We start from the raw sequence: 72089 nt of genomic DNA on the forward strand, positions 1-72089 counted from the left end.
ATCTAATCTTCATAAGTTCAAGAACATGAATATGAACACTTTCAAGAATCAAAAATTACACTTAAAAAAAACTTGTAATTTTAATAATTGCCATTGTAAATGGATTAGCATAAACATTACACCATCTAAAACAAGCTTTAAAACATCAAAACAGTTTAGGGTAATGTTTCTAGTCCATTTCCAGCAACAAATGTGCAAACTTTCATACGAGCAGAAAACAGAAAAACGATTTTTTTTCCAAGCTGTTTGCACACAACAAAAAAAAACAACAAACAAACCTAGGCTCTGACACCACTGATGGCTTTGAGCATTCTAACACTTCCTAAGTGTACATGCAACTCTAATAACCTTGGATCTATGTTTGTCTAATTATCATGCAAAGTTGAATTCCAAGGTTATATTCCTATCTAGCATACATGGGGAACATTTTTAACTTGAATGAAAGATAGAATAACTTACCTTGTTGTTGATTATGATCCTTGAAACCTTGTGAGCCTAGCACCCCAAGTGTGATGCCTCAAATGCTTAACACAACACCAAATGCAAAGGAGTAAACTTTGAGAGAATCTTACACTTGCAAAATCGGCTCTAGCCCTCTTGTTTCTTAGTGTCGCCAATTTTGGTGGAGAATGGGTTTCTTATATAGTGTTGACACATCTAGGGTTACACCATGTAAACCCTAATGTGTCATGACTCTTCATTTCCATGACCCATGGGTTTCTAACTCCCATGGAGCATCCTATGGGTGGAACCCAACTTGATAATCCATGGAGCCTCTTAGCCCACTATATAAGATATGGAAGATTTACATAATCTACCCATATATTTAATTAGTTATCTTTTGATCACTTAATTAACTCTAAATTAATTCTTGATCAAACTAATTAAATAATATTATTACTATATTAGAACTTATAATATATTAATAAACCATAAGTGTTATTTCTCTCATTTTAGTTTATCCAATTGCATGGTGCCATGCAACCCAAATGGACCATGCCGGGTCGGGTCAAGTACATACCAGAAATAGTTATGGACTTAGACACCTTATCCAACAGTTTTGCACACCAAAGTAGTCGTTTGGTGTATCGAGACGAGAATAAAGATAGAGGAAGGTTTAGACGCGTATTCCTCCTTATTACCTCGAAAAATTACATGCTAGTTCTAATATCGTAATTAAACGTTTAGAAATCTGAACACATAAAGTTTCCAGATCTGGTCGGCAACAGACCATAGATCCGATCAAATGATAGCATCATAAAGCATTACAAATCATTTAGCACATAAAATCAATTTAGGCATCCTTCCCTAATAGGTTAGGGCTTGTGTCCATTCAGGTGTAATACCTAAATTATATTACACACACTCCTCACGATCATCGCTTACCATTCTAAGTTTAAGTCTAGAAATAAATCCTTATTCCTAGTTCGCTTAAACTAATGCTCTGATACCAACTGTGACATCCCCATTTTCACGGCCAGAAAAGACCGATTTTTGTTTATGCTTTATAAAAATCAGAGTACTTCTTTTGATAGAAATGTTGCGGAATTTGTTCCCAGTAAAACATGATAAATGTGTTATCAAAGTATTTCCGAAGAAATGTATTTTTATTCCTTTTAAAACCTTGGGATGTCATTGTCAATACAGAAACATAAGCATAAATAGAACTTATATTCATTTAAACTAATGATCTACATCTCTTTTAAATCCCTCAGTGTAAAGTAGCTTCATATCGACACCTGTGATACAAATAAGCTTGAGTGGGTCAGTTTGGGAAACCTGGTGAGTACATAGGGTTTTCAACCCACAATAATTTAATTATTATGTTTAAACATCAAACAATCAACCCAATTACACATCCTCATTATCTTCCTTACTCTTAAGGATCTACCCTAAGAATCATCTATCCTGCATTCGTTCATTTCGAAACCCATTGCTTCCAGGGTTTATATGATAGACACTAAGTCGATAGCTGCCAATGCTTGTTCGTAAAGCACTAATTCCATAGCCGCTAAAGTTCATTCATCGGGTACTAAATCCATAGCTACTAGTGTTCAACTAATAGGTACTAAATCCATAGCTACCAATGTTTATTTAACAGGTACTAAGTCCATAGCTACCAACATTTATCTAATAGTTACTAAGTCTTGGATTAGTGTCTAATTCCATAACTATTTTGGTATGTACTTGACCCGATTGTGAGCATGGTCCTTTTGGGTTGCCTTCACCATAGCAATATGTAGGATGAATTAAGAAGAGAAAGGTTTAATTATGATTTATTAATATATTATGAGAATAATATATTAAAGGAGAAATCATATTGTTTAATTAATATTAGTCAAGAATTAATTAAGAATTAATTTTGTGGCTAAAAGAGATTAATTAAACTTAAGGGACTTATTGTGTAATTATAAGATAATTACATAGATGGGCTAATGGACTCCATAGAAGTTGGAGTGGACGAATTCTATGGGAAACCCATTAGAAATCGTCCAAGGCTTCTAAAGAGGGAGTCCATGGGCTGCTTAGGGCTTAAGCAGTCAGATTAGGGTTTCCTAGCTGTAAACCCTAATAGCCAGCATATATAAGGAACCCTTATGGCGCCAAAAACGTGGTGAATACTTCCTTTAGGATTTCCAGCCGTTTTTGGTGCCTCCTCTCTCCTCCCTCTTCATCCAAGTTGCTTAGTGGTGTTTGTGACTTCATTAGAGGTGCAACACTTGAGGCACTAAGCTTTCTGAAGCCAAGGATTGATTGTTATTACTATATAACAATCAAAGGTAAGATCTAAACCCTAATTTTTGTTATAGTTTATTAGATCTAGGGTTTATGGCTTTGGATTATCAATTGCATGTTCATTAGACAAACTAGATCCAAAGCTATTAGGGTTTGCATGTACACCAAAGGAATGATGTAGTGCTCGGAACCCATCAGTGGTATCAAAGCCTAGGGCTGTTTGTTAGTGAATTTGATGCTTACTTGATCGAAAATTGGCTGAAAAACGAATTTTTTTTGAATTTCGGGGCTGGACTTGCCGAGTCCATGACGGAACTCGCGGAGTCCACTGGGTACTCGACGAGTCCAGTGCTGACTCGACGAGTCAGCGAGTCTAGCAGCGTTTTTTGGCGATTTTCTTGCTGTTTTGGCTTGAGATACTTACCATAAACGTTTTTAATTCATAAAATCCATTTTTTATTGATATTAGGTGATTATCCTTGCCAAAATAGAAGATAATTGTCAAAATTTAGATAATCTTTTGTTTTATTAGATAAAGATTGATTATTTGTAATTTAGATTTGAATTATCTTGTGAAAAAGTTTCAATATTCCCCTTTAGGTTTTATAGTTTAAATTTGAACTTAAAAGTTTTGTTTTTTGAAATTTAAATAGTTAAACCCTAATGTTTTGAAAAGTTTCAAAACTTGCCCTCAAGTTTTGGAATTTAAATTTTTTTTAATTAAAAGTTTAATTTTGAAATATTTAAATTCTAAACCCTAATGTTTTGAAATGTTTCAAAACTTGCCCTCAAGTTTTGGAATTTAAAATTTTGATTAATAGTTTAATTATGTAATATTTAAATTCTAAAACTCTAGTATTTTGAAAAGTTCAAATTACACCCTTATGGTTTTATTAATTAATTAAGTTGTATAATTAAAAGAGATTTAATAAACCCATAAAGTTTTGGTTTACATTTAATTAAATTAAAAGTATAATTTATTAAATTAGACCACCTAGTATTTTAAAAGTGTAAAATACACCCTATACTATATATATGTAACATTAAAAGTCTAATATTATATATATATATATATATATATATATATATATATATATATATATATATATATATATATATATATATATGAGTAAAGAGTCAGTCTTACCGTTAGTAGGCCTCATTCACGAAGCTGGTCTTTAAGGGGTGTTTAAGGAAATTGCCTATAAAATGGCGATTGAATGGGTATCCACTCTTACCCACCGCACTCTTGACTAGTGGAGGGTCGTTAGCCGAACGGGTAGGATAGGACGAAACCTTCCATTATAAGTATAATGAAGTACAAAGTAACTACATGCTTTTACAAATTCCCAAATTCTAGTTACTTTAGGCAAAATGTGAAATTGTATGCTAATCCATGGAATTACACTTCGTATCCTTGTCAAACGTTAGTGGAGCGTGTGTGGTTAACCGGCACATTAATTTGGGATTGACTTTGGTGGGGAAGGGTGGCTCGATGTTTATCATAGATCAATGGAGCGTGTGTGGCTAACCGGCACATTGATTAGGTGATAGTAGCATTGAGTGCACCACGTAGATTCGTATGGTTATTCACAACTTATTTGTGATCCTCGGCATCCCAGTCACAAATAAAGGGCATAATCGAGATTAAACATGCCATTGCAAAGTTCAATGAATCTCAAAAGATCTCGGAGTTTCAATTCATTTAAAACTTAGACTTCATTTTTGTTTTTCATGGTGGGAATTCGTAAATCGTCATTTACCTACCTTCAAATATTCTGCAACTAGATTACCGCATCCCTCTTCTAGGTTGTAGAGTGTTGTGTGGGATCCTAGCCTTAATAACTCATTTGGGTGTTTTATTAAGGACTCAATCAACCTAACTTGAATTTTCTCCCGTTTTGTAGATGTCTAAATCTTACAATGGTCTTCCCAAGTCCCTTGGAACAAGCTTTCCAAATGAAGATGACGTTCCACGATACGATCGAGGAAATGAGAGTCATGCTTCACTTCCTCCACCTCCTCCAGTTATTCTCCCTAACCCACAAGTTCAAAGGCTTGAAAAGTTCAAGCTCACTCAAGCGCTATTGCCAAGTAAACACGAAGATGGGAAACCTGTGTGTGCACACGTCTTGGAGATAAAATCACACATTCGACAGGTTAAAGATGTTGGGTGTCAAGATTTCAGATGAGTTGGCTGTTGACTGGATTCTTCAGTCGCTTCCTGAATCATATAGTGAGTTCGTTAGAGAGTACTATATGATGGACCATGACGTGACCCTCATTGATTTGACCTATTTGCTTATAGCTGCTGAATCAACAATGATTTGGCGTGCTGATCAAGCAAATTTGTCTGGTGAATCAAACTCCCAAACTTCAATGGACACTGGCAACATTGGAAGTCCAGAAAAGACTAAGTCTGTGATTGTCCGATGTGCTGTGCCAAAGGATTCCATTTGCTTTATTGCCATGAGAAGGGGCATTGGAGACGAAGCTGCCCAAACTACCTGAGAGATCTAAAAGATGGGAGAGTCAAGACGTATGGATCTACTTCAGGTAAAATCCAATAACTAACTCTATAAGTTCCTATTCTTTGATTTTCAATACATGATGTGATAAGATTACATTTTGATGTTTTGTAGGATCGAAGAAAAAAGAGGAAGCTTAAGGGAAGAAGTAAGCTGAATCTGATCGTGAAGAAATGGATTTTGATCGCATTGCTTGAAGATCGGATTTTTGAGCTACTACTTTATAGTTAGAATAGATTGCTTAGAAATTGAAATAGCATAGTTTTCATTTGAATTGCATTGTAAGGACAAGTTTTCCCGCAATAAAATGAATTTTGATTTCGTTCTATTTATTTATCCTTGCAATAGCATATGTGAAAATGGATGTTTATGTATTTCTAATTTTAGCAATGTTGAATTGGATATGATTCTTGATTATGTTATTTGTGAAATGTCGAGAATTTACCAAATAGGGAGAGTTTCTCATCGCCCAAGTTTCAATTGGACAGAAACTTGGAATCATGCAACATGCATTGCGTGATGAATGAGAAACTTCATATTTTGGAAATTAGACTAATTCCTTGACAAAGAGTCAAGTGAAGGGCTAGGGATCAGGTACACTTGGTTGTGCGCTGATCAAGGCCACCACAAGAGTGATAAAGATATTCGTCATGATTTACTAAAGTTTAGTAAATATGATTATACTTATAAGACTAAGTGTAATTCTGAGTTGGTTGAAAAGGTTTCAATAAATAACAGAACGAATAAGAAGAATCAAGTAGGCAGAAAGATAAAAGTTTCTCTATTCTAAGAAGAAGGGAGAGTACCTTTTATTGTGTTTTATGATAAATCTTAATGATTAAGAACTATTTCTCAATTGGTCCTCTAAGTGAGTCTTAGTGCATTTGTATGTCTAAGAAAAGGAATCAAGAATTATGGAAATAGTTAAATCAATAAGTCAATCATACTTCGTTCCAATATCAAGTCTTAAGAGTCATACTCCAAGATTGTGACTTGAGTGACAAGTCTTAAGTAGGTTTATAACACTCGTCAAATGTGGAATTTGGAAAAGTTTTCTTATTCTTGCACATCTAAAATTGGTAAGTTGTGATGTCTTGGATAAGACAAAGACCAACCAGGACCAATTGTGTGAAGTGTTAAACTTGACAAAAGGCTACACTAACTCTTGAATATTTGTTTGTCAAGAAATGTTTCTTGACAAGAGAATCTTATATGTCAAGGAGTCAGTGGGAGTCTTAATGGTCTTGAAAAGTTTCAAGAACAAATCAAGAGTAAACCTAGTTAATCATCACTAGCGCACGACTTCAGGTTTATAACCTATCGTGTTGACATTATTTTGTTTCTGTGCCATTCCAATTAAGCTAAATATGTATGTGAGTTCTATGAGTTCTCATTTGAATGCATAAAGACAAAGCACCTTGATCAATGGAAAATACATTGATATGTAAGGGTGAGTTGCTAAACCACTTGGAAGACTTGGTGGGCACTCGTGTTACCATGAGGCAAGAAATCAAGATTGAACAAGTTCAGTCCATATGGTTTTGGATTTGTCGCAAACCTTCGTTTTGAAAAATTCACATGGATAGGAACACATACACCATAAAATCTAAGTGACATAAGGTTTCCCTCCTTCATGAAAATGATTGTGAGGAAATGCTTTCACTAAGAGAGATTTTAAGAAGACAGCAATTGTGAAAATTGTATTCTCAAATTCGATTATGATTACGGCATCCCTCTTCATAGTTCGAATTGTGAGATTTGGCAATTAGTCTGAACATCTGGGACTTAGTAACATAAATTCTGAATTGTTTAGACACACGTGTGAGCTATCTAAGGCAAAGGTGTATGAGCTTAAAAAGCTTAGATAAAGGCTTATCGAAGCATCAAGTATTATAAATATGAACTTAAGGAATTAAATAAGCATTGTTTTCTGAAAGTTCAGCTGTTTTCTGAATACATGTCGAAGCTAGTGGGAGCATAAGTGTTATGCTTGTATGGTAATAATCATCGTGTTAGTGGGAGCATGATTATTATGGTAAGTATTGCAAGTTAGCGATATTAATTATAGAAAACAAGAGTTATACTTTGCAAAGTCGCAAAGGTTGAAAAGTTGTTTTGTTATAATTAAGGGAGAGAATATTATACTTCGTTTCAAAATCTAAAAGCTTAGATTGAGAAATGTTAATAAAATTTAGTCAAGGATACATAGCACGTTCTCAAAATTCGATTATGATTACGGCATCCCTCTTCATAGTTCGAATTGTGAGAACATGGCTAACAAAATATTATGGCAGAAGACTGATAAAGTATCATGTCTTTATGTGAGACATTATGCATCGTGTCCCATACGCTTCGGGTATAGGATCGATTGCATATGCTATAATATTTGACCGTTCTAAAATTTTCCAAATGCCTAGGGCATTAAGAGGGAAAAAGGGACTAGAATCGGTTTTGACTAAAATAAATAAACAACTATCAAAGGACGATCTGAGGTTCACTGAGGATTTGTCGCTTGTGAGCAGTTGGAAGTATAGTAAAGGAAGGACCATGTTGACATTATTGTGAATAGATAAGATTATATTTAGAATGAGTTGTCACATGGCAAATATGGAAATGTTTCCATTAATGGGAGTTGGATATTAAGAAATATGTCTAGATTAGAAACTTTTATGCAAAAAGGATGTTCAAAGGAATGTACTTTGAGTGAGAGACATCACATCTATATAATTGTTTTGTAACAATTTCTGATAGAGTACCTTGTGATTTCATTGGCCGAGTCTTTGTGACTGTCGTACTGTGACTTCACGAAAGGACCGTTGCATAAAATGTTAGAATCTGACATATTCTAAAAGTGGCAAGAATTTGGTATTCTTACACTAATGATAAGGATTGGGAATTGTGAAATGAGTTTCATTGGAAATGTCTTCAATTGATCTATTTCACAAAGTAAGGATCATAGGTAACATAGTGTGCATGCTCGGAGCATGGGACAACTATTATTGTAATTCAAGTAATAAGTTGATTATCCGAAACATTAAACAATGAATAATGAGTAGTCAATATGGTGTTTAAATGAAAGTGTTTTATTTACGCTCAAAAGTTTTGGGGCCATATAGGATTAAGTATTATCGTTGTGTTTCATTTTGCATGTTTTGACTTCCAGAATAACTGGGTTATTCGAACCTCCACAGTCGGTCATACGTTGGAAGTAGGTATGAAGGAAGACTGTCATGAATCTGTCTGTAGATTGTCTAAAGTGTTTAGACATAGCACAAGTTTGCTGCAGAGTTCATGAGTGCTTTGATAAGATTAAAGTATTGGATTAAACCCATGCTCACTTGTATCACTTCATGGATTTATCACGGGTGAGTAGTGAGACGATAACATTTTATATCTTGAAACCGAGACGTGTGAGTTGTTATTTGCTGGTCGGTTGCACATTGATGATAAGTAAACGCACCAGTAACTTGGTGTTATAAAACTTATTGTTGTGTGTGATTTGATTAGTAGGTGCAAGCAAGCATTTGAGTCAAAGTTTATCCATTCCTTTTACCCAAAGTCGGATAAAAGCGATATATGTGGGCCCCTCGATGATTTAGTGATGACACCCTAAGCGCTTGGCCAAGCCGGGACTAAGTTGATGTGTTCAACTGTAGTCTGTTGTCAGTCGTCATAAATCAGATGTCGGGAAACAATACATAGACAGAGAGAATGATTTAAATCCATGTCTCATGTCTATACGATATCTTGAGAATGGAGGAATATATAATCCCCTATCTAAAGGACAAGCGTATCTGATAAGATCAGAGTTGACAGCGGCTTTTGAAAGCTACGATTGCTGATCAGGTTCTGAAGTTATACGAAATAGTTATTAGACTTATACAAGTGGGAGACTGTTAGATTAGTGTCTAAGTCCATAACTATTTTGGTATGTACTTGACCCGATTGTGAGCATGGTCCTTTTGGGTTGCCTTCACCATAGCAATATGTAGGATGAATTAAGAAGAGAAAGGTTTAATTATGATTTATTAATATATTATGAGAATAATATATTAAAGGAGAAATCATATTGTTTAATTAATATTAGTCAAGAATTAATTAAGAATTAATTTTGTGGCTAAAAGAGATTAATTAAACTTAAGGGACTTATTGTGTAATTATAAGATAATTACATAGATGGGCTAATGGACTCCATAGAAGTTGGAGTGGACGAATTCTATGGGGAAACCCATTAGAAATCGTCCAAGGCTTCTAAAGAGGGAGTCCATGGGCTGCTTAGGGCTTAAGCAGTCAGATTAGGGTTTCCTAGCTGTAAACCCTAATAGCCAGCATATATAAGGAACCCTTATGGCCCCAAAAACGTGGTGAATACTTCCTTTAGGATTTCCAGCCGTTTTTGGTGCCTCCTCTCTCCTCCCTCTTCGTCCAAGTTGCTTAGTGGTGTTTGTGACTTCATTAGAGGTGCAACACTTGAGGCACTAAGCTTTCTGAAGCCAAGGATTGATTGTTATTACTATATAACAATCAAAGGTAAGATCTAAACCCTAATTTCTGTTATAGTTTATTAGATCTAGGGTTTATGGCTTTGGATTATCAATTGCATGTTCATTAGATAAACTAGATCCAAAGTTATTAGGGTTTGCATGTACACCATAGGAATGATGTAGTGCTCGGAACCCATCACTAAGTCCATAGCTACCAATGTTTATTCGATAGGCACTAAGTCCATAGCTGCCGATGTTATTTGTTAGGCACTAAGTCTATAGCTGCCAATGTTTACTCATATCGTCTTTCATCTCTCATCGTTCATCTACCCATGTTTTACCCAACATATTCGTAGATATAAAATACATATACAGTTTAAATTATTTAAAACATGTATAAAACCGTTCATCCAGCATAGATAGCAAGTATACAAGTTATATGCACACATAGCATGTAATTTATATAAAATACTTCATATCTATGTGTAAGATGAAAGTAACTATGCACTCACTTGTTAAGGTGGTGATTCCGAACTCAGACAGCGCTTCGCTTCTTAAAAATAATTTCCTTCGACGAAACCTAGTATTATTATCACTAGATTTTAGTGTAATATTTACCGTGACTAATTATTAGTCTTATTATTATTATTATTATTATTATTATTATTATTATTATTATTATATAAGCGTTTAAACAATATTTTCCAACCACTATGTACAGACAGGGGCCAGACATAAAACACCGGAGGGCATGACCATTTTGGCATATAGCACTTCTGAAATCCAACAACCCTATGTGGCCCTTTAAACCAGATTCTCCGTACCGCGAGTAGTTAAAAAGATATTATAACGACACTTATATAAGTCATAATAATAGCCCAAATATTTATTATAAGTTCATAATAACAATACTAATTATAAATGTAAGCTATCTTAAAATAGGGTAAGCATAACTTACTTACAAGGGGGTTTTAGCTAGGAGTCGGGCTCTGCAGGGGCAGAACTTCGTCGATGAATCTTTCTAAGAAAGATTTTTGCAGCGGTTCAGCGCTCAACTTACTATACTAAAACTATAGAAAGAGAAGTAGAATCACGAGGGACCGAAATGCTCGCGGGATAAGAAGAGAAAGACTCTTGAATCAAGATAATGGTGCAAGAAATATGAGAGCCCAAGGCTCTTATTTATAGTCATTGAATTTACAAAAACTACCCCCCATAATTACTTAATAACCTTATAGTTATATAAACGACTAAACACTCCTTCATAATACTATTTTAAATAGATTTAACGATATGTGTACTAAACTAATGTCGAAAGTACTCAACACTAGTCTTATAATGACTGCATCGTCGATACCTTTCTAATGATATATATTTTTTTGTGTATATATATATATATATATATATATATATATATATATATATATATATACGTATATATGATTTATAATTTATTTTAATACGTAAATATGCTATTATAATTTATAACTCGTACATACGAACTCCTTTTTTGACATTCTTTATATCCACACGTAGGCGGGACCGTACCCTGCAACTTTTGTTAAACTCCGTCGGCTAATTTTGACTTTATTTTTAAAGTTATATTTTTAACAGGCCGGGACAGGAAAAGTCCGTTAAAAATTCATAACTTCTTCATCCGACGTCCGTTTTTGTCTGCATTTTTACCGTTGCGCTACTATTAACGAGATCTTCGATTCTCGTTTAGGTTGTGTCGGCCAAAAATCGACCGATCTAAAATTCGAATTTCGGGCTGTGCAATGCTATGCCAAATCTTAGAAAACTCATAACTTCCTCATACGAAGTCAGATTTTGATGTTCTTTTTATGCACACTCTTGGTTTAACGTATATTACAACTTTCATTTAGATATCTAAGGCTAAAAATTAGTTTATCAAAAATTCACTTTTTACGTTACGCGGTGTGGTGCCGGTTTCGCCGTAAAACTTTGACGAGCCATAACTTCTTCGTTATAAATCGGATTTCAGCGTTCTTTATATGTACGGAACCCTTGTGACATATAATATAACTTGGTTAAGATTATTCATTATAAATAAGATCCTATAAAAAGTCATTTTTGACGCTTATCGTCTCTAAATTGACTAGCCCGAATCTACGGGCGTTATGGAAAACTTCTAATCAAATTTCATCCATAGTAGTATTGGAACGACACTCAAAACAGACGACCGCCTCCCAAAACAAATACCGATTTATTCCTTATTGAGAAACATGCTACCCGACGAAGAAGGAACACCAAACACATCACAATTAACCAATGCCGAGAGGAACTAATCCCGTAATCATGATCTGAAGATTCCCTGATCTTTCTTGACTTCCTAGCGGACGAGAAAATTCCAAACATCCACCCTGTTGACAAAAAGTCCCCCGATTCGATCACTGATAGACTTCTCGACCTCATACCATCTTACCGAACAATTGGATAACAAAATCCACGGTCAATCGCCGTCTCTCACAACTTCTTATTCAAACGCAAAAGCAAAGATCCTAACAAGTAACCAATCAAACAAAGACTAAACTAGTCTACACATCTACTCAGCTCTAACAACTCTCTCCTCTAATCATAGAAATAACTAAACCGAAAATAACATGTCTGTTTCAACCTAAGCGAATGCTACTGGCCGAACGGTAGTCTTACAATCACTCCTGCAATGGCCTAATTCAGCCAACGGTCTATTTCAATACATATGAATGTTATGATCCAACCATAGTCTTACAATCACTTCCGGCCTATTTCAACCAACGGTCTATTCAACCCATGTGAATGCTATGATCCCACCATTATCTTACAATCACTCCTAGCCTATTTCAGCCAACGGTCTATTTCAACCCATGTGAATGCTATGATCCAACATTAGTCTTACAGTCGCTTTCATTTCTACAATCCAACTATAGTCTTTTCTGCCATGATCCAACCATGGTCTTTCAAACAAGAATCATAAAGATATTCTGGCATATATCAATATTGTCACAAATCCAATTTTTTAGACCTAGCAAACCCTAAACCCTAACCTAATACCAGTGAATTTACATTGTACTCCTTGTTGCATTGTATCTTCTATAGTCTTTAGGGCTTGTTTATAAGGTTACAACTTAGCATGGATTAAAGCCTAAGTTAGTTTAGGGTAGTAAAATTCAAGTTTGGCAAAAGGATAAAGTTTAAAACATAAAAATAGCACATGTATATATAGAATTCGGTTTGGGGAATCCTTTCCCAAACTCAAAATCGAATTTACACTTAGGAATAAAGCAATAACCGAATTCCTTCCTTCCTTGTTGACTAGAAACCGAATTTAGTTCTCTCTTTGACCTTAGGACCGAATTCCTTTATCCCTTTGACTATAAGACCGAATTCTTTATTCTCTTTGACTTGAAACCGAAATCAACCCTTTCTAGAAGAACCAAGATAGAATTTACTTTCTATTGGGCCACCATGACCGAATTTACTTCTCTCCATGTTAAGATATGGCCGAAAACTTCAATGGTGATCCTTTTGACACACTCTCCTAAGCTTACATTCACCGCCTCATAAGTTCCTTCATACATAAGTCACAACTTAAGTCCTATTCTCATTCTTACATCCAGTGAAAAAAAACACTACCATTAAACTCTCTCAAATATCAAACCCATCTTCCTTTTCATTTCAAGAACAAATCACTCCAGGGGATCATTTCTCTTTAGAACAATTTATAAGACTTGGTAAGTATCTCTCAAGTTTGGTGTTTATACAATTTATAAGTTATAGATTCAACATATATTCACACACACACACACACACACATATATATATATATATATATATATATATATATATATATATATATATATATATATATATATATATATATGTGTGTGTTTTTAAACATTAGGATACGATTATCATTTCGTGTTTCACCTCGAAGAACCACCGTTTCAATCCCGTTAACAAAACCATTACCACACATAAGGTGAGTTCATACCCCCATATTTTTCTAAGGTTTTTCAATGTTTTTAGGGGGGAATATAAGTAAAACACAAGAAATTTTGTGTTTTAAAATATAATTTACCTATTTTGTTTTTCTTACCATTATTATGTATTTAAACGTGAAACTTGTTAAAACATGGAAATAAACTGATAAACTATAATAGGTATAGCTTATGGATCATATGACCTATTTTACAAAGTCAAGGTTAAAACATGGAAATAAACTTATAAACTATAATAAGTATAGTTTATGGAATAAAGGGATTTTTTACAAAATTACTTGTTAATTATAAAAAGGTTTTCACATTATTACTTGTAAATTCGATGAAGCTAATTGTGAGACACGTCTTCATGTACTTACCTAAGTACCAAAGGAAGTCTAGCCTTAAGAACCAGAGTTTCCTGGAGGGAAAGCGTGAGTTTGTGTATAGATCTATACAGGATTGACAATCCCGCACCTGACTGTTAGCTACAGTTTGACCGGCAGGTTTGCGGGTGACAAACGTCATTTTTGATATTGACAAACGATTCATGTCATGTCAGGTTATCCGTCATATTAGTATGGTTATAAGAACTCACAAGGAGTAAAAAAAACGATATATTTACGTAGTAATATACTTTTCCTAAACACTCTCCAGGGATATTAACTATATGATTACTCAGTGTATACAATAGTGTTAGATAAAATTGAAGTCTGATAGACAGTGGAATGTGTGATTTCTGCCTTACTTCCTGTTTCTTGTTTGGTTGTGGGCTTAGGGCAGATTCACCCATTCAACTGTCTGTTCGATCTCGGTTATATACAACTCGTATGTATTAAGTGATCATATGAGGGTAGTATCTTCACATCAAGTTTTTAAGGCAAACACATCTTCAGCCAGTTTTTCTCATAAATAAAACAAGGTATCAGTAAACTAATTATGGTAATTATACTTGTGCTTTTCGGTCTTAGAACGATTAAAACTACAAATCAGTTTTATAGAAAATATAGGATTTTCTATGATAAAAATCGTTATTTTAAAGGTAAACAGTTTTCGATTTAACTTTCGGAAAACAATAACAATTATTATTGAAAACAATGTTTTACAATAGAGTAAGTGCAACTAGGAACATATTTACAAAAGTTTCAACACTTATTTACAAACTAGTATAACATAAAGGATCTTTAATGGTTAATTCTATAATTCCTTAGTTTAAACATCAGAGTTATATATAAATAATATCCGATGGGCAGTGGAATGTGTGACTTCCGCCTCATTTCATGTTCCTTGTTTGGTTGTGGGCTTAGGGCAGATTCACACATTCAAATGTCCGTTCGATATTAGGTTATATATAGTTAGTATACACTAAGTAATTATAGAAGGGACTATTATGGTTACCATTTTACTAAGAAAATATAGGATTTTGTGAAGGAAACACATTCATTATATCTAAAAGAATCATTAATGTTAATTCTGTGATTACTTGGTGAATAAACTAGAGTTATATGTAATGAAGATCCGACACACAGTGGAATGTGTGACTTCAGTCTCATTTCATGTTCCTTGTTTGGTTGTGGGCTTAGGGCAGATGCACACATTCAACTGTCTATTCGATCTGTATTATATATAATGTGTATTTACTAAATGATCATAGAAGGAACGAGTATGGTCATATTACTCATTAAGAAAATTTAGGATTTTCTGGAGGAACAGGAGAACTTTTCCAAAGAATAAATTGTATACTTTTATAACAAAAATACTTATGAACTCACCAAATTTAATGTTGGCACTTTTTCAAACCACTTGTATTCTCAGGATCGTTAGTAGACAAGTACCCTCTCAGGCGTTGCGAAGACGGAGTTTTACGTCTTATCTTTTGTAATAGCTTTAATGTAAATCATGAAATATTTTGAACACAATGTAAACTTTATATTATTAATACGATGGTTGTTGTTACTTTGATTACTATGATGCATGTGTTGTAATACGTAACATGACGTCCTCCGCCCACGAACCTTTCCGCCGTTCCGGTTTGGGGGTCTGACAGATTGGTATCAGAGCATTGTTTATAGTGAACTAAGCATATCAACCTATAAAAGATATATATCTATAAATACAATGGGGCCAAAGTGCTCTAACTAAAAGTATATTTTTAAAATACAACAATATTTTATAGAAGTATACATACATTCATATATATATATATATATATATATATATATATATATATATATATATATATATATATATATATATATATATATACTAGAACAAGTATCACAAGAAGAACAAAGCAAAAGTATTTGGATGTTGGACACTACAGTCAAACCTAGACAGTTATGTAATCATATCTGAGATAAATATAGTCTGATCGACTATATTTATCTCAGATACGACCAACATGTGTTTTGGAGTGATAGTTGTATTGCAACAAGTCTAAAACTTACCAACCCTATATACAAAGAAATGTTAGAACAAAACATAAAGTTTAAAATACTATAGGAGTATTTTAAGTACTATAACGAACTTATGTGAAAACTAAAAGACCGTTACCGGTAAGGCTATAATTACTAAGTGTATACATTAAGGTTATATATAATTGAGATTTTATAGACTTAGAATTGGTGATTTTCACTCTACTTCCTGTTCCTTGTTTGGTTGTGGTCTTAGAGTAGGATCACTTATTCGAAGCTCTATATGATCTTAGTTATATATAATCTGTATACACTACGTGATTATAGAAAGACCCGGTAAGGATAATCCTTGTAAAAATTTATTTTTAATAAAAATGTTCTATTAATCTCGTAGATTCTTTAGACACTCTCATTCTCGCACGAACAACATAGGTAGATATAACCACTCCATTACAACAGTCAACAGAGGAGTTGAGGCAGAACCAAAAGAGGGTTCATGAGGAGAATTCTGAGAAAAGACCGAACGAAGTGAAAAGCACTAGAGAAATCATTAACAAACCTTATTCTATCAGGAGAAAACCAGAAAGTACTCTATACGTCACACAAGTAAATTATAATATGATATAACTTAGTGAGTTAGTGATTACACTGCTCACACTACATGTTAGATTTATTACTTCTTTTGTAACAACAAATACTAGTACATCAAGTCAAATAATTTTGTATAAGGACGATAACTATTAAAAATTCATAAGTTGATTTTATATAGACTTCTATTATGAATTGTTTATTAAACTCTATAAGAGTCTAAACATAATACACACATAACCAAGATAACATAGTTCAATCGTCACATGAGTTATAGACTAATACTAAAGACTTACTACTGTTTCATTCTTTTAAAACTTATGGTAGAAAGATGCCTTCTCATAGACTTATCGGGTGAACTTAACCTTTGTACAAAACTTATTTCTACTCTCTACTAGGAATGCATCATAGGGATGTAGGTAGAAACATTGAGAACCACACAACAAAACGAGAAATTTATATGTATATATAAATAGATAAAGTATAACTAGAAACAACCATAATTACTTATCGACTCGTTTCACATCATGTAACAAAATTATGTCTTCACATGGAAATAACCAGCCAACCGACGAAACGCCATTTCTGCAAATAGACTCTGCTACTTTTCAAGCTGCGGTTACGACCGCCATGACAGCCGTCATGGCACATTTCAATGCAAATAACGCTAGTGAAAATGGAAATGGTGTAGACAATTCAAACCGTAATAACGATCTAGGAAACCAACGAGTATCTACCTACAAGAATATCCCAACCCACAAACCTGAAAACATGAAACGAAAGTTCCGAAACGAAAAAGGGGGCAGTTCGATCCAAGGGCCTATCAAAAGGCAACAAGCTGTAGCAGTCCCTACCCCCACCGACCCTACTATCTCGACACCGACAACACCATATTTAGGAAACCTCCCACAATGCAATAAGTGCAACTACCATCATTATGGAATCTGCCGAGAGTTGCAATGCAATAAGTGCAACAAGAAGGGACACACCGCCCACTTTTGTAGGACTCCGATCCAACACATCACTTCGACCACCAATGTCGGAGTAAGTCCAATATGCCATTTATGTGGTGAAATGAGACATTTCAAAAGAGATTGTCCAACAGAGAAGAATGGTGGAGGAACGGGAGGAGTTTACCGATAGGACATAAAGGAGCAACGAGGAACCTTCTAGGATTTTGGTACGTTTTCTAAACAACAATAATTAAACATCAAATTTTCACGGAAAATATTTAACAATTAAAATTTAAAATCATAAGTTAGCACATCGTTCATATAAAAACTAAGAACCCTTGCAGGTAAACTATGATGGCTTAGTGTATACATTAGGGTCATTTATAATTTAGATTTTTAGGCTTAGAGTGAGTGATTCCGCCTCATTTTCTGTTCCTTGTCTGGTTGTGGATTTAGGGCAGATTCACTCAGTCGACTGTCTTTCCAATCTTAATTATATATGAATTGTATACACCAAGCGATTATATAAGGACCTGGTAGGGATTATTTTATGAAAGTTAATTATTTTCAATTATCAGAACACTCATACTGCTAGTACTCGCAAAATGCGGTACATAATGTTCGCAGTAGTAATAACAAGGATAAAGCTAAAAGAACTGAAAACAATTACATAGAATAATTCATCGTTCTAACAAACACTTTTTCCTAATCGACTTAACAATCGTTACGATAAGAAGTTCCGATGTCGTCTTTAGAAATGGATTGCCTTGGTCCTCTCCATATCAATTTCCTAATGAAATTCTCGTTGCTCATAACGACAAATCAGATACGAACTTCGGAATCGTCTCTCGCTTCAAAAACTCCAAAGTACTCATGAGAGGAGTATTATATTCTTCCGTAACCTTCCCGAAGTATCCCCAACAGACTTTTGGGAATACCACATATGCAGCAAGTCAAGTTCAAGCACAGAGGCTAGGGATAAATACGGTTAACCTATCATTGTTAAGTGTATATGCGAGGGTGGTATATAATTAAGATTCTATAGACCTAGGATGTGTGCTTCTGCCCTATCTCCTGTTCCTTGTCTGGTTGTGGACTTGGGGCAGAGCCACCCATCCGACCATCTTTATAATCTTAATTATATACGACTTATATACACGATACAATGATGATTGAACCATGTATGCGTCCTACCATGAACTTAAGGACAAAAGCTACCCAGAACTACGAGTGGACATTCTACCAGTTGGATAAACATAGTCAAGTAAGCCAAACCCACACACTCTCCACCAATCAGAACAGAAGATCAGATAGAACCAAAGTACCTACCTCTTTCCTAGTTCCTAGTAACCACTAAGAATTCGAATTTTGGGACGAAATTCCCTCTAACGGGGGGATAATGTCACAACTCCAAATTTTTATACCTAGCAAAGCCTAAAACCTAACCTAATACAAGTGAATTTACATTGCACTCCTTGTTGCATTGTATCTTCTATAGTCTTTAGGGCTTGTTTATAAGGTTATAACTTAGCATGGATTAAAGCCTAAGTTAGTTTAGGGTAGTAAAATTCAAGTTTGGCAAAAGGATAAAGTTTAAAACATAAAAATAGCACATGTATATATAGAATTCAGTTTGGGGAATCTTTTCCCAAACTCAAAACCGAATTTACACTTAGGAATAAAGCAAAAACCGAATTACTTCCTTCCTTGTTGACTAGAAACCGAATTTAGTTATCTCTTTGACCCTAGAACCGAATTCCTTTCTCCCTTTGACTCTAAGACCGAATTCTTTGTTCTCTTTGACTTGAAACCGAAATCAACCCTTTCTAGAAGAACCAAGACCGAATTCACTTGCTATTGGACCACCATGACCGAATTTACTTCTCTCCATGTGAAGATATGCCCGAAAACCTCAATGGTGATCCTTTTGACACACTTTCCTAAGCTTACATTCACCGTCTCATAATTTCCTTCATACATGAGTCACAACTTAAGTCCTATTCTCATTCTTATATCTAGTGAACGAAAACACTACCCTTAAATTCTCTCAAATATCAAACCCATCTTCCTTTTCATTTCAAGAACAAATCACTCTAGGGGATCATTTCTCTTTAGAACAAGTTATAAGACTTGGTAAGTATCTATCAAGTTTGGTGTTTATACAATTTATAAGTTATAGATTAAACATATATTCACACATATATATGTGTTTAAACATTAGGATACGATTATCATTTCGTGTGCCACCTCGAAGAATCATCGTTTCAATCCCGTTAACAAAACCGTTACCACACATAAGGTGAGTTCATACCCCCATATTTTTCCAAGCTTTTTCAATGTTTTTAGGGGGGGGGGGGATACAAGTAAAACACAAGAAATTTTGTGTTTTAAAATTTAATTTACTTATTATGTTTTTCTTAACATTATTATGCATTTACTCGTGAAACTTGTTAAAACGTGGAAATAAACTCATAAACTATAATAGGTATAGCTTATGGATCATATGAACTATTTTACAAAGTCCAGGTTAAAACATGGAAATAAACTTATAAACTATACTAAGTATAGTTTATGGAATAAAGGGATATTTTTACAAAATTACTTGTTAATTATAAAAAGGTTTTCGCATTATTACTTGTAAATTCGTTGAAGCTAATTGTGAGACACGTCTTCGTGTACTTACCTAAGTACCAAAGGAAGTCTATCCTTAAGAACCAGAGTCTCCTGGAGGGAGAGCGTGAGTTTGTATATAGATCTATACGGGATTGTCAATCCCGCACCCTGACTGTTAGCTATAGTTTGACCGGTAGGTTTGCGGGTGACAAACGTCATTTTTGAGATTCACAAATGATTCATGTCATATCAGGATATCCGTCATATCAGTATGGTTATAAGAACTCACAAGGAGAAAACAACGATATATTTACTTAGTAATATACTTTTCCTAAGCAGTCTCAAGGGATATTAACTATATGATTACTCAGTATATACAATAGTGTTAGATAAAATTGAAGTCTGATAGACAGTGGAATGTGTGATTTTCGCCTTACTTCCTGTTCCTTGTTTGGTTGTGGGCTTAGGGCAGATTCACGCAGTCAACTGTCTGTTCGATCTCGGTTATATACAACTCGTATGTATTAAGTGATCATAGGAGGGTAGTATCATCACATCAAGTTTTTAAGGCAAACACATCTTCAGCCAGTTTTTCGCATAAATAAAACTAGGTATCAGTAAACTAAGTACGGTAATTATACTTGTGCTTTTCGGTCTTAGAACGATTAAAACTACAAATCAGTTTTATAGAAAATATAGGATTTTCTATCATAAACATCGTTATTTTAAAGGTAAACAGTTTTCGATTTAACTTTCTGAAAACAATAACAATTATTACTGAAAACAATGTTTTACAATAGAGTAAGTGCAACTAGGAACATATTTACAAAAGGTTCAACACTTATTTACAAACTATTATAACATAAAGGACCTTTAATGGTTAATTCTATAATTTCTTAGTTTATACATCAGAGTTATATATAAATAATATCCGATAGGCAGTGGAATGTGTGACTTCCACCTCATTTCATGTTCCTTGTTTTGTTGTGGGCTTAGGGCATATTCACACATTCAACTGTCCGTTCGATATTAGGTTATATATAGTTAGTATAAACTAAGTAATTATAGAAGTGACTATTATGGTTACCATTTTACTAAGAAAATATAGGATTTTCTGAAGGAAACACATTCATTATATCTAAAAGAATCATTAATTTTAATTTTGTGATTACTTGGTGAATAAACTAGAGTTATATGTAATGAAGATCCGGCAGACAGTGGAATGTGTGACTTCTGCCTCATTTCTTGTTCCTTGTTTGGTTATGGGCTTAGGGTAGATCCACACATTCAACTGTCTATTCGATCTGTATTATATATCATTTGTATTCACTAAATGATCATAGAAGGAACGAGTACGCTCCTATTACTCATTAAGAAAATATAGGATTTTCTGGAGGAACAGGCGAACTTTTCCAATGAATAAATTATATACTTTTATAACAAAAATACTTATGAACTCACCAACTTTAATGTTGACACTTTTTCAAACCACTTGTATTCTCAGGATCGTTAATAGACAGGTACCCTCTCAGGCGTTGCGAAGACGGAGTTTAACGTCTTATCTTTTGCTATAGTTTTAGTGTAAATCATGAAATATTTTGAACACAATATAAACTTTATATTATTAATACGATGGTTGTTGTTACTTTGATTACTATGATGCATGTGTTGTGATACTTAACATGAAGCCCTCTACCCCCGAACGTTTCCGTCGTTCCGGTTTGGGGGTGTGACAGATACGAAATAGTGTTGAGAATAAATCCGAGATGACGAATGCGGAATATCAAGAACAATCAAGAATCAATCACCATCATATGCAAGTAATCTGATAAAGGTTTTTGTGAATATTGATTATCTCATGAATGTACAGAGAAAAACCCTAATCTGGTAAAAAGCTTTTTACCAAAATCTAACCTAATGATTATTTATAGGGAACAATAAAGATATACCATAAATATAAAATCTACGCCTTAATATAAAACCAATGCCTTAGAAGAGCTCGACTAAGAACTTCTACTGTAAAGACACTGTAGGGAATCATAAAATGATTAACCCTAAAAAGGCTTCCCTAAATAACCAAATATGCCAAATCAGTTTTAATATTTCAAATACTCAACAATCTCCCCCTAGATGTTGAAACTGATGAAGATCACGATTTCCAATCTTCTTGGCATTTCTCACCCTAAATTGTGAAACTTATCAGCACATGCGGTCTTCAAAGCGAGAGAAATAAGAATAATCTTCCAAATACGAACTCCCCATTGAATAATCATCACTCCCCCTTCAATCTTCAACAAATACCATTGAGAGAATCCGGAAAGCTAAGAAGAATCACCAACAATCTTCAAAACCCGTCAGATTAGATGAAATAAATCCCTTTGAGAATAATCGCAATTCTCAAACAATAAAACCGAAAAAATAACAAAAAATAATTTTGTATTTTTCGATTTTTAAATTTAGACAAAAGAATAGAAAAAGAAGCAATAATTTAGAAGTGATTAAAAATGAATAAGACCAAAGAAAAGGATAAGAAATGAAATTTTTTTGGAAAGAAGGGGTTAAAAGTGATAATATCCCAAAAGATTGAAAGGATTAAGAATATGGGGTTAAAGCTGTCAAGCTGTGTAAAAACTGGGGACTGAACTTGAAACTTCAACCATCTTCTTCATGTAATCGGAATGAACGTCTTTTGACTTTGAAAGTAAAAATTGAATACGATAAAAGAAAAATCCGATCACTGATGTCTTTTCTGATATACGATTCCAATCTCTGATTGTTTCTGATTCCGAACTCTGTGACATAAAATACGATTGATGAAAATTCTGATGCAAAATTGATTTCTGAATACGATTTCTTTGAATTCCGACTGCTACGAGTTTTCAATTTTGGTTTCTGATTTCATGAAAATTTGATTCCTATGGAGTTCGGATTTTGTTTGAATCCCATTTTCCATTTCGATTTTGTTTTGAAATCCGATTGCGAATCTTTAATCCCTGAACTCCACGAAAGATACGGATGACGGATATTTACCAAACCTGCGAATCGATTAAATTCCAAGAATACGAAAGTAGTTTCCTCCAATTCCAATACCAAGAACTGCGAATCAATTGATTACACTGAATTACGACCGACTGGAACTCCTCCGATTGATTCTAAATGCGAACCTTCGTCGCCAACTGTGAATGCTGTAAATGCGAATGAGGACTGCAAATCATAAGAACTCCAAACAATTGCAACCTGCGAACAACACCACAACGAATCACAGAACGCTTGATTTGGAATTGCGAACCATTGAGCCATAAACACGAACGTGATTCACTGACTACGAATGCCTGCGAACGTTCGCAGCGATTCGTAGACGATCGTTAAATCGGTGATACACTTGCGAATCTGATTCCATTACGAGCGAACCTTCGTTTATGAGCGAGCCAAGAACAACGAAACTTGAATCTTGATTGCGAGAGATTGATTCCGAGGACTTGGAGTATGAACATAGTGGACGATCAATTCCAGAAATCAACCGCGAGTTTCAGAACTCCGATTTCAGTTTGCGAATCTTTGTAACCTGCGAAAGTGTGTAGATGAATAGTAACCTACGAATGCTTGCGAACGTTCGCAGCGATTCGCGGTTTGAACGTTAATTTTGTTGATGAAGATGCGAATCTGGTTTCTGATTTGGACTTTCGCATCTTGTGACATTGGCCTCTAGACTTTTGCATGTGGTTGTTTGTCTCCGCTTCAAAGAACGATCACAGGAACAGGATAAGATAAGATGGCCAAATGCCCGAAAAACATCCCTCGTATTTTAATAAAATGACAGATTTCGCCCTTAACTCCGAATCTAACCCCAATATTTCCATGAATGCAAATCTAACCCCCTAATTGCAGTGAACTGATAGCTTGTGCCCTTTTTGCTGAAATGTGTCAGGTGACAGCTTACTTTATGCAGAAAATGTCACTTTTTCACCCCTTTTTCAACTTTTTGTCATTTCCAACAATCAAAAGATCAATAAAAGTTCATATCTTTGACTAAATCTTCACCAGATTTGTCACCTTTTCGGGTTTTTTTTTTTTTTTTTTTGGATAAAGGACAAAATCTTTAATGAGATTTTTGGTACCCATTTAAGGTTCAACATTAAAGTTGGTTTCTTGTACACCCACTTATTTGAAGAAAATCTATCATCTTCTGAAAATAATACCCTCCTTTTAGTTTGAAAACAAAAATTTCCATAAATTTCATTAAACCAACTAAATTCTCTTTTCTTTTCCTTCCAACTTCTAACATTTTTATCTGAAGAAAAATGAGAATTAAGGTTTCTTTGAACATGCTTGACTTCAAATTTTTCACAAGCATTGGGTACTTGTACCTTGGGCATCCAAAACTTCTTCATTTTACTTTTGTTCTTCTTCCTCTTCTTTCTTTTCTTGTTTCTAGGCTTCAGAAACGAATTTTGGATCTGAACAACCTTTTCACTATTCTGAATCTGAACATTAGAAAACCTTTGAACACAATCCTTAGGAGTTTGATAAATCTGAACTTCTTGAATTATTGGCTTTTTGTAAGGAGTCATTCCTTCAAAAACATCTTCAGAACATAAAGAATCATCTGTTTGAGTTCCAATAGAACAAAACGTCTTCATTTTCACGATTTCCAAATATTTGCTATGAGATTTATCTTCAGAACCACAAGATTCGGATTGTGAAGCTTCTGAAAAACTTGAAACACTTGAATCCCCCTCAATAAGAACATCTGGAGTCACTTTTTCTTCAGAAACTTGAAGAACAACATGAACTTCTTCTTTTTCTTTTTCAGCCCTTTTCATCTTCAACATCTGTTTATTTTCTCAATCTAAATGTTCATTGATAATACGAAATTGTTCTACTATTCTCTCATAATCTCTTAATTCACGGTAAATAACAGATGAGTATGCAAATATTTTCTTATCAACAAGAAGATTATACAACTCAGGAATATCATTCAACATACATTGACTACTGATTTGAAACATGGTCACTTTGTTAACATCATAGATTGGTTTAGTAACCTTTAATCCAAGTTCTAAAATGGAGTCAAACAATAAATTCGTTTTATCAATTCGATCTTTAACAAATGACAGAACTTGTAGAGAGAGAAAGTAGATCTGATAAAGATTCTAGAGAGAGAAAACGGATCTGAGAAGGTTTCTAGTGAGAGAAAACAGATCTGAACACAAATACTTTGACAAATCACGAAATTCTTCTTCTTTTTCTTCCAAAATACGTATTAAGAACAAATTATATGATAGAATGGGTAGAAGATAACAGATCTGAACAAGATTTGGCAATAAAATGAAGTAGTAGACTTTTTCTTTTTCAGAGAACTTACAAAACTTGAAGAACAATGTGAGATTCAAGATAAATTTTCGCCATAAACAAGATCGATTCTTGCAAAAATCGCTGAGATCTACAATAACCCGCTCTGATACCACTTGTTGAGAATAAATCCGAGATGACGAATGCGGAATATAAAGAACAATCAAGAATCAATCACCATCACATGCAAGTAATCTGATAAAGGTTTTTGTGAATATTGATTATCTCATGAACGTACAGAGAAAAACCCTAATCTGGTAAAAAGCTTTTTACCAAAATCTAACCAAATGATTATTTATAGGGAACAATAAAGATATACCATAAATATAAAATATACGCCTTAATATAAAACCAATGCCTTAGAAGAGCTCGACTAAGAACTTCTACTATAAAGGCACTATAGGGAATCATAAAATGATTAACCCTAAAAAGGCTTCCCTAAATAACCAAATATGCCAAATCAGTATCAATATCTCAAATACTCAACAAACAGACACCTACACTACTAAACTCCATTAGGTGTTCGGATCGTCTATCAAACCCCACAACCTTTATCAAACAAAAAATGGCAGAGAGTCCCTCAATACAACCCTCGAACTGAGCCTAATCACTAATCCTATCTTACACTGCCACCGATGTTTCTAGTCTTCTAGATAATATAAGCCCGAATACTTGGCATTCTCCTAGGTTAGAAACTGACTGCTGAACAAAACTCCTTACATGAGCTTCATCCTTGACAACAATACGAAACTGTTACCCTTTATTTAGGAATATAAAAAAATTCAAGTTGACATGCAAATCAGCAATCTTGCATCCTGGATAAACAAATCTAAACCCCACTTTGGATTAACTAGACTTCGATGACTTCATAACCATTCAAATTTTTAGATTCAACCACACAAACACAAGAAAGCCAACCAAAAATAATCATGGAATACAAATCCAAATTCGATTATAATTAAATACCATTCAACATATCATCAAGGATTACAATAAAATAGTGAACATAAATGGAAAAGTACTGATGACACCAGCGTATATTGCACTCGACGTAACTGAAGAGCTGCTAACTCAAACCATGACCCTTGGGACTCAAACTGTCCCACGTCGTCTATCCGGTAACTGCCAAACTAAAGGTGCAGGATCGAAAACCATCTTATCCGCTCCCTGTGGACACTCAGCCTTAATATGCATGGCTGACTACAAAAGAAACATACCCTCGACACCCTCTGACCGCATCTGAAACACCAAAAAACCGACACACCATAAACACCCCAATGTGCCAAACCACAGCTGCCACAAAATTTGTGAATCCCTTGATCTCCTGACCAAACATCGGTCATTATGGTCTTCTGGACTGTTGATACTGATACGTGAACATGATCCTACTTTTGCTTTCGTTTTTGCTTCTCCAACTCCAGTTGTCTTTCCCTAGATGCCTCAAATAAATAAGAACATTGGGTGGTTGAATATATAAATAAAAATGTTACATAAATATACGTTTAAATCAAAAGAAAAAACAAACATTCGTCTACTTTGCTCAAACAAAAAAAATCTATATCCGTTTTCTGAATCTTCTTTCTTTATTTAACATCATTCAACCATAGAAACTTGATGACAATTCTTCACTAACCTGCAATCAAAATGTTTTTCTTGAAAAAGAAGAATGAGAAAGATATTACAAGCAAAACATTGATGTTTGGAGAGTTACATTCAAGATTGAGTAATACATACAAATCACATATAAAGATCAAAATAAGAAATTGAATATAAAAAAAGAATAGAAAAGCTTCATTTGTTTTGGTTGAAAGAAAAAATCATATTACAGTTACCATCGATGTGACATAACTCATTTCTTCAAATCATCATATTTGGATCGTGAATGCTTCAACTATATGAAAACTTTTGAATCATAATATCTTCAACCAAATGACGACTTTTTGTAAGAAAAATGTACTAATATAACTACATATATAATGAAGGTGAAAGGGTGTGGGAGTTTCAAATGCATGAGGTGTTGAACTTATAGAGTGTGTGATTTTCTTGAAATGAGATTATGTGTGATTAATTACTTTGAAGGTGAAAGGGTGTGAGGGTTTCAAATGCATGAGGTGTTGATAAATTTTTATGGGGTTTCAAATGCATGAGATTTAAAAAAAAAATGATGTATGATGATTTGGTACTTCATATGTTAAGTCATATTATTAACTTTTTGTTTAGTTTACTTTTTAAACATTTAATGTTTAGTATCAGTTTTTAATATTTTGTATTATATTTCCTACATCATTGATGCTATTTTAATTAAAAAGACATCATTGGTGCTATTTTAATTAAAAAGAAAAAAAGAAAAAAAAGGTATTAATGGTAACAACTAGTATATGTGGCAACTAATAGTGACAACAATAGTAACAACAAAACAACCGGTATTATTGTCGACATCATATTATCGACGACAATAATAGCGACGAAAACATATTAGCTGCAACAAGTATGAGCAGCGGCAATGTGTGCAATAACGACGAGTTATCAACGGCAACATATTAGTTGCGATTTGTCGCCGCCAAGGACAATAGCAACGACATCTACATCTGGTATTTTTAGCGGCGACAATTATCACCGCTATTGCTCTCTTTTCATGTAATGATTCTTATACAACATGTTAGCAATAAATTTCTTACAAACCGAAGGTTAAATATTATAGATTACCATCAATAAGACAAATGAAATGTCCGATTGTAATTTTTATTTTAATGGTAATAGCAAAGCTAATTTTAGTTTAGCGACAATCTCTTGCAATTCGTTGCATATCCCACTTAACAAACCTACGTACGTCCCAGTGAACAACCAAAAATCATAATTAATTAATCAATCATCGTCTTAATTATAAATTACATATCTTCAACATATTAAAAATAAAAAGGTTAACCGAAAATAAAATGGTTTAACAGATGGAAACAAATTCAAAATACTTTTAAGAACATTTTAGATTACACATTCACAAAATTTATTTTGTTATTTGAATAACATAGTATTTATAGTCATAATTATTAAATTGACTAGTTAAAAAAAAAAAAAAACTAAACAAATTCACATTTTCATATGTTGATTGTTAAAGCGATCGAAAAAGTTTTGACATGCATTAATTTATTACCACTTGTTACTCAAACGTAGACCCACACACATTGAACAACCATAAATTCATAAATAAATAAAAAAGAAAAGAAAACAAACCATTGTTGTGACTGAGACATTTAGTCGTGAACCTATGATATGATCAAAATTGCTATCTTTTTTTTTTTTTCACAAATCACTTTCAGCATTTTATAGAAAACCAAACAAAAAAAAACAATACTAGATAATATTATAGTAAAGCTGAAAATTACAACTTTTATTTATATAAATGTGTTTGACACAACTAACTATAAGATTTTCAAATATAGAAAATTTCATAAGCTAAGATTGAAATATAATAATAATAAATTAACTTTTATAAACAATAATTATCAAAAGAAAGTTCATACTTTTCAAATGTTAATACCAGGTGGACAGATTAAGCTTCTCATTTGAGTGTATATATATATATATATATATATATATATATATATATATATATATATATATATATATATATATATATATATATATATATATATATATATATATATTAGTAAATTATGATTTTTTTTTGAAATAAAATAAATAAGACTTTTTAATTTTGAAAAAAACTCATGGCAAATATACTTTAGATAATACAAGGGTTTCGACATTAAAAAAAAAACAATAATATTGTATGATATTAATTTTGGTTTATAAATCCATATAATAAATATTATTTATTTCTTAAATGAAAACTAATAAATTATAAAATCGGTTGGCATTATTGTTTTAAATAAATACATCATAATTATTAATTATATTTATATTTAATTTTATAAGATATATTTTGTTTTAAATAAAGACATTATAATTGTTAAAATATATTAATTTAATTGTATAAGATAATTATCAAAAGTATAGATATGTTTTATTTATTTAAGTCGGTTTATTAAAATCAAAAAGAGTTTTTTTTTGTTAAAAACTAGTTTTTTTGTCTTTTGAAACGATGAACATATTATTAAAGCAGAAAAACAAACAAACAACAACACAAACGAGGAGCTCAAACCAAATTACAAGAAACAATCTAAAATAGGGGAGGAGTTCCAAACATGTCAATCAATAGAATTACAGTTAGACCTTTGTTTGATCCAATTGAAAGTGTTTAAACTAATATCATCAACTGTAATCATGATCGTTCGCCTTTTTTTTCTGAAAACAATCACATTTCTGGCCTTCCTTATCATCCAGAGAGTGGTGTAGACTAGAGAAAAACACAGCTTCTTGATTTTTTTGCTTCCCACAGTAGAATTGAGCATATCCAATAAATCATCACATGAAATAGGAAGCCTCAGAAGAAGGGAAGACCAGTTCACCAGCCATCTCCACAGAACCGTAGCGAAAGAAGAATAGGACAAAAAAAAAGATGATCAATGCTCTAATTAGTTTCTTTGCAAAAAGGACATAAGGTAGACGAGACATTAATTTCACGCCTAACTAAGCTCAAGAAAGTAGGAATTATGTTTTTAATCAATCTCCAAACAAAACAGTTGATTTTTAGAGGGACCCATTTTACCCAATTGAAAGAATCTAAAGTCCCATTATTGGACTGAATAACCATCACATCTCTTAAAGCTTTCGCTGAAAACACATCTCTATTGTCGCCTCCCCAAATCCACCTATCACAGCCGTTATCAAACCTGAAAACAACAATCTGATCCGATAATGCCCGAAACTGACGTGTTTCCATCCCATCTCTAAGCTGTCTCGCCCAGTTCCAAGAAAAAGACGAAATTTGCCAATTCATAATATTGACTCTCTCTACCAAAAGACAATCTTTATTTTTCTCAATTGCATAAAGGGAGGATGAACATCTTTTAAAGCTATATCACCACACCAACGATAGAGTGTTTTGTCACCTTTTCGAGCAACTCTTTTAAAAACTTATCAAACCAGATACTTATATTTTCAAAATCACAATTGATTTGAGAAATACTCAACCAAACACCTTTAATAGACATCTTGGCAATCGACCTACTATTAATAATCATAATATTATGAATAGCTTTTATTGAGGAAACCAAAAAGAATCATACCTATTTTTTAATCTCTACCACCACTCGACGAGAAGCGCCAAATTAGCCGAATCAAGACACCCAACTCCAAGACCTCCCATCTGCTTTATTTTAATAACCACCTCCCAAGCCACCCAATTGATTTTTTTGGATTTTGAGTTTTTTTGTTTAATTTAAAAGATAAAAGCTTCTATTAGCGAAAAAAAGCTTCTAACATGACTGTTATTTCGAAAAAAAATCCTTAAGATTTACACTAACGTATCTATAGTAATGATCGGATTCACATACGTATATTGGTTTAACGAAAAAGCTTGCTTAATCTCTTCATAAAAAACAATGATACTGACCAAACTCATATATATATATATATATATATATATATATATATATATATATATATATATATATATATATATATATATATATATAAAGCAATGGGAGTTTTCAAGTGTCATTCTATACACAAATCTATTCAAAGAAAAATTGGAAGCAAAATCTCAAAAATCCAATTGTTTGCTTCCATAAAAGAAAGAAGGGAACTTTGAAAAAAAAATCTTTTTATTTTGATTTTATTGACAAAAAAGTCACCTATGATGTTTTTTCCTTTTTTTTCTTTTAAATTTAACCATTGAAATTCTTATATTTATTTATTAAAAAAACATAACATAAAGATATTTCGTATATCTTTTCACTAAAGAAACCATCTGCCTCCATTTCATTAAAACCGGATAAAAGGGTGTAAAACTTGATAAAAAGTTACAATGAATTTTTTTTTTGTCAAATATGAGGCATTAATGAACACAAAAATGAAGTTTTGTTGATTTTTCGTAAGAAGTGCTTTTGTAGACTACATAGGGTGTATAATAGAGTTCTATTTAAGAATAACAACCTCTGATAAGCCTTTTTTCCGAGGTGTCGTTTGATTGTGCAAGAATTTTCAGTAACTTGTAGTTTATGGTAAACGTTTTGTACTCACGACCTAAAAATTAACAATGAAGTAGCATTTTGCCTAAAAATACACTTTTTAGGACAAATCAATTACAAAGTGCTCTTAAGTTATAAAAGATATAGATGGTAGTTTATGAATTTACTAATGATATATATTAAAGAGAATTATAATAAATTTCAAAAATGATATATAGATTATCACTATTGTATTTTTACTAAAAAAAATTATCTTTATACTTTGATCTTTTTAATAAATAAATATAAGTTTTATTCAACAAACAAATTTAATATATATAAAAATAAAAATCTCCAGAAAAGTTTTTAAACTTTAATCTTACTGACCAAAGGCACCCATAATTTTTTATTTTATTTATTTATTTATTTTACAATTTAACCTTTAAACCTGCACTAAATGGTTATAAAGTTATTTAGTAAGTGTTTACCGTTTTAATGATTAATTTGTTTTGTAAATAGATCCAAAATATAGAGATTCCAGCTGTCGTCGCAATTGATTCAAGCTGTCGTCGCTAATACTTTTAGCGACGACATGTCGTCTCTAAAGCGTCGTCGCAATTAACGCGTAGCTAATACTCCTGTATCGTCTCTAATGACGTCGTCTCTAATACATGCCGTCTCTAATACTCCTGTGTCGTCTCTAATGCCGTCGTCTCTATTTATATTCCGATGACCGGACAGAGTTTTTCCGACAAAGCTTGCCGGAGTTATGTATCGTCGCAATTAGTCGACGTTGCCCCTAAAGGTGTCGCTGCTAATGTTTTATTTTTCTTTTTTTTTTTAGAAAAAACTTATTTTTTATGATATTATAGTTTATATCATAAATAAATAAAATACAGATTTAATAAAAATAGATAAATAAATATATACCACATTACATAAAACATCAAACATACAATATTACATATCTAATAAATCCTACATAAACATCTAATATATAATCCATAAACTATCTAATAAATCCAAAATAACATCATCTATAACATAAAACAAGAAATACTATGGTCCTTCGTCTTCGTCTTCCCCATCATTGTTTTCCTCGTTGTTGACTTGGTTTTTAAAGGAGCGGATAATGTCTTCAATGGCCGTCACAAATGCCGGCTTTTGAAGAAAAGCATTCACATAAACATCCTACAATTAAGTCACAAGCACATTAAGTCATTAACAATTCAACAAACTATCAAACCATCAAAGCACCAAATGAATTAAGTCGATAACAATTTAAGTCACAAGTACCTGTGTTGGTTGCGGTGCTTGTGACTGTGACTGCCATTGGGATGGAGCACTTGTACCCGCAGTTGAAGAAGCTTTAGGCCCAATGCCTCTCACATGCCCCCTTCGTGTACCCAACACTTTCTCAAATATTGTGATCCAATCAATAGTGTCTGGATCACCACCAGAGTCGGCTATATGATGAGTCTGTAGAGCAACCTCAGCAACTAAGACATTTTGTAATTCACAAAGATTGTTAATATACTTTAAAACTAACACAAAAAAAACCAACAATCTACTAAGAGAATTTGAAGTAATAATAACTTACATATTGGTCTTCAACCAAAGGATCAACAAATTCCCCTTTTTTATTCACATGCGCACGATGAAATACTTCAAGTCTATTCAAATTCTGGTGATCACCAAAACCTCCACCGAACGGATGTGGTGGCTAGTCACCACCGTCGCCTCCATGACCCATCACAGCAGCCATGAGATGGAGCAATGCAATCCAAAAAAATGACATCCTGAAAAATTATAACACAATATGAATATATATACATATAATATGATATGATTACAACAAATACAAACCTTATTTTACTAGTCAAATGTAAAGATTTTTTTAATCATTCTCGCCCCTAGACACTTCAGTGTCTGCTGACACATCACTATCATAATCAGAATCTTCCTCATCATAATCAGTCTCGCAATCAGACACATTATTGATGATACTCGTTGGTGGGTCAACTTCAATATCATCTTCAATCGATTGAGAATTTTGAAAGTGCTGGCTAAAGTCGATTGAGAGAGTGAAATTAGAAGAAACATTACTAAGAACGAGATCGTTGAATCATTGTCGACATTTTCAATGGGATCATGGTCGACATCGTTCATCGGTAGATCCCAAATTCTTCTATGATTAACATTTTCAACAACCCACCGTTGGTTGTAGTTTTCGTCACTTCGAGAAGGTTCTTGGATGTAAAATACTTGCTTGGCTTGCGTAGCAAATATGAGTTGATCTTCGCTGCTCAATTCGCGTTGTGGGTCGATACTGGTGAAATTATTATCAGATTTAACTCCTGCAGTATCGAACCACTTGCAACGAAAAAGTACGGTGGAATATTTATGAGGATAATGCAACTCGATAATCTCTTCTAGCTGACCATAATATTTCTCCTTATTTTCTCCCTCAGTTAGCACTCCCGAGTTTTGTGTTGATCATTGGGCGTCACGCATAAGTACCATAAACCTAACACCATTCACTATGCAAGCGGTGTAAGTAAAGGCATTCGCATGCGCACCGATTGAAAGAGTCGATAACTCTTTGTTATACTCTGGAGATTTTTGTTTTTGCATATTATAGACCTTATGAAGGAACCATTTAGGGAATTCGGTTTTTTCATCACTTTCAGGATAATGATTTGAATTTACTACATTAATGAAAAATATATATATTTAGTAAATAAAGAGAAATAAAAAATAGAAAATGAATTAAAAGATAAGAACACTTACGCAATATACTTTCTGACTTCCTCACAACTATCAAGCACAAACCAATGTGGACGTTTTCTTTCCTCTAGACTGAGATTTTTCATTTTCTTTGCGCTAGCCGGTCGACACTTAGACTGAAACACCCATAACTTTGTTTCTTCTATGACAACATCCTCGTTTCTTTCGATGCGATTGAATCGAGTCTCGACATCTTCAAGGTACATCGAACAAAATGATAATGCCTCTTCAGCGACATAACCCTCAGCTATAGAACCTTCCGGCCTCGCCTTGTTTCTGACATAGTTTTTTAGTTTTTTCATATACCTTTCGAAAGGATACATCCATCTCATATATACTGGGCCTCCACAAATAGCTTCATCAGGTAAATGCAAAACTAAATGAACCATAATGTCAAAAAACGTAGGAGGATAGATCACTTCTAATTTGCACAATATTTTAATAATGGATGCTTTTGCTTCTTTCATATCCTTCACCAATAGTGTTCTTGAGCAAAGTTGCTTAAAAAACATACAAAGCTCTACTATTGGTTTATAAACACCTTTGCCCAAAAGCCCTTTAACTCCAATGGGTATCAAACGTTGCATAAGAATGTGATAATCATGAGATTTCAACCCAATAATGTTAGTATTGGTTTCATTCACTTTCTTACTGATGTTAGATCCAAACCCATCAGGCAGTTTCACATCTCTTATAAACTGACAAAAACGAATGTGGTCAGGTTTCGTGAATGAGTAAGATGGGTGAGGTTTAAGGAACTTTTTGCCACTCTTTTTCAACCATTGACTTTTCCGAATGTTTAGTTTTGTCAAGTCCGCCCGAGCATTTGATGTGTCTTTAGACTTATCATTCATCAAAGAAGTACCCAAAAGACTCTCACCCACATTTTTTTCAATATGCATAATATCGAAGTTGTGCTTCAGCTCAAGAGAAGACCAATACTCAAGTTCAAAGAATATGCTCTTTTTAGACCAATTCAACTAGAACTCCTCACGATTCCTCTTAATACCAGCTCGTTGAGCAGCTACTTTACCCAGTGGACGAAACAATAGACGAGCGTGTTGCGCTTGTATTTCTTCCTCACTAAACTGTCTTGGAGGGCCTCTTGTCTCATGTTCACCATTATAGTCCAAACTTTTTCTCCATGGATGATCAGCATCTAAGAACCGGCGATGACCAACATATACAACTTTCATTGATACTCGGTATGATGGAGTGTCTTCGTTGCAAGTCGGACAAGCATTGTACCCTTGACCGCTCCAACCGGATAAACTACTACGAGCTGGAAAGTCGTTTATTGTCCATAACAACATCGCTTTCATATTGAAGAATGTATTTGTCGCTGCGTCTTTAGTACGTATACCAAAACTCCATAACTGCTTCAAATCATCCACTAACGACCTAAGAAACACATCCAAGTCCTTCCCGGGTGCTTTGGGGCCGGGAATCAACAAAGCCAACATGAAAGAGGACTCTTTCATGCATAGCCATGGTGGAAGATTGTAAGTGGTGAGTATGACAGGCCACGTGCTATGAGGATTACACATGTTACCAAACAGATTAAAACCATCAGCAGCAAGGCCTAAGCGCACGTTTCGGGGTTCCCTCGAGAAGTTAGGATACTTCATATCAAATTTTTTCCATGAAGTACCATCAACGGGATGAATCATCGTACCATCTTTGGATCGTCCGGTACTGTGCCAAATCATATCTTTAGCTGTGTGTCTAGAACAATACAAACGTTGTAGTCTGGGGGTCAGGGGAAAGTATCGTAACACCTTATGAGCAACCTTCTTTCCCTTTGTATTTTCATCAACCCACCGACTCTCATTACAAACTGGACACTTTTGCAACAACCTGTGTTCTTTCCAGAAAAGAAAACAGTCGTTTTTACATACGTATATCGACTCATAACCCAAGCCGATCTTTTTAAGTGTCTTTTTTGCTTCGTAATGTGACGGGGGGACCCTGTTTCCTTCAGGAAATGCAGTTTGCAACAACTCAAGAAGCTGACCGAATGAACTATCAGTCCATTTGTTGATCACCTTGATATGCATCAGCTTTGCTAAAAAGTCAAGAGACGAGAACAAACGTCCAGGATATAATTTTAATTGGACTTCTTCTAACAGCTTTTGAAATCCATCATCGACACCGCTACCGTCGGTATCTGGGTTCCCTTCGTCGCAGTTGGTATCATTTTCAATCACACCCCCATAACATCATCAATAACATCGGCCATCTCGTTACTACGCGGTATGTCTTCAACAACTAGATGAGTTGTATTTTCGCTGTGATACTTCCATACAACATAATGTGGACTAAAACCATGTTGAAGTATATGGAATTTCATTATGGCTAGTAGTATAAATTTATTGACATTACATTTGTTACACGGGCATCTGATTTGACCTTTGTTATCGACGTGTGGTTTGGACCTCTCGATAAAAGATTCGAGTCCTTGTTGGAACAGGGTAGAGTTACGGTTTTCAATAGTAGTCCAAGTTTTATCAATATACATGTTGCAACTGAAACATAGGTTAGGTTTTAGTGTTTACTCTACAAGAACTAGAATTAGGATTGAAAATTTATAAGGATAGAATAACCACTCAATCAGATGGAATAGGAAACCGGATAACGGGAGAGTATTCACAAGGGTAGGCTTCTAAACCCACTTTTTGAATACCTTACCTCATATGCAAATGTGTATTACATGATTGACCATTTAAGAAAAATTCGGCAGCATTTCCCCTTAGCTCCTAAGTATATATAAAATTATATACCGAGGAGCAAAGAGAAAATAACAACCGAATATTTCTTAAACAATCAATCATGTAATACACATTTACATCCTAAATGAGGTAAGGTATTCAAAAAGCAGTCCCAAAACGGGGACAACCCGAAATTAATTTCTAAATCAATTACGGACGGGTAATTCTAGGCTTTTGATGATTTAAAAAGAAGAGACTTAAACTAAAAATAACTTACTTATTTATTATACCATTGTACTTTAGCGTCTTAATTTTGATTTTTATTTTTTTATTATGACATTATACTTTCAACAATATTATATATTTGTTATTTATATCATCTTTTTTTTTCTTCCATATTTTGATTTTTAATCCCAACTTATTTTTGTTTTTATTTTTCTATTTTGAGTAATTATAACTTAGTTTAACGTATTAACTTTTTATTTTTATTTTTTCTTATAACATTGTACTATAAACGATATTATATATTTGTTATATATATCATTTTTTTTCATATTTAGCGCCGTCACTTTAGTAGAATTTTTTTGAAAAAAAAAGAGACGTGGTACTATAACGATCTTTATGGATACTAGTTCTTTAGTAGAATTTTATTTTTAGTTTGTTTTATTTAAAATAGTAAGCTATTACTATTTCTTTATGGATACTTTCTATGTTATTAAATTTTTAAAAATATAATTTATTTAATGATTTTAAATAAAGTTTTCATTAAATATTAATATACAAGCTAATAATAATAAATATTTCATATGTCTAAAGTTAGCCCATAAAAGCCCTATATAAATATTTATATTTTCACATATATTTTTTCATACAATTCTTATAAAAATGAAATTATACTTTCAACAATATTATATATTTGTTATTTATATCATCTTTTTTTTCCATATTTTGATTTTTAATCCCAACTTATTTTTGTTTTTATTTTTCTATTTTGAGTAATTATAACTTAGTTTAACGTATTAACTTTTTATTTTTATTTTTTCTTATAACATTGTACTATAAACGATATTATATATTTGTTATATATATCATTTTTTTTTCATATTTAGCGTTGTTATTTTAGTAGAATTTTTTTGAAAAAAAAATAGAGACGTGGTACTATAACGATCTTTATGGATACTATTTCTTTAGTAGAATTTTATTTTTAGTTTGTTTTATTTAAAATAGTAAGTTATTACTATTTCTTTTTGGATACTTTCTATGTTATTAAATTTTTAAAAATATAATTTATTTGATGATTTTAAATAAAGTTTTCATTAAATATTAATATACAAGCTAATAATAATAAATATTTCATATGTCTAAAGTTACCCCATAAAAGCCTTATATAAATATTTATATTTTCACATATATTTTTTCATACAATTCATATAAAAATGTCTATATTTTCACATACATTTTTCATATATTTCATATAAATACCTATATTTTCACATATATTTTCACATACATTTTTCATACGTTTCATATTTTCACATACATTTTTCACATAAAAATGCCTACAATTCATATACATATATTTTTTCACATACATTTTTTCATATACATACACATACACATATATTTCACATAGAAATACATTTATACATACATTTTTATATACATTTGTTCATACATACACATACATATACATTTTTTTTCATAAATATTCACACATACATATACATTTTTTTCATACATATTCACACATACATATTTGAATATACATTTTACATATACATTCATAGATTTCATCAAATTTCACATACCAAAAAATATGCAAATTTCACATAACAAAATATATACATTTCACATATATTATCAACAGAAAAATAAAAAAGTAAAAAAAATGGAACCTGCTGCCGGTAAACGGAAAGTCGCCGGAAAAGCGAAAGTCGCCGGAAATATCTTCTAGCCGCCGGAAATTGTGAGAGCACCACCGGAGTTACTTAAAATCACAAAAAAAAAAATTGAAACTAAGGTTAAATATAGGTGAGAAAACAAGAGAAATATAAAAGGGAAGAGCAAAACGCACCTTACCGGAGTTTTAATCTCGTCGGAGAACTTAGATTTCGCCGGAAATGGCCGGATATTGCTGGAATCTGCTGGAAATTCACGGGAAATGAAAGCCTAGAAGGAGAGGTGGTTTGTGGTGGTGAAGTACGCCGGAATTTGCGAGGGTCGGCGGAGTTTGCGATGGTCGCCGAAGTTTGCGAGGGAGTGATATTTACCCAACGAAACTGAGTTTTCTGGACGCAGGGGGTAGTCAAATGGATGAACCCTTTAGCGGCGACGCTATTTGCGGCGACCCCGAAACCAAATTCGGCGACGAGTTGGAGGGAAAAACACGCGCCATTCTCTGGATCCTGGTAGCCGTCCGATCTAAAAACAATTCAAGGGTCACGATGAAAAGCACACGGATCGCTATCAATTGCGGCGACACGTCGTCGCTATTACGTTCCACCAGATGAAACCCTAGCCGATGGATCACTATAGCAGCCTACGGTCAGGATTAAATGGCGTGTGGCACAACTGGATCGCCGGTGGAATACCTTTAGAGACGACAGCTGTAGTGACAACAGAGACCATTAGCGACGACTTTGTCTAGTGTCGCCGCTAAAGCCCGTAGTCGTCGCTAAAGAGGTCGTCCCTAAAGGTGTTATTTCTTGTAGTGGTACCCTTGTTATTGGGAAACTAACTGATCTAATAGAAAAATAGAAAAAAAATAAAATTGAGAAGTTTTAGATCTTAAATTACCTCAAAACTGTGAAATTCGGGACATACTAGGTGCAACCGGACTTCCTGAAGGAACCCTCCGTCCACTTTCTCCGATGGTGACAACCCTCTCATATCTTTAAAACTCACAAAAATCTTAGGTCGCCCAAAAAAAGCCCAAACACTTAAGCAGAAAAGGAACGCAGCTTATTAGCATACATGAAGATAGCAGCGAACATAAACAACCCCTCCAATAAAATCTCATTTGATACTCAACTATTCAAAAGAAAAACGTTGATTAGAAAATGTGATGTTATAAAAGAGATCAGAAGAGAAAGTATAAAAACCAAAAGACATTTAAAGTATATAGTTGCATGCTTGTACGCAATGAACAATGATTTTATTATAATTTAAAGGGACATCACACTAGTTATACATAGATTAAGATAACACAATAACTTACCTTCATATAGTACATTTATAACATAAATAAGAGACATTTTACTACATAACCACGCAGTAATATAAAAGACCAATGATAGTGTTTGACGTTAAATCACACTAGAGCCAATGAGCTTGGTTAGTCCAAAGGTGATGGCCATAGCAATCAACCCTCCCAACAAAACCCTAAAACAAGACTTAAACACAGGAGTTCCTCCAAGTATAGACCCTATCCATCCGAAAACCACTAGCGCCAAGCTAACCGCTGCTACCACCATACCCAACCTCACCTTATGGTCCTCTACAAAAGAAGCAGCAAGTAAAGGCACTATTGCTCCTAGCGAAAATGCAAGAGCTGATGCTACAGCAGCCAACATAGGATTTGGCAGTTGTTCCTTCTCTTTTTCTTCCTGATTTTCCACCGTTCTACGCTCTCTCTTCTTTTGAGCAACTTCTACATCTAGCTGAGAGTATACAGAAACGAATTCTCCTATTGCCATACTGCATGCACCCGCAACTAAACCCACGAAACCTGATAGAATCATGGCTTTGGGGTCATGTTTCACAGCTCCAACACCCATCATCAGAGACGAGACAGAAACTAATCCATCATTAGCACCCAAGAGAGCTGCACGAAGCCACTGTCCCCTTTGCGAGTAATCAAAGTCTTCCTCTGTGCACACTTGGAATTGCATTTGATGTGAATGATCTTCAGGAATTGGAACAGTGAAGTCAGTTTGATTAGCTGCCATGAAGGTGAATGTTGAAAGATAATATTAATACACAAAAGGATGAAGAGGGATAAAAAAAGAAGGAACTAAAACTTGCTTGTGGGAAAACAGTTTCCCTCTAGAGGATATTTATAGAGAGAGGAAGGACCAAGAAAAGATGGAAAGATAACCATTACTAACAAAACTTTTAGGTTATACAAAAACAATTAGATAGTATTTTAGGCTCATGCATGCCTTTACGGTTGGGACTTACGTACACTTGCCTTGGGTCTCACTTGTCCTTTCGGTTTAATAAAATTCCCTTGCTGTTAAAGAAAAAGACTTTTTATCTGTCGTAAAACATCCCTAAAAGTTACACCGGCCGGTGCTATATAAAAACACATGCTTGGTAATTCACTACAAGTACAATATTCAAATTGGGAAATTATGCCTAGCTATACAGACAAACAAATGGCATATATATAGACTACACTACTATGAAGCATTAATACACTACCTTTCTTTCGTCAACTCCTATCACTGATATATTCTCTCATATATTTTATTTTTCTTATAACAAGAGAGACTATATATGTCTTAGAAATAATATTTACAACAAAGATGGTATTACAAGCTTTAAATTAATTACTTCGATTAAACGTACGACCAAGGTAGACATGGTGGTATTAGTAGTACGAAAAAAGGTACGTAGTGCCATATATATTGGATTCTTAAGAAAAATATGTATATTTGTCCAAATTAAAGTAGTGCCATAAATATGTATATGTATATTTGGTATAAAAGAATTGTAACAACACCCTAGCAAATAAGAGAAAAGGAACACTGAACACCGTAGAATGTATAGGATACCACTAGCTCGCCGCAAATGATCATGCATGAAATTTTGTTGGATGTTCAATAAATATATACAAATGAAAGGAGTGTGCACTCCATACGAACGTTGTAGAGATTAATAGTAATTTAATCTATGGACCGTGGAATGCACACGAAGGCCATCACCAACTCTATAAACAACAGAAAGCTATTAATTTTTTTAATTTCTTTTTGGTAGTAATGGAACACTATGTTTTTTGTAATTTCATCATGATGCCAAAAAAATTATATTAACGCTTATTTAATTAAAGGACCACATCACATTAAAGTATTCCTACCTAATATTGACATTTAAGAAAAAGTTCATTAATTATTAATTAAACAGAGATGAAAAACATTTGTTCTAATCAAATATATTGAATTCTACTTAAAGGTCGCATAAATGTTAGTTTATAAGGAATATTGGTGTTTTTCGACAGCATGTTGCTAAATTGACACCATATACACACGTTTTTATCAAAATTCAACTGATAATATTTGTTTGTTTTATTTTATTATTGTATTATTTTTTATTTTTTGCAATGAGGCATTTCATTAGGAAAAAAAACAATAGCTCAAGCGAGAAGCTCCAAGACGAAGTACAAAAACAACAGAATAAAAGAGGATTACACCATAGATGCCAGTTAAGAGAATTAACTGGCATCTATTCTTAATAACATTGTATCTTAGGAATATATGTTTTACCTGACAAAATATATGAAATGCCTGTAAGTTTTCCAATTCATTCCAAAGGTTATGAATAACTGTTTCTAATATGCTATGAGAAACATCATCAACATTATAGTAATGCTTCCACCAAGCATTATGTTCAATTTTACTGGTAGGTAAAAGTTGTTTAGAGATAGGGTCCTTAAGAATGTATAATTTTTTTTTATCTCACCTAAGATTATCCTTCAAGGTACGAAGCCCTTCATAGAAATTGTATCCATCGAATGTTATTATTTCATGTAAATCATCAAGTGAAAGATGATGTTGGAAATAAGTGTCTAATGTCATAACTAATTGGTGTAACCTTAGGAATAATAACAAAGTCATTTTTAGGTTGCCCTCAGAAGTTAAAATAACTTGAAACTAATTTGAGAGATTGAGATAAATTGTTTATTAATTTATTACAGGTTAACAAATTAAGTAGAAACTAGTAAAAATTTATTAGAATTTATTTGAAATTATCAGGAATTAATTTGGATTTATTTAAAGGTTCAGGGGCTGAGTGGTAATTATTCAATACTTGAGCAATAGGAAAATTTAGGATGTCCATGAGAATGGACGGTTCTGGAGGGCTTCCAGAAGGCTTCCAAAATCTTTCAAATAGCTGATAAGGATGAAGATTTGAATATGGATTAAATCTAATTATTTAAATGATTCAAATCAGGTTTATCTGAAAAATACCACAACTATATAAAGACCCATTTAGGCCTTAGAAAATCTAATCATACTCTCCATAAGGTTAAGAATTTTGAAGTGTGTTAAGATTGATTACGAACACAAATGATTAAGACGATCAAAGCTGTAAATGAACACAAGATGTAAATAATATTTGTTTGGCTCGATTACATCTGAACGAGTACACAAGAGTTCAAGAGTATAAAAGAGAATACACCAAGTGTTCGAACGTTACTCTACTCTATGCACCTACCCTATTTATAGGGTACATCAGACACAAAAAAAAAGAAATTACAAGGACTAAACATCAAAGACTGAAAATCACAATGCCTTGTAAAATAGATAGAGAGTCGAAGTCATAATGATTTCGACTCCTTACAGACTCTGGCCATTTCAACACCTCACTATACACATTCGACCCATACAATCCCCCCCTTAGTGAGAGTAGTCGAAATTAAGCAACCAGCTTTAAAGTGTGTAGAACTTCTCTTCGAATCTCCAAATACCATTAAATGGTTTTTCGAATCTCAGCTTTGTCTTCACTGTCATTCTTCTTGCAATTGTTGATTCGAATAAGAATATTAATATACTGAGAGTTTGTGTACCTCTCAAGATCACAAATTTGAAACAAAAACTTCATCATTTCCCCTTCTTGTTCTTTCCAATAAACACAAGACCAAAAGGTTGATGAATAATTTCACCATCATCATATTTATCAATATTCAACTTTCTTTTTTACAACGATTGAGGGACTTTCGATGGCTTCTTTACTGTTGTAGTAAGCTCAATATCAGTGATCTCCAAGTAGTTATAGTAATTATCAAGAAAGACTTTGATATGAGCAAACCCAATAATGAAATCATCTTTAATGATCTATGGAATCTTCGACACATCAACAGCTCTCAAAATCTTTGTGACAGATATCGAATCATTCAAGTTCACCAATGGAAAATCTGCTATTGTAAATTCAAAAACAATGTTATTTGCTATTACAACAACATAACACAAATTTTGTATCAGACCTTCAAACATGCAATCACGAGAAATGAACATCACTTTTATTATCTTCACTGGAGACCATACCTCTTCTTCATTCTTTCCCAAGAGTACGTGAAAGCGAATCTTCAATCTTTTGATTTCTTCTTTATCATTGAAGTTCTGTACAATCTTATATTGTGAAGACGTGAACAACATATGATTGATTGGAAAGTCAAGCTTATTAAAATCAATGTTCTTTGTGTCGTAACTCTTCTTAGGCACCTTTCAAAAATCTTCATTCGATCCAATAACAATCGCTTCAATAGTTTCCTTACACCACTGCTTGTTAGGATCACCCTTGTTCAAGCCAGGTGGGTTATTTTCTCTTTGCATTTGAATGTTGTTTATCTGCCTTTTCCTTTCGATTTTGATGGCATGTTTCTTTTTCTTCTCTTCTTCTGATTGAACAACTGTGATTGATTTCCCTTTATCCTTTGGATCAACATTCGAAGTTGATTTATTAGGGATTGAACTTGAAACTCCTGTTCCTTCATTAATTGAGATTCCTTTTGTTTAGACTATTGTTGTTGTTGTAGAAGTTGAAGTTATGGGCTTCACTGATAGTTATAGGGATTTAAGTACTTATCACCTTTCCCACAACAACTCTAGAGTTGTCACTTTTATCCTTCGACGAACTAACTCCTTCTTCTCCCCCTTGCGACACATGCATATCATCAGAAGCATTTGTTGGGAGTCGAAGAACAAACCTCCTGATCGGATCCAACTCATCCTTACTGTTGGTCTCGATATTGGAAATCATTTGAGAAATCGATTCTGGAGAAATCATCGATTGATCCGAAAGCATGGTTCTGATTTTGGTTAAGAACTCCTTAACTTTAGCAAACACTTGAGTATCCCCTTTCACCATGTCATGAAGGCCAACAATGTAGTCGTTTTTAAAAGAAGTGATGTCTTCAGTCAAACGAGTTGACGCTTCAGCAACCATATCCATCTTCTTGTGTAGTGTCGAAGAAATTTCGGCAAATTTTTTAATTTCTAATTCCAACATCTTTCGAATATCAGAAATCTGATTCTATAAACAGACTTTCATTTCCTCAAGTTGTTTTGCAAACAGTTGATGACGTTCTTTCGAAATGTCACGAAGCTTTGAAATTTCACCACTAAGATTTGTAGAATGTGTAACACCCATAAAAATCATGAAAATTTTAAACTTTTAAAAACAATCCACAAATCACCATTGGTTACAACATAGTTTTCAAAAAATGTTTAATATCAGAGTTTTCCCAAAATCATAAATCAAAACACGAGGAGGTGTACGGTCACGCCTTCGCCTTCCGGCGGTAATCTGAGGTACCGGAAACATAACCAAAAACTGTAAGCCCAAAGCTTAGTGAGTCCGCCCAAAGTACCAACACACAAACAAATAACACATATACAATAACAACATACTATGGGTCCAATCAACCATCGGGTTAGAATACCCCAGGCCCCTCAACTATCGGGTTGGAAGGCCAACATACTACAGGTCTAATCAACCATCGGTTGGAATGCCAACATACTATGGGTCCAATCATCCTAGGGATAGAATACCCTCGGGCCCATTCAACCATTGGGTTGGTTTTCCCCGACCTGTTGGCTTATGCACAAAACATGTGCACATATAACATATAATCATATAACCGTCTATAGCCAGTTAAACAAATCTACAGATCACTAAGCATAACATCATCCTATATACCAGGATACCGATCTAACAGATCACTACAATACAATAGTATGCATAACAATATATCAATCCAATAGGCCGACATTGGTGCCTTTGACCCGTAAGTATAGTGAGGAAAGCTCACGTCACAAACTGAACAGAACTGATGAGGTCCGACTCCGAATCTCAGCTCTCTAATCGATACATATTTCCACCAAGTGACCACTTCCATCAGAAACCCAAAATACCAAAATACCCTCAAGGTCAAACTTGGCCAAAGTCAAAGTCAATTGATCAAAGCCACTAAGTCGATTGAGTCAACCTAGCCGAGTCAACTCAAATGAGTCAACTCAATGAGGCTGACCCATGCGAGTACGCGGGGCGTACTCCGGAGGTACACTTAGCGTATGCGAAGCCTCGCAGAAGACAACCATCGGGGTGGTTGACCGAGTAAGTGGGGCGTACCCTCGCAACTTCCAAACTCTATTTAGTGCTTATTGACTTAAGCACTCAAGTCCATACTTTAGATCTATGGTCCAAATGCAACTTAGAGTAATAAAGTTTCCAACTTTATGACTTTATATGTCCACAAAGTGCTTAACACAAGGTATTAATCCATTAAGACCTTCTACAAGATGCATGAGGCAATTCTAGCAATTGGGACCTCATTTTTATGGCTAAGGACCCTTCCTAGGGCCTGAAAGGACATCTCAAAATGATAAGAACGAACCATGCACAAGATGGGACCTTTGGGAAAAGAAAAGCAACATCAAACACCTAAAAATGGGATCTAACAACCATGACATCAAGGTATGGACTTTATACCTTATGGAGCTTCTCAAGAAGGAAAAGATCCCGGATCCACAAGCTTCCTTCCACTTCAAGGCTCCTCAATGCAACTTCTTCCTCCATCAACACACCAAGAACACACTCTTGAGCTCGAAACACACACTAAGAGGGCTAGGGTTTACAAAAATGTCTCAAAGGATGTGGAGGCTATAAAGGTGAGGGAAGATGAGACATAATGTCGCTTAAATACCACCCAAACCTTAAAAATTAGGGTTTTTGTCCTGAAGCTAGTACGCACCGCGTACATAAGTGTACGCCTAGCGTACTAGGGTGTGCCCTAGTACGCCTAGCGTACACACATGTACGCATGGCGTACTCCTCCTGTCATATTTACGAAATTGCCACTAGGGCTTCAAATCATAACTTCTTGGACTTAGGGACCAAAATGACTTGAAATAGAATTATAGGGATCAATTTAGAAGTACCTGAACATCGGGATGTTACAATTCTCCCCCACTTGAACTAGACTTCGTCCTCGAAGTCTGTTGTGGTGAACAACTAAGGATAATGCTCCCGCATCTCAGCCTCCAGCTCCCAGGTCCACTCGGAGCCCTTCCGGTGCTGCCACCGTACCTTTTCCAAAGGTATTTCCTTGTTACGCAAAACCTTCATCTTCTTTTCCAGGATAGCCATCGGCTTCTCAACATAGTTCATGAGCTCATCAACCTGAATATTATCCAAGAAAACCACTGCATCCTCATCTAATACACACTTTCGCAGCTGCGAAACATGGAAAGTTTTGTGAATCTAACTGAGCTATCCAATCTGTAAGCAACCTTGCCAACACTAGAAATCACCCGAAAAGGCCAAATATACAGGGGACATAACTTCCCCCTCTTCCTGAAGCATATCACATATTTCCAAGGTGAGACCTTCAGTAATACCATATCGCCGACCTGAAACTCTAACTTGGATCGGTGCCGGTCGACATAGCTCTTCTGCCGACTCTGAGCGGTCTGTAGTCTCTGCTTGGTATGCTGAATGAGGTCTGTGGTCTGAAGGACCAATTCGGTCCACCCCATCACCCTGTGACCAACCTCGTCCCAACAAACCAGGGTACGACATCTCCGCCCATACAACAGCTCGAAAGGCGGTGCACTAATGCTGTAGTGATAACTGTTGTTGTAGGAAAACTTTGTAAGAGGTAGTTAGGAGTCCTAACTCCCACCATAATCAATAACACGGGCCCGCAACATATCCTCAAGGGTCTGTATCGTCCATTCACTCTAGTCGTCGGTCTGCTAATGATAAGCAGTACTGAAGTGCAACCTCACGCCTAGTTCCTCATGGAACTTCTGACAGAAACAAGAGGTGAACCGAGCATCACGGTCAGAAACAATGGAGACCGGAACCCCATGGTAAGCAATGATCTCGCGAACGTACACATCGACCAACTTCTCGGCCGAAGAACTATCCCGAATTGCCAAAAGGTGGGCACTCTTGGTCAATCGATCCATGACGACCCATATAGCATCAAAACCCTTTGCCATATTCGGAAACTTGGTGATAAAATCCATCGATATCTGCTCCCATTTTCACATGGGAACCTCCAGAGGCTACCGCTTGCCATGCGGCCTATGATGCTCAGCCTTGACCATCCTGCAAGTTAAGCATCTCTCCACATACCAGGCTATTTCCATCTTCGTACATGGCCACCAATAGCTCAATCTCAAATCCTGATACATCTTGGTGGCCCCAAGATGAATAGAAAAACGAGACTTATGAGCCTTCTCCAATACAACCTGCCTGATCCCACCAGAAACTGGAAGATAGACCTGACCGCACCGGGTCAAAAGCCCTCAACTATCCGTGACAAATCTGTCAATCTCAGCTCTGATCCTCTCCTTCTTCCAGTTCTCCTTCCAAACTCCCTCGACCTGAGCCTCCCTGAATTACGAGCGACTGGAACTCCTCCGATTGATTCTAAATGCGAACCTTCATCGCCAAATGTGAATGCTGTAAATGCGAATGAGGACTGCAAATCATAAGAACTCCAAACAATTGCAACTTGCGAACAACACTACATCGAATCACAGAACGCTTGATTTGGAACTGCTAACCATTGGAAATCCACCCCCTTCCTCGTCAGACGAGTGAGGGGTACTGCAATCTTGGATAAATATTGAATGAACCTCTGATAGTACCCTACCAAACCCAAGAAACTCCTGATATTTGAGGGAGATTTCGGAACCTCCCACTGCATCATGATCTCGATCTTGGCCGGGTCGACCAAAATCCCATCCTGGTTAACGGTGTGCCCAAGGAACTGGACCTCTCGTAACCAAAACTCGCTCTTCGAGAACTTGGCATAAAGTCGTTCTCGCCTCAAAACCCCCAGGTGCTCTCGATGGTGCTCCTCATGCTACTCCTTGGATTTGGAATACACCAAGATATAATCAATAAACACAATGACGGAATGACCGAGCATCAGCCTGCATACCCGATTCATCAAATCCATAAACACCACAGTCATATTGGTGAGCCCATATGGCATTACCACGAACTTGTGATTCCAATAACGAGTCCGGAACATGGTCTTCTCCACGTCCTCCTCTCTCACTCTAACCTGATGATATCCATACCTCAGATCTATCTTGGATAACGAAGATGCACCCTGCAATTGATCGAAAAGTTAATCAATCTGCGGAAGGGGATAACAGTTCTTCACTGTTAACTTTTTCAACTCCAGGTAATCAATGCACATCCGGTGTGACCATCCTTCTTCTTAACGAATAGTATTGGCGCTCCCCACGGAGAATTGCTCGGTCTGAAGAACTTCTTGCCTAACAGCTCCTGCAGCTGAGATGACAACTCCTGTATCTCAGGTGGTGCCAAGCAGTACAACGCCTTGGCAATCGAGGCCGCATCTGGCACAAAGTCAATCCTGAACTTGACCTACCTTTCGGGAGGCACACCGGGAAACTCCTCCGGGAATACATCCGCAAACTCCCTGACCACTGGGACCTCTGAAACTGAAATCTGGTCCCCAAACCGAGTGTCAACCACATAAGCCAAATAACCTGCACACTCGTGCTGAATATACTGACGAGCCCTTTCTACCGAACAAAACTCTGAATCGACTCTAGTGACCTCTCCATAAATAACCAATACTCTCCCACTTGGGGTTCGAACTACCACCCGCTGGCCCTCATAATCAATCATGACACCAAACGGACTCAGTCACTCCATACCCACAATCACACAAACATCCCCCATAGGAATAGGGATCAGATGGATCGGATACGGCACACCGAAGATCTCCAAAATACAACTCTGATACACTGATGACGCAGAAACCCCATGTTCGTTCGCGATAGAAACCCACAACGGACACTCTATCTCCCCAATAGGCATATCAAAATCTTTGCTGAACGATCGAGATATAAAGGACCTAGTCGTACCCGAGTAAAACAACACAAGAGAAGGCAAAGAGTTCACTAGGGTTGTGAACTCTCTCTCACGAAAGACTCCTATGATTGTTTCCTTGGCTTATGAGCTCTCTCTTACGAAAGGCTCCTCTCCTTGCCACAAAGACCACATTATCACTAGGTCTGTAGAAGTGGTAACCAAAGGATTTTTGTGGGTAGCCGAAGAAAACACACCTCTCACTTCGAGGTTCGATCTTGTCGTGAGACTTGCGCCTCACGAAAGCCTCGCAACCCCAAATCTTGATGTGGTCCAAAGTGGGAACTTTCCCAGTCCACATCTCGTGAGGTGTTTTGGAAACCTTTTTAGTAGGGACTAGATTAAGGATATGGGCGGCAGTCTCTAACGCATACCCGCATAATGATTTTGGTAACGAAGCTCGACTCATCATGGAACGAACCATGTCCAACAAGGTTCGATTGCGCTTCTCAGCCACACCATTCAGCTATGGTGTCCTAGGAGGTGTCAATTGTGAAACAATTCCACATTCCTTAAGATAGTCAACGAAATCAATGCTAAGATACTCACCACCCCGATCGGATCGGAGCATCTTGATCTTCCTGCCCAGCTGATTCTCCACTTCCTGCTTAAACTCTTTGAACTTTTCAAAGGTTTCTGACTTATTCTTGATTAAGTAGATATAACCAAATCTGCTGTAATCATCAGTAAAACTCACATAAAAGCGGTTATCATCCCTTGTGGCGGTTCTGAAGGGTCCACACACATCAGTGTGTATGAGGTCCATCAAACCGTCACCCCTAGCACAAGTACCAGTGAAGGGTGACTTTGTCATTTTTCCAAGTAAACAAGATTCGCAACTATCATTTGATTTTAGGTCAAATGATTCTAAAACTCCAGCCTTTTGGAGTTGGCCTATGCGCTTCTTGGTAATATGTCCAAGACGACAATGCCACAAGGATGCTTTATCGAAACTAATGGAAGAATCAATATGTAATACATTATTTCCTAAGTTGTGTACAATCGACACCGTTTCATATACACCATCACAAGGTAATGCTTTAAAATAAAATACACCATTATAAAAAGCATCAATAACACCAATTTTATTATCAAATGAAAAGGTAAATCCTTTCTTGTACAAACTATGAAAGGAAATAATATTCTTCCCCATTTCAAACGAGTAACAACATTTATTCATATCTAATGTTAACCCATTACTAAGCAATAAAGAATAAACTCCAAACTTGGTAACAAGTGATGCTTTCCTATTGCCTATGATTAAGTTTATCTTTTCGTGCTCCACTTCTTCACTTCTTCTTAGGCCTTTAAATTAGTACAAATGTGAATACCACAACCCGTATCAAGAACCCTAAAATTAGTATGCGATGAGTTATTAGACAATATAGTGTAAATACCTGCATGGGTGGGTTTTACTTTCCCATCCCTAACATCCTGCAAGTATTTGGGGCAGCTTTGCTTCCAGTGCCCTTTTTCCTGACAGTAGAAGCATTGTGCTTCCTTTGGGTTTGAAAAAGGAGTGATGGGACCACCTTTGGTTCCACTTGAAGAGGAGCCATCAAGAGACTTTCTCTTGGTACCCTTCAAAGGGCTTTTCCTCTTCTTCCCCTTACCTTGCCCGATTTCCAGAACAGGGGTACTAGTAGGTGTAGAAGTAACAATCAATTTACCTTTGAGACCACTTTCAGCGGTCCTCAAAAGTCCTTGAAGTTTGCCAAGTGTGACCTCCTCCTTGTTCATATGATAAGTCATGCGGAACTGATCATAACTTGGAGGTAAGGACTGTAGAATGATATCAATAGCCATCTCCTCAGGAAAGTCCACATTTAGTTTTACCAACCGGTCCATGAACCTTTGCATTTTCTACAAGTGGCCAGTGATGGGTTCACCATCCTTCATCTTGGTTGTTATCATGGAAGAGATGATTTCATACCTCTCTTGACGAGCACTCTGATGGTACCTTTCCATCAGGTCATGGTGCATCTCAAAAGGGTAGAAATCTTCATAGGATTTCTGGAATTTTGCTGACATGGTAGCCAACATGATGCAAGACACCTTAGTGGCATCTTTCTCACGGGTAGTGTACTCAGCAATCTCCTCAGGAGTAGCAGACGACTCATCAATATCCTTCAGTTCCTTATCAAGAACATACTCCTTGCCCCCATAGCGGGTAATCATCCTGATGTTCCTAATCCAATCATTGAAATTAGTTCCATCAAAAGTGACTTTCCCACACAAGTTAATGAGGGAAAAGGAGCCTGTAGGGTTTGAGCCAGTGGCAGTGTTGGAAGACATCTGAAAAGAAAGAAAGAAAAGTTTTAGATTAGATAAAGAATCCTTAATAAGTCACCCAAATGAAATATTAAGGCTAGGACCCGACACAATATCTTATAACTTGGAAGAGGGATGCCGTCATCCAAGCTACAAAATATTTGAAGGTAGGTAAATGACGATTTACCAAATTACACCATGAAAAACATAATAAATTATTAATTTTAAATGGATTGAAACTCCTAGATCCTTTGAGATTCATTGAACGAGTCAATGACATGTTTAAATCTCGATTGTTCCCTTCAAGTTTGTGACTAGGATGCCGAGGATCACAAAACAAGGTGTGAATAACCATGCAAATTAACTTGGTACTCTTAATTTTATCACCTAATCGATGTGCCGGTTAGCCACACATGCTCCACCGATCTATGATAAACCTTAAGCCACCCTTTGCCACCCTTGTTAAGACCAAGTTAGTGTGCCGATTAATGACACATGCTCCACTAACGACTTAGCAAGGTGCAAAGTGCAATTTCATAGGTTAGCACCTATTTCACATTTTCCTAAAGTAACTAAGATTGGGAATTAATAAAGGTTTATTTACTTTATATTTATCATTATACTTTTAATGAGAATTATAGTTTTTGTCCTACCCGTTCGGCTAACGACCCTCCACCAGTCAAGGAAGCGGTGGGTGAGAGTGGACACCCATTAAGCTGCCATTTTATAGGCAACAACCTTATACCCGCATTATAGACCGGCTTCGTGAATGAGGCCTACTAACGGTAAGACTGACTTGATTCTAATCCAATTCTGGCCAAAAACAGTTTAGATTATTGAAAACAGTTTAGATTATTGAAAACAGTTACATGTAATGATTCTAACCCAATTCTGGCAAAAAAAAAACTAGAAAAGCATGCTGTCTGTTCATCAGACTCGCTGAGTGCAAGAGCAGACTCGTCGAGTACATGAATAAAACCATCAACTCGTCGAGTCTGTTTATGGACTCGACGAGTTGATCTGTCAGACAGCATTCCAGCTTTGCAAAATCACATATAAACAACAATATAACAGAAAACAAGCCTAGGCTCTGATACCACTGTTAGGTTTTGAGCATTATAACACTCCTATGGTGTACATGCAACCTTAAAAACCTTGGATCTATGTTTTCTCTATTATACATGCAAATATTTATTTTTCGAAGGTTTCATCCTATCTAGCATATCATGAGGTGTATGTAATATAAAACTAGTAGAATGACATACCTTTTATTGTTGCTTGATTCCTTAAGACCTTGTGAGCCTAGCACCCCAAGTGTGATGCCTCATATGTTTCACACAACACCAAAACTCTTGGAATAACTTGAGAATAGAACACTTGTATGAAAATTTCGGCTAGCCCTCTCTCTTTTAGTCTAAGTGCCGATTTTGCTCCATATGAGGATCCTTATATAGTGTCATGCAATTAGGGTTACACCATGCAAACCCTAATGTGCATGACCTTTCACTTACTCCATGATCCATGGGTTTTAACCTCCATGGAGCATCCATGGAGCACCCTATGGGTTTTAGCCCAATCTTATGAACCATGGATCATAAGCCCATTATATAAGAATGAATGATTTACACAATCAATCCTCATATATTTAAATAGTCTCCTTTTGATCACAAAATTAATTCTTGATCAATACTAATTAAATAATATGATTTCATATTAATATATTAGAACTTATAATATATTAATAAATCATAAGTGTCCTTTTTTCACATTTTGTCTATCCAATTGTTGTGATGCCATGCAACCCAAATGGACCATGCCAAGTCGGGTCAAGTACATACCAAATATAGTTATGGACTTAGACACTATATCCAACAGTCTCCCACTTGGATAAGTCTAAGTGATCATATACTCCTCTGTTCTCAAGATATCTGCTGGACAAATACGTGGAACACCGTCGTACTTATTGTCTAGCAGTTTGTTTCTCGATTTCTGATTTGTTTGAGAAAGAACTTAATCAAACACATCAATTTAGATCTGACCGGGCCTGACACATAAGTCATAACAAAATCATCGAGGGGCCCAAGATATCGCTTCTAATCCTCCAAGGACTAGAAGGAACAAATAAGCTTTGACTCATATGCTTGTAGTAACTATTCATCAAATTGTACACAACAACACGTTTTATAGCATCAAGTTACTGATGTGTTTTCATACTATCAATGTATAGACAACTCACAGTTCAAAAACTCATATCTCTTGGCTTGAAGACTCATATGATATTACCGTCTCACGATCACTCGAGATGAATTCCATGAAGTGATACAAATGAATGTGGGTTGAATCCAACACTCAGAACTTATGAGCACTCATGAATGTTGCAGCAACCATTGTATGTCTAATACAATTTAGACAAATCTACAAACCCAATTCATGACAGTCTTATTTTAATACCTACTTCCAAAGTATGATCGACCGTGGACAGTTTGAATAATAAAATTATTCTGGAAGTTAAAACATGCAAAATGAAACAATAGTAAATGATTGACACAAGACAGTACCATACTAGTAAATAAAAAAACACCTTTTATTTAAAAATCAAATGTCAATTACATTTCAAATATTACAAGTTTCGAAAGCTATCTAACTACTAAAACTAATACCATCCTTCAGCCCGATGGGCCTCACATGTTGTATATGCTTAACCCTACTCAGTCCCTTCGTGATGGGATCTGATGGGTTCTTATCTGATGATACCCTCTTTGCCACGAGGAGTCCTTCTTCTATACGATGTCTAATGAAATGGTATTTTCTGTCGATGTGCCTAGACCTGCCGTGATCCCTTGGTTCCTTGTCTAAGGCAACTGCACACTCTCGCTATGACAGAAAATCTCTATGGGCTCCTTTATAGTTGGTACAACTCCAAGGTCTCCAATGAAGTTCTTCAGCCATATCGCCTCCTTTGCCGCCTCGCTTGCTGCAATGTACTCTGATTCACAAGTAGAATCAACTACCGTCTCCTGCTTGGAACCTTTCCAAGTAATTGCTCCTCCATTCATGGTAAAGACCCAGCCCGACTGAGAGCGGAAATTATCCCTATCAGTCTAAAAGCTGGCGTCGCTATACCCCACCACTCTCAAGTCATCACTCCCACCGAGTGTAAGGACCCAGTCCTTAGTCCTTCGCAGGTACTTGAGAATGTTCTTTACCGCAGTCCAGTGAGCCTTGCCAGGGTTCCCTTGATATCTTCTGACCATGCTCAAGGAAAAGGACACATCAGGTCGAGTACAATTCATTGCATACATGATTGAGCCCACAACGAAAGCATATGGTACATGTCTCATCTCAGCTATCTCAGTCCCTATACTCGGACTCTGAGTCTTACTCAGTTTGGCGTTACTATGGATCGGTAAGTCTCTTTTCTTGGAATCCTGCATGCTGAACCTTTTCAGCACCTTATCCAAGTAGGTACTCTGACTAAGTCCAATTAGTCTCTTACTCCTCTCTCTCAATATCCTTATCCCTAGGATATAGGTAGCTTCTCCAAGGTCCTTCATAGCGAAACACTTCCCAAGCCAGGACTTTACCACCTGCAAGGTTGGGATGTCATTTCCTATGAGTAGTATGTCATCCACATACAACACCAAGAAGCTAACTATTCTCCCACTAGCTTTAACATATACACAGGACTCATCTTCGCTTCTCGAAAAACCAAACTCTTTGACTTTCTCATTGAAATAGAGATTCCATCGGCGAGATGCTTGTTTCAATCCGTAGATGGATTTCTCAAGCTTACACACTCTATCAAGGTACTTGGCATTGAAAAAAACCTCTGGCTGATTCATGTAAACATCCTCAGCCAACTTTCCATTAAGGAAAGCGGTTTTGACATCCATTTGCCATATCTCATAGTCATGAAATGTAGCTATGGCTAGCACAACCCTAATACACTTAATCTTCGCTACTGGTGAGAAGGTCTCATCATAGTCAACTCTAGGAGTTTGAGTAAAGCCCTTCGCAACCATTCACGCTTTGTAGGTGTGTACCTTCCCATCCATGTCGGTCTTCTTCTTGAAGATCCATTTGCACCCGACTGTCTTACGACCCGGTACATTGTCAACCAAGTTCCAAACTTGATTGTCATACATGGATTGGATCTCACTTTCCATAGCCTTTTTCCATTTAGCAGACCCCGGGCCTGTCATGGCTTCCCTACAGTTGTTAGGTTTATCTAGATTTACCAGTGTACTATCACTGATAAATGTATCTCCTTCCGCATTAATATGGAAACCATAATAATCCTCAGGTGCATTCCTAACTCTAGTGGAACGTCTTAGAGGTACGGTCTAGTCAGTTGATTCAGCAGGAGTTTCCTCCTTCGGTTGAGTGCTAGGGTTTGAGGTTCCTTCACCACTTGACTCTTGAATCTCTTCAAGGACAATTTGCCTCCCACTGTTTCCTTGGCTTATAAACTCTCTCTCACGAAAGAATACTCTCCTTGCCACAAATACCACATTATCACTGGGTCTGTAGAAGAGGTAACCAAATGATTTTTGTGGGTAGCCGATGAAAATACACCTCTCACTTCGAAGTTCGAGCTTGTTGTGAGACTCGCGCCTCACGAAAGCCTCACAACCCCAAATCTTGATGTGGTCCAAAGTGGGAACTTTCCCAGTCCAGATCTCGTAAGGTGTTTTGGCAACCTTTTTAGTAGGGACTAGATTAAGGATATGGGCGGCAGTCTCTAAGGCATACCCCCAGAATGATTTTGGTAATGAAGCTTGACTCATCATGGAACGAACCATGTCTAACAAGGTTCGATTGCGCTTCTCATCCACACCATTCAGCTATGGTGTCCTAGGAGGTGTCAATTGTGAAACAATTCCACATTCCTTAAGATAGTCAAGGAACTCGATGCTAAGATACTCACCACCCCGATCGGATCAGAGCATCTTGATCTTCCTGCCCAGCTGATTCTCCACTTCCTGCTTAAACTCTTTGAACTTTTCAAAGGTTTCTGACTTATGCTTGATTAAATAGATATAACCATATATGATGTAATCATTAGTAAAAGTCACATAGAAGCGGTTATCATCCCTTGTGGTGGTTCTGAAGGGTCCACACACATCAGTGTGTATGAGGTCCATCAAACCTTCACCCCTAGCACAAGTACCAGTGAAGGGTGACTTTGTCATTTTTCCAAGTGAACAAGATTCACAACTATCATCTGATTTTAGGTCAAATGATTCCAAAACTCCAGCCTTTTGGAGTTGGCCTATGCGCTTCTTGTTAACATGTCCAAGACGACAATGCCACAAGGATGCTTTATCCAAACTAATGGAAGAATCAATATGTAATACATTATTTCCTAAGTTGCTACAATCGACACCGTTTCATATACACCATCACAAGGTAATGCTTTAAAATAAAATACACCATTATAAAAAGCATCAATAACACCAATTTTATTATCAAATGAAAAGGTAAATCCTTGCTTGTACAAACTATGAAAGGAAATAATATTCTTCTCCATTTTAGACGAGTAACAACATTTATTATATATCTAATGTTAACCCATTACTAAGCAATAAAGAATAAACTCCAATCTTGGTAACAGGTGATGCTTTCCTATTGCCTATGATTAAGTTTATCTTTCCGTGCTCCACTTCTTCACTTCTTCTTAGGCCCTTCAAATCAGTACAAATGTGAATACCACAACCTGTATCAAGAACCCAAGAATTAGTATGCGATGAGTTATTAGACAATATAGTGTAAATACCTGCATGGGTGGGCTTTGCTTTCCCATCCCTAACATCCTGCAAGTATTTGGGGCAGCTTCGCTTCCAGTGCCCTTTTTCCTGACAGTAGAAGCATTGTGCTTCCTTTGGGTTTAAAGAAGGAGTGATGGGACCAAATTTGGTTCCACTTGAAGAGGAGCCATCAAGAGACTTTCTCTTGGTACCCTTCGAAGGGGGTTTCCTCTTCTTCCCCTTACCTTGCCCGATTTCCAGAACAGGGGTAGTAGTAGGAGTAGAAGTAACAATCAATTTACCTTTGAGACCATTTTCAGCGGTCCTCAAAAGTCCTTGAAGTTTGCTAAGTGTGACCTCCTCCTTGTTCATATGATAAGTCATGCGGAACTGATCATAACTTTGAGGTAAGGAGTGTAGAATGATATCAATAGTCATCTCCTCAGGAAAGTCCACATTTAGTTTTACCAACCGGTCCACGAACCTTTGCATTTTCTGCAAGTGGCTAGTGATGGGTTCACCATCCTTCATCTTGGCTGTTATCATGGAAGAGATGATTTCATACCTCTCTTGACGAGCACTCTCATGGTACCTTTCCATCAGGTCTTGGTGCATCTCAAAAGGGTAGAAATCTTCATAGGATTTCTGAAGTTCTGCTGACATGGTAGCCAACATGATGCAAGACACCTTAGTGGCATCTTTCTCATGGGTAGTGTACTCAGCAATCTCTGCAGGAGTAGCAGACGACTCATCAATAACCTTCAGTTCCTTATCAAGGACATATTCCTTGCCCTCATAGCGAGTAATCATCCTGATGTTCCTAATCCAATCATTGAAGTTAGTTCCATCAAAAGTGACTTTCCCACACAAGTTCATGAGGGAAAAGGAGCAGGTAGGGTTTAATCCAGTGGCAGTGTTGGAAGACATCTGAAAATAAAGAAAGAAAAGTTTTATATTAGATAAAGAATCCTTAATAAGTCACCCAAATGAAATATTAAGGCTAGGACCCAACATAATATCTTATAACTTGGAAGAGGGATGTCGTAATCCAAGCTACAAAATATTTGAAGGTAGGTAAATGACGATTTACCAATTTCCACCATGAAAAACTGAATAAATTATTAAGTTTTAAATGGATTAAAACTCCTAGATCTTTTGAGATTCATTGAACGATTCAATGGCATGTTTAAATCTCGATTGTGCCCTTCAAGTTTGTGACTGGGATGCCGAGGATCACAAAACAAGGTGTGAATAACCATGCAAATTAACTTGGTACTCTTAATTTTATCACCTAATCGATGTGCCGGTTAGCCACACATGCTCCACCGAACTATGATAAACCTTAAGCAACCCTTTTCCACCCTTGTTAAGACCAAGTTAGTGTGCCGGTTAACGACACACCCTCCACTAACGACTTAGCAAGGTGCAAAGTGCAATTTCATGGTTAGCACCTATTTCACATTTTCCTAAAGTAACTAAGATTGGGAATTAATAAAGGTTTAGTTACTTTATATTTATCATTATACTTTTAGTGAGAATTATAGTCTTTTTCCTACCCATTCGGCTAACGACCCTCCACCAGTCAAGGAAGCGGTGGGTGAGAGTGGACACCCATTAAGCTGCCATTTTATAGGCAACAACCTTATACCCGCATTATAGATCGACTTTGTGAATGAGGCCTACTAACGGTAAGACTGACTTGATATATATATATATATATATATATATATATATATATATATATATATTACTAACTTATAATATTATAAAGTATAAGGGTTGAATTTTAACTTTTTAAAATTCTAGGGATTTGGAATTAAAGTTTTCTAAGTGGCTTTACAAATTCCAAAACTTGAGGACATGTTTTGAAACTATTCAAAACCTTTCATTTCTATAACTTATGAGTTTAATGGCTCATAAAATGAAGACTCTTCATTTTATAACCTATGAGTTTTATTTAATGGCTCTTTAAAGGAAAAAGACTTTTGGTTATCCATAACTTGAGGGAAAGTTATGGACTCCATTAAAACATATGAATCATGGATTTAATTAATCATAATCATCAAACAAGCAAGCATGATCGTATTCAAACTCATAGAAGCAAGACAATTCATATCATCAAAGTTCAAGACATTAGCATAATCATATTAATTCAATTCTTGAAATTATGACAATTACCTTGTAATTAGATTAAGATAATCATTACCATATCATAGAAAACAGTTTAGATGATTGAAAACAGTAACAGGTAATGATTCTAACCCAATTCTGGCCAAAAAAAAAAACTCGAACAACATGCTGTCTGTTCATCAGACTCGCCGAGTGTAAGATGTGACAACCCGAAATTTTTTTGCTTTTTAAAGTACAGTCAGTCAACTCAATTGAGTATCAGACTCATCTCTAATGAGTTCTAGCCTGGTTAAAGATCATTCTAAGGAGTTTTAAGCCTTGTACACTTAAGGAATGAGTGCTAGAATGTACCTGCTAGGGACACTGTACAACAAATCAAGCCTTAACCTCACCATAAGGAGTTCACGGCCCAATGCCAATGAGTTTACGGACGTAAACTCATGTGGCCGTAAACTCAAGACTATATATGTGGTCCTTGATCATTTCCAGCCATTTCTCACATTCCAACCTCAAGAACACTCCATTTCTCTCTCAACTATCATACCGATCTTCCCTCGAGATCTTCAAAAACGAAAGTGTTCTTTACTTGGTTTGTTGTTACACTTCATCTACTAGTTACACTCTTTGATTTCATCCATGGAAATCAACTTTTCTTAGATCTTCAAGTTTCACCAAGAACACCAAGAACACACACTAGTGTTCTTGGTCAAGATCGACACTTTCAAGCCCCTATATCGTAAGTACTCTTCCCTATACTTGATATCTAGTTAAGACTCACGTTTAGAGCCTTGAAATCATCAAGAATCCAAGACCAAAAGGAGTTTACAGCCAAGCAATCTCCCTTGGCCGTAAACCCCTATAAAGGTGTCATTTTGGCCCTAAACTCTTCCTAAGGCTTAGATTCAAGGCTAGAACACTACCTGTGCTTTGTAAGACCTTGAATCATCACCAAACTCATCATTTAGAGAGTTTACGGCCCAAGAGTAAACACCCTTGGCCGTAAACTCCAATTATGGGCAAGTTTTGGACCTTAAAGACATCTAGGCTCTTGCTAAACCTTAGAACACTTGAACCCTTAAGACTCCTTACCGTTAAGACCCTAAATGTGACCATTTAGAGAGTTTACGGCCAGGAGTAAAATCCTTTGGGCCGTAAACTCATCAAAAGCCTCCATTGAGTTGGTCTTTCTCATACTTGGGTAGAGCAAAATTCCCTCAAGCTTCCCTAGCCTTCAAACACCCTTATATGCATGTTTGACCATGAGTTTACGGCCGTAAACTCCCTTGGCCGTAAACCCATGGCCGTAAACACCAAGCCATGGCCATATACACTCTTTAGATGAATCACATGTGATTCCAACACTTGGTCAAAGTGTTTCCTAGTCCCGTGAGGTGTTTCCTTGCATTTGGTTGCTTCCAAGCACTATATTTATGTCAATATATGTCATTTAGGAGTTGTTGTATCTCGGGACTTCATTCGTGGAACTTCTAATCCTTACACACATATTCGTTGAATCACCCACATCAGGTGAGTTCATACCCCGTAATGAATCTTTTAACTATTTTAAATGTTTTAAGGGGGGAATACAAGTTGAACACAATGTTAATTGTTTAATTGTTTGTTATGAACATTTTCAAAAGGATTACTTATGTCGTTTATAAGTTGTCAAAGAATTTCAAAGACTCTTTAAAGGTTATGTTACTTTATGGTTTTACAAAACTCCGTTTTTAAAGTACCAGCATAACTTAGTAGATAAATGAGTCTTTTCAATAACAGTTCAAGTAAAACATTAGTAAACTATAATAGGTATAGTTTAGGAAGACACTACTCTTTACTTCTAGTACAATGAAGCATACAAAGAGTCAATTCATACATGAGTCAGAACACACTATTATGAGAAACAATACACACTATACACTATACAAGAGGGTATACTATACACTAGTACAGAAAGAACATTACTACACTACGACTTACTATACAAACACTGTTATACAATAAATTAATGTGACATACTATATAAGGATACAACAATACAGGGTTGTATCATATTGTAACAAGAGTCTCCTGGGGGGAGAGCGGGCATCTTGTGTATAGATCTATACGGGACAGACACTCCCATACCCTGACTGCTAGCTACAGTCCCAGCCGATAAGGCCAAGGGGTGACAAAATATTACCTCACTACATATGACACCGGAGGGTCATCTTTTATTCAGTCGTCGATCAGCATGGTTACATACGAGTTCACATTTAAACCTTTAATTAACCGACTAAGGATTAAAGGAAAAAAGACTCCCCGAGGTGTATTATACATTTAATACTACTTGGAGTCTGTATTTTATCACTTTATAGCCAGCAGTGTCACTGCTGAGGAAAAACCTTATTTTCCCTATTACATTTATTTTGCGACCTTCTCACATACCCATTAATGTATAAACTATATTTAGTTAATGATAGTCTCACGTGGGAAAATACACACTCATACAAGAAACAAGCATACATAACATTTGATGCCTTGGTAGAAGGCTACGTTTAGTAGGAAGGACCATGATGCTAACCTTATGATTCCTTAATGTATACATCAAAGGATACATATATATCAATAGAATCCGACAGGTAATAGGATGTGTGCTTTCCGTTCCATTTCATGTTCCTTGTTTGTGTGACAACCCGAAATTTTCATTTGTATAAACTCCGCGGTCAAGCACATCAAATTAAATCCAAATTCATTTTAGTACGTTTTTGGCCGGTTTTCAGTCTGTTGGGTGTTTTTATTTTATACTCGTCAAGCGAACAAATAAAAGGAAGTATACTTTAGAGGTTGTCGTGCATCACGTAAGTCTCAAAACTCCAAGAGTTTGGAGTTTACGGCCCCAAACAATGAGTTTACGACCGTAAACTCTAAAGAGTATAAATATGACACTTAGTCATTTTTGGCTCACTTTCCCACTTCCTAGTTCAAGAACACCCAAGTTTTCTCTCAACTATCATAGGATCATCTTCCAAATCCTTCAAAAATGTAAGTGTTTCCTTCCTTGATTTATTCATATAACACTTTATCTAGTGTTTATACTCGATTTCATCCATGGAAATCTACTCTTTTCTTAGATTTCCAGGTGTTCTTCAAAACACCAAGAACACCAAGAACACACACTAGTGTTCTTGGCCCTTAAACACTCCTACAAGCTTCCCATAAGTAAGTACACTCCTCCTAACTAGTTGTTTGCTTAGAATACATGTTAAACCCTTGAAGAACATCAAAATCCCCAAGAACATATGTGTTTACGGTTCAAGGAGATCTTCTTGGACCGTAAACACCTTCAAGTGGGGTTTAGGTGCCCCTAACACCTTCTATGGCTTGTATAAAGGACTAGAACCTTGCATGCATGAGCTAGAAACACCAAAATACGAAATGGTTAGGTAACCATGAGTTTATGGCCATAAACGCATGGGTTTACGACCGTAAACACATGTGTTTACAACCGTAAACTCCCAAGGAGTGGTCCAAGGACCGTAAACTCCAACAAAGGGCCATTTCGAGCCCTAGTCACTTCCTAAGCCTTGGATTCGAGTCTAGCTTACTTCCTTGTGTGGTTTAGGAACTTAAAACACCCAATGACACCATTGCCATGAGTTTACGTCTGTAAACTCATGGGGGAAATGGTCCCAGAACCGTAAACCCATATGGTGCTACCATATGGGGAGTAAACTCCAATGTGAGGCCATACTCTCTTAAGATGCAACCCTTAGCACTCCTAGCACTTGAAACAAAGTGTTTTCATGTATTTGAGTGTCTTTACTTGCTTAATTAGTTATTAAATGACTAATTAGATACATAAATGTATCATTGCATGCTTAATAGGATCTGCGTGTGTGTTCAAGTCCTCACTTGACACTTAGCATCCTATACCACCCGTTCATCCGAATCACCCACTTCAAGTGAGTTCATAACCCTTAATTAACCTTTTTAAATGATTTTAAATGCTTTTATGGGGGGGGGGGGGGGAATACAAGTTGAACTATAAAGATTAACCACATGTGATTAATAACTATATAGCAAAAAGATTTCTGCATGTTAAATTGTTTTATCCAGCTAAAGCTTTTCATCTTTTGTTTTCAAATCTCTTTTAAAGTATCAAAGTCTCTTTTAAATTACCAAGCTTTTATCAAAGTCTTTTAAACTTATATTCTTGATAGATTCATGTCTATATAGATATAGTTATATGAGTAGGGTTTGAAGGACTTAGGACTGATAACCCGCTTTACTTCCTGTTCCTTGTTTGGTTGTGGACTTAGAGCATCCGGTTATTTGTCCGAGTGTCGTTGAAGTCCTAGTTATATATTATGTATATCTGGTTAGATGTTAATACTCTTATTCCAGTTCAACACATTTAGGTAGTAAAGACATCTAGATAACCTCTCGAGTAAACTATAATAGGTATAGTTTAGAAACCAACCATAACATTCATGAAGGAGAACTTAGTTATATCTATATTCTAAGAACTTGTACTTATGGTAAAAAGAAAGGTATATAGAAATCAAAACACGAGTACATCCTCATGACACGGATTTCACCGTTGTCGAGTGGTAACCAGAGTCTCCTGGAGGGAGACCGGGCATTGTGTGTATAGATCTATACGTGATAGACCATCCCACATCCTGACTGCTAGCTACAGTCCCGGCCGACCAAGCCAAGGGGTGACAAATGTCACATTCATTTCGACGCCAGCAGGTCGTCGTGTTTACATCCGTCAATCAGTATGGTTACGAGTATCTTTACAATTACCTTATAATTCATGGCTTTAAGGTAATAAGTATTATCACAGTATTTTCTACATATGAAACCATCATAATATATTTTCCTAGTTATATACTAGGCCTCATATTAAACCTTTAAACTGACCTACTTAGGATTAAAGGTTAACTTAGACTCTCCGAGGCGTATTGTTCACTTAATACCGCCTGGAGTCTGTATTTCATTCACTTAGACTCTCCGAGGCGTATTGTTCACTTAATACCGCCTGGAGTCTATACTTCATTCCCTTAGACTCTCCGAGGCGTATTGTTCACTTAATACCGCCTGGAGTCTGTATTTCATTCACTTATACTCTCCGAGGCGTATTGTTCACTTAATACCACCTGGAGTCTATACTTCATTCCTTTAGACTCTCCGAGGTGTATGGTTCGTTCGATACCACCTGGAGTCTATGTTTTATTCACTTTTAGTCAGCAACGTTACTGCTGAGGTAAAATAGTATTTTCCCTATTACTTTTGCTTGTGATCTTCTCACATGTTCCTTAAAGTATAAACTATATTTTGATAATGATAGTACCTTTAGGGGAAAATACTCTTTAAACATAAAACAATTGAGTTTTGGTAGAAAACTACCTTTATTTGAAAATATAGGATTTTCTGGGAGAAATACTAATACTCTGTAAAATCATATCACCATCATCTAGTGAGATTAATTTGAAGAAAAACATGTATTTATACCAATGTCATTAAATACTTATGAACTCACTAGCATTAAAATGCTGATACTCGCTTTCAAAATAACTTGTATTCTCAGGTCATCAGTAGACAGGTACACTCCGAGAGCTTTTGCGAAGTTAGCCTAGTACCAAGCTGCAGCTTATGTTATTTTCTACATCTACTTTGATGTTGTTGTTAAATGTAACCTATGTAAAAATTGTTACTATTAATGCAATGGTTGTTGTAGTTTGATTACTATACTGCATATGTTGTGATACTTGGCATGACGTCCTCCACCCCAGAACGTTTCCGCCTTCCGGTTTTGGGGTGTGACAGTTTGGTTGTGGGCTTGGGACAGATTCACCCAATCTAATATCTATTCGATTCTAGATATATAGGTTTCGTATACATTAAGTCATCATAGGGGTACCAGGTATAGGTCAAGTCATAGGACACAGAGTCAATGCACAGTTTTCTAGTACAAAACATACTATACGAATCATAACATTTGGGTTACAAAACTAGAAACTCACCAGTTAAGGGTTTAATCCATTTTATTAAACCAGTACAATTTAAAGGACCTTAGGTGATTAACTCTATAATACTTTAGTTTATACACCATGGTTATATATCATTAATACCCAATAGGTTGTTGGATGTGTGCTTTCCACCTTACTTCCTGTTCCTTGTTTGGTTATGGGCTTAGGGCAGATTCACCCAATTAACTATCTAATCGATATTAGATTATATATAGCCAGTATAAACTAAGTGATTATAGAAGTAATCACTATGGTCACAATTTTATTATAAGAAATAAGGGTTTTCTTAAAGAATCTTTTCATTCAAATACAAAGGAACTATTACAATTAACTCCGTGAGTACCAAGGGAATACACCAGGGTTATATACAATAAGGATCTAACAACCAATGGGATGTGTGTCACCTGCCTCATTCCCTGTTCCTTTTTTGGTTGTGGGCTTGGGGCGGATACACACAATCGATTGTTTGTTTACTCTAATTTTTATGTAACTTGTATCCATTTAGTACACATAGAAAGGATTGTAGAGTCAATTTTTACTTATCTTTCATCAAGGCAGGAAATATAGGATTTCCTGGAGGAACATGCGAACTTTTCTAAACAAAACTTACAACTTACTACATCTTACTAAGCTTTCTACAACTACTTACATCACTAAAATCTTATGAACTCACCAGCTTAATTGCTGATCAACTCTTTCAAATAACTTGTATTCTCAGGAGCCTAGTAGACAGGTACTCGTGCTGGGATTCAGAAGATGGAGCAGTATAGCTTCAAGTCTTGTTTTTTATTTGCTTATATATTCTATGTTTTGTGAACACACCCTTTGTAAACACTTTCCTTCTAATGGAATGGTTGTTTATTACTTCGATTACTATGATGCATGTCTTGTGATACTAAACATGACGTCCTCCACCCCAGAACGTTTCCGCCGTTCCGGTTTTGGGGTGTGACAGATTGGTATCAGAGCATTGTTTATAGTGAATTAAGTATACCAACCAATAAAAGATATACAACTATAAATACAATGGGGATTAAGTTCTCTGGATAATGATATATTTTAAGAGTATAACGATAAGTTATAAAAATATACCTACTTGCTTATACATGTACATACTAGAACAAGTATCACAAGAAGAACAGAACAAAAGTATTTAAAGGTTGAACACTGTCGTTAAACCTGAACAATTATGTAATCATAGCTAGGATCAATATAGCCTGATCAACTATATTCATTCGAGATGTGACTGACATGTGTTTGGGAGTGATGTGGTGTTGCAACAGTCTTAAAACTTACCGAATACTAAGTCAAGAGAATACTAGAACAAGTACATTTGAGTTAGAATACTATAGGAGTATTCTATGATACTATAGCGCGATAACAAGTTCAAAACATACCAAGTTCATTACATTAGAATACTATAGGAGTATTCTGTGACACTATGACACGATAACAAGTTTGAAACATACTAAGTACCTTACATTAAAATACTATAGGAGTGTTTTAGGCACTATACAAATAACTTATGTGATAACTTAAAAGACCCTTACGGATAGGTCTATAATCTTCCAATGTATACTTCCAAGGTTATATATAATTGAGATTTTATAGACTTAGAATTTGTGATCTACGCTTCACTACCTTTTCCTTGTTTGGTTGTGGTTTTGGAGTAGGAGCAGTTATTCGAAGGTCTATTTAGTCTTAATTTATATACAACTTGTATACATTGTGCAATTATAGGAGGACTCTGTAAGGATCACCCCATAAGGTTACCCTTAATCTCATAGATTCTTTAGTCACTTCCATTCTCGCACGAAAAACCCAGATAGATGTAATCACTTCCTCATAGTAGACAACATAAGAGTCCAGGAGGAACAAGAGCAAGTTCATGAGGAGTTTTCAAAGAGGGATCAACCGATGTAACCAAAATGTCTTACACGCCACACAAATAAATAATAATATTGTTAACCTAATGAGCGAGTGGAGACACTAATCACATTATGTGTTAGGATTATTTTCTTACATGCAGCTGGTAACAGTTATCAGGTAACAGATATTCATTTGCGGATGGCCATTTCAAATTCATAAAGTTTATTTGGTATAGACTCATTTATGAATTAATTCTAGAATCCTGTGGAAGTCAGGACCCGATACAGCCAGAACTGGGATAACATTGTCTTTTCAGCTTTCGGCTTGTGTCCATTGCTTTAGACTTATCCCATCTCATCTTTGTATTCTTTTAGCAAAGATGCCTCCTCGCAGATCGAACAGACGCACTACTCCGATAACTCCAACTCAACCGCCACTACCCCCGCCACAGTTCGACTTAGCTGCTTTTCAGGCAGCGGTAACAGCAGCAACGACAGCCGCCCTAACCCAAATTCGCGCAAGTGGTATCGGTGGATCTGGTAGCGGTGCTCGCCTAACCAATCACGAAGATACCCACAAAACCCCAAGGTGTTTGTATAAAGACTTCATGAAGTGCGAGACAAATTCATTAGACGGAAATGGTGGAGTCATCGCTCTGATGCGAATGGTTCGAGAGAACATAATCGGTCTTCGAGATCTATTCATGCCTCGAAGGGAGCAAAGTGAAGCTTGCTTCCTGCACCTTCTTCGGCAGAGCCTTAACATGATGGAATGACCATGTTAGGTCACTGACTCTAATAGTGGCATACTCTATGGGCTGGGGAAACTTGAAGGAAATGATGATGAGAGAGTACTGCCCAAGAGGCGAAGTACAAAAGCTAGCACAAGAGCTATGGGAGCTCAAGATGGTTGGTTCAGACATAGTGGCCTACACTGACAGGTTTAGCGACCTGGCAGCACTGTGCCCCGAGATGGTTACCCCGGAGAGCAAGAAAATAGAAAGGTACATAAGAGGCCTGACTGCCTCGACCCGAGGGGATGTGTTGTCTTCCAACCCAGCCACCTTCGATAGTGCCAAACGCCTGGCCCAGTGACTTATCGAACATGAAGTCCACCATGGCGTAGAAGTCCCGGTTCCCGAGCCATCGAGGGAAGAGGACTATGGACAGAAGTTGGGGAACAATAGGAAGAAGAAACGAACAACACAGGACACCCCGCAGAAGGAACGAACGAGTACTATGTACACCGCCACAACACCTGCTACTCCAGCACCTGCTAGTCAATATGCTGGAACCCTTCCGAAGTGTGGGAAGTGCAACTATCACCACACCGGAGTATGCTGGAAAATGCAGTGTCTGAACTGCCACAGAAAAGGACACACAATCCGTTTCTGCAGGGCACTGGCTCAACCGATCTCACAAGTCCCCGGAGTTGAAGAAAACCAAGCCTGCTATGGCTGTGGTGAGACTGGAAACTACCAGGAGGACTGTCCGATAACGAAGAACTCAGGCGCGGATGGACACATTCTGATGATCACCGCAGGAGAATCGACCTCGGAGTCGCCATTGAGCAGCGATACATTTTCGACTTAATTATTATTTTTTTTAAAAAAAAATTAATCTATATTTATATAAGATTAAAATTGGGGATAACACCTAAAAGTAATTATAATAACTCACTTATTGAAATAAGTCACAGAATTCAATGGAACTAAAAGATCCGTTCTGAGAAGCTATGATGGCTAGGATGTACATTAAGGGTTGCGCATAGCTAAGATCTTGCAGACTTAGAGTGAGTGATTCCGCCTTAATTCCTGTTCCTTGTTTGGTTGTGGATTTGAGGCAGAGTTACTCAGTCGACCGTCCAATTCATCTTAATTATTCATAACTTGTATGTTCCTGGCAATCGTAGTGGTACAAATGAGGATCGTAGTTTAAAGTATCAATACTAGTTAACAAAGCACTTTCGTGGTATGTACGCGCACATCGCGGTACGATACGTAGAAGTGGTAACATCAAGAGGAAAACAGAAAGGGAGAACACTACAACGAGAAACGTTACTTACTACACACTATATACTAAGAGAACATACTACCTGCTAGACAAAGAGTACATTTTCGAACACACTAAGAGTACATTTTCGAACACACTAAGAGTACATTTTCGAACACACTAAGAGTACATTTTCGAACACACTAAGAGTACATTTTCAAACACACTAGGAGTACATCGTCGAGCACACTAAGGATACATCATCATGTAACCGACGTTCCTTTCAATTTGGTGAAAACTTTGTTCAGTGAAGAGTCCGTTACTAACATTCGACATGAATTGGCGTGGTCCTCACCATACTAAATTCATATGTTTCTATCGCCTCGATCGTCAAGTTCTCGAAACCTTCGTCATTCGTATAGACTGTCCGATCTAAACCTCAGTTTTATCTTTCGTATTCTAAACCCCGAAGTACTCATACGAAGAGTACTTTGTCCTCCGAAGCCTTGCCGCCGTAGGTTCCACAGACCGTCACGAAATACCACTCGTCCAGCATACCAAGTTCGAGCACAGAGGCAAAGGAAAAATACGTCTCCCCTATCACTATTCAGTGTATACGCGAGGGTGGTATAAGATTATGATTACGCAGATTTAGTATGTGTGTTTCCGCCCTATCTCCTGTTCCTTGTTTGGTTGTGGACCTGGGGCAGAGTCGCACATCCGACCGTCTTACTAATCCTAATTATATACGACTTGTATACACGAGATAATGATAGATGGATCAGGTACAAGTCCTATCGTGAACACCAGGAAAACGTTTCCAGGTCTACGAGTGGGTATTCTACAAATCAAAGGAACTCAACCTCAGTAGCACTACTAAGAAAGTTAATTTCGGGACGAAATTCCCTCTAACGGGGGGATGATGTGACAACCCGAAATTTTTTTTCTTTTTAAAGTACAGTCAGTCAACTCAATTGAGTATCAGACTCATCTCTAATGAGTTCTAGCCTGGTTAAAGATCATTCTAAGGAGTTTTAAGCCTTGTACACTTAAGGAATGAGTGTTAGAATGTACCTGCTAGGGACACTGTACAACAAATCAAGCCTTAACCTCATCATAAGGATTTCACGGCCCAATGCCAATGAGTTTACGACCGTCAACTCATGTGGCCGTAAACGCAAGACTATATATGTGGTCCTTGATCATTTCCAGCCATTTCTCACATTCTAACCTCAAGAACACTCCATTTTCTTTCCTTGGTTTGTTGTTACACTTCATCTACTAGTTACACTCTTTGATTTCATCCATGGAAATCAACTTTTCTTAGATCTTCAAGTTTCACCAAGAACACCAAGAACACACACTAGTGTTCTTGGCCAAGAGCGACACTTTCAAGCCCCTATATCATAAGTACTCTTCCCTATACTTGATATCTAGTTAAGACTCACGTTTAGAGCCTTGAAATCATCAAGAATCCAAGACCAAAAGGAGTTTACGGCCAAGCAATCTCCCTTGGCCGTAAACCCCTATAAAGGTGTCATTTTGGCCCTAAACTTTTCCTAAGGCTTAGATTCAAGGCTAGAACACTACATGTGCTTTGTAAGACCTTGAATCATCACCAAACTCATCATTTAGAGAGTTTACGGCCCAAGAGTAAACACCCTTGGCCGTAAACTCCAGTTATGGGCAAGTTTTGGACCTTAAAGACATCTA

The 72089-nt window shown here is 35.9% G+C and overlaps 1 pseudogene; it reads right to left on the bottom strand.

Moving 5' to 3' along the window:
- Nucleotides 1-40370: 40370 nt before the first annotated feature.
- On the bottom strand, nucleotides 40371-41227 carry LOC145125074 (vacuolar iron transporter homolog 1 pseudogene; annotated as a pseudogene).
- Nucleotides 41228-72089: the final 30862 nt, after the last annotated feature.

Source organism: Lactuca virosa, chromosome 7, assembly GCF_052849685.1.
Source record: "Lactuca virosa cultivar CGN04683 chromosome 7, Lactuca_virosa_CGN04683_v6, whole genome shotgun sequence".
In the NCBI taxonomy this organism is placed as follows: Eukaryota; Viridiplantae; Streptophyta; class Magnoliopsida; order Asterales; family Asteraceae; genus Lactuca; species Lactuca virosa.